General features: G+C 35.5%; 1 protein-coding gene across 2 annotated transcripts; it reads right to left on the reverse strand.

The window, feature by feature from the left end:
• On the reverse strand, positions 18,771-51,381 carry LOC109334403 (DExH-box ATP-dependent RNA helicase DExH11). 2 transcript variants are annotated; one of them, XM_019570162.1, is made up of 23 exons: positions 51,069-51,381; positions 49,393-49,650; positions 48,946-49,200; positions 48,757-48,825; positions 48,523-48,598; positions 48,170-48,342; positions 47,916-48,023; positions 47,052-47,153; positions 46,639-46,839; positions 46,429-46,539; positions 45,347-45,414; positions 44,272-44,629; positions 43,107-43,262; positions 42,935-43,045; positions 42,724-42,777; positions 38,280-38,537; positions 23,227-23,336; positions 22,216-22,369; positions 20,367-20,826; positions 19,800-20,014; positions 19,436-19,674; positions 19,116-19,242; positions 18,771-19,021 (listed from the first exon to the last, which is right to left on the reverse strand). In XM_019570162.1, the coding sequence occupies exons 1-23, from the start codon at positions 51,201-51,203 to the stop codon at positions 18,809-18,811; spliced, it is 4,011 nt and encodes a 1,336-aa protein (XP_019425707.1). In that variant the 5' UTR covers positions 51,204-51,381; the 3' UTR covers positions 18,771-18,808. The 2 variants fall into 2 exon arrangements, with proteins under 2 accessions (XP_019425707.1, XP_019425708.1); XM_019570163.1 differs by lacking the exon at positions 51,069-51,381 and having other exon boundaries at positions 49,386-49,547.

Raw genomic sequence — 60,962 nt, forward strand, 5'->3', positions numbered from 1 at the left:
AAGTACTTTTCAAACAAATAATATTAACCAAAGCACCAACTTGAATGAACAAAATTTAAACTTTTTAAAATTAAGAAGAAGTAGAAAATACATAACCTTGTTCAAAAGAAAATGTTTAGCAGCACGAGCTTTCCATCCAAGGATTGGATGCTTTTGAGTTCCAAATGAGAGTACAAAATTGATTTTTGCATCTCATTTTCCTTCTCCTTTTCTCCTCTTGAATTCTAAACTACTAATCACAAAACTTAGTTGAAAATGAAAACTCTAAGCTAAGAAAAAATTCCTAAATGGGAGAATTTTGGCCATCAAGTATTTTTGAGAGAATTTTATGAAGAAATGGTGTGTTGTAATCTGTTTTACTCGAAGGAATTGGCCTCCTAATTATAGGCCTCATGCCAGACCGCTGAGCTGCTGAGATGGACCGCTCAGAAGCTGACCAAACCCTTCAGCATGGGTTTGGACCCTTGACCAAGTAGCTTAGTCACCTCCTTGTGCATGACTCATCAAAACTAGTTGTGGGATATGAGACCTAGCTATTGTGAGCTACTTCTGAAAAGCCTATGGTGGGCTACTTGAGGTGAGGTCATGGATGACTTCATGGTTTGCTTGATGGTTAAGTCAAGTCTGGTAAGCACCGCCCAGCGCACCTGCTTCACCGCTGAGCTGCTTATTCACTAGCTTCTGACCGTGTTGACTAGGACGTGGCTTAGTGCTTGCTGATCTGGCCAGCAGTCTGGTTCTCCGTTGAGCAGCTTGGTTGGACAGTTGAGCAGCTTGTTCAGCAGCTTGGTCTTGTGCCAAGCTCGTGTCTGACCGTGTCAAGCATATTCTGACCGTGCCAGGCCTAGTTTGGTGCTAGGTTGAGTGGCTAAGCAGGTCCGCTCAGCTGCCTAGTTAAGCAGTTTAGTCCAGATCAGGCAGGTGGCCAGGTCAGCTCAGCGGGGCTTGTTCCACGCTCAGCTGCCTGGGTGAGCACCTTGATTTTCTTGACTTTTGTTGCTAAAGACCATGAATCTTTTCTCTTTTTTTCTTCATTATATTTCCTACAAAATACATAAAAAGGCAATACAAACACAAATATACCAAATTGTGATATTTTATACAAAAAGTATTGTTTTAAGTTGGTTTTTCTTTTTTCTCAATTATGCTTAAGATAAGTGCCATAAAAGTGTATGATTTTTAGGTATGTTTGGCACTTATCACAAACTTGGCTAGTGTTTGGGCTATAAATGGTGATGGAATTGAAGTTGTATTTGGGGTTTGAATAATGATATGGTGATTGTGATCTTTAAGAGGGAATGTAGTTCACGCATTAAATATGAGATATTTTTATCAAAAAATTAAGTTTAATGGAGTCAGCGTTTCCTTGCCATGGGGTGAATCTTAGACAAATTGATCCTCAACAAGGTCTTTTTAAACTTGTATCATCGTCTGGCTAAGGGTGTCCAAGAAAAGATGTAAGGCTCAAATATGTGTTTCCCATACTCATTCCTTCTTTATCCTTTGTCCTATTTTTTTCAATAGTTTTCGAACATGACATTTAATTACTAGGATTCCATTGGATTCTTGTAATGTGATAGGTCAACATTGTAACCTTACCCGATAGGATGTGAATATTTCTTTTGTAGGTCTTTGATAGTGATTTCATTTGTCCTAACTTTTGCTTGGGATATTGAAGGTTCTCATCAGACTTTTATTTTTCGTACTTTATTTTGCACTTGGACCAAAGGAACAATTTTGTATGACTTGATTTTTTTATCCTTCGGGTAAATGATGTATGTAAAGTTTATTCATTTCCTAATAACTGAATGTCATGGAAAACTGTTGAAAAGCTACCCTCCCTGGGCTATCGATGTTTTATGGGTCAATCATAAAACAATCTCCTTTCATAATGTCTAGGGCTCAAACGGAGTGACTAAGGATATCTTTCTTTGTGAATATGATTTCTAGGATGGATTATGGGATGGTAAATTTGCAAGATCAATGCACTAGTATATACTTGTTAAAAAGAAATGCAATGGAAAATAACTTTTTTATTCGTAAGAAGGAAACATGAGACCCTTTATTTTGCAACCCTAAAACCCTGGGTGGAGCCAAAAGGGTCTATTTCAATATAGTTCTAGAGAAATAGCACTTGGTTGGGATGAGTTCCTCACAAATGGAGTATATTTCATGTCTTCTTCAAAGCAAAGCATCTCCTTGAAACTTGACCAACCCTTCATTAATCAGGTCTCGTACCTTACCCTTTAATTGATTACAACACTTTGTTGGATGGCATGTTGTCCCTCCATGATGTATTCAATGAGCATTTGGGTTGAAACCCTTTGGATGTGGAGGCGCTACCTCCTTAAAGGTAATGAGAGTTAACAAACCCCTCTGAACAAATTGTGGCAACAACTCAGAGTAAGACATAGGGATCACATCATAAAGATGTTTTCTCTTTCATTTTCGAGATGGTCCTCCTTGACAGTGAGTATAAATATAATTTTGTTGGAGATAATGTTGTCGTTGAGTTTGGTTGAAGGTTTCGATGAATGATGAGTCATCTTCCATCCCTTCACCTACAATTTGATTCCGAGTTATGTGTTGAGTTGGATCTTTCACACCTTTTCCACTTCTCAAAGGACTTTCTATCTTTTCCCATATGGTCATCAGTTGATGGAATCCCAAAGACATACATCCCAACATTATACCATAGAGTGGTGGCTGGAGAGTGTCGATCAACATCAAAATACTCTCTTCATTAGATAGTTTGGGCTTCACTTGAGCAGCCACTTCTGCCCATCTTTGGACATACTCACTAAAAGTTTCATCACCTCTCTTTATCATATTTTTTATTCGTGTCCTATAAGAAGTTATATCAATGTTGTAATCATATTTCTTGACAAAAGCATCACATAAATCCTCGAAACATTGAATTTGTGAATGTTCAAGTCGCAAGTACCAAGTGGTGGCAGCTCTAGTGAGGCTTTCCTAAAAAGAAATGGATCAACAACTTGTCATCTCTGATTTAGAGAGTCATTTTCCTAGTATATATGATCAAGTGGTGTTTAGGACAAGAAGTTCCTTGATATTTGTCAAACGTTGGCACTTTGAACTTTGGTGGCACGACCAAACCCGAGACTAAATATATGTTGCTAACGTCCTTCAAACCATATGAATTGGCTTCTTCCATGGCTCTAATATTTTTCTCTATGTCATTTATTTACTCTCGATCAAGAGGAGTGGTAGAGTGGTTGGGGTTGTCTCGGTCAACTGGGATCTCCATTTGGAAAAAAGTTCACAAACTAGCTTCTGAGAATGGTGTAACAACTATATCACTGTTTTGGATCGCTTCAATCGGGTCGAACTATATCACCTTTGAAATTAATTTTAATTCATGAGTGCCTTTGGCAATCTATAATAAAATGCACACTACATGTTTGGATATGAAGTGTTTGAATGAATGGGATGATGGCACATGAATAATGTATGTATGTTGTTTTTTTCTTTTTTTCTTGGATGAATGAATTTGATGTTGCATGAATGAATTTCTTCTTAATAATGTGGTATATGCAATTTATGGTGTAATGATGTTGGAATGTAATGTTTGAATGATTATTTTTTTATTTAAGTATATGAATGTATGAATTCCTAAATGAATGAATTTCTTTATATGAATAATGATGATGTTTTTATAAATGTTTGGATTAAGATTTTTTATGAATGTGTGAATGGTCAATTTTTTTATGAATGTTTTATATAATATATATTTCGGATGGATGTTCGAATGATTAGCTTTTCTAAATGATTGCATAATTTTATGCATGGGTACATGAACATGAGTTAAACGATTAACTCCATAAAAGTTATCCCTAGGGCGTTGACCCCATCGAAGGGAAATGAGAAGTATCCCTAAGGTGTTGAACCTATCAAAGGGAAATGAGAAGTATCCCTAAGGCGTTGAGCCTATCAAAGGGAATGAAAATTATACCTAGGGTGTTGAGCCCATCGAAGGGAAATGAGAAGTATCCTTAAGGCGTTGAGCCTATCGAAAAGAATGAAAATTATCCCTAGGGCGTTGAGTCCATCAAAGGGAAATGAAAATTATCCCTAAGGCACTGAGGCTATCGAAGGGAAATGAGAATAATCCCTTGGGCGTTGAGCCCATCGAAGGGAAATGAGAAATATCCTTAAGGCGTTGATCCTATCGAAGGGAATGAAAATTAAGTTGTCCTTGTAGCACAAGGACATCAAAGTGCAATGTTATTCACATAACACTCAGACATCAACACATTTTTAGGGCCAAAAGTCTCCAATTCATAATGATAACATATATAATTTTAGTTATGTTTCTCGTGTCTTAAATAAGGTATGCTTATAAGGTTTTGGAAATTCTAAAAGTCACAACCTTATGGTGGGATATTAGGTCATATTTAAAGTGGACTCAATAAAGGCTCTAGACCTATAGGTTACCAAATTGCCTCCAATCTTGAAATAAAGGAATCTTAATATTGTAGGTTAGAAACAAGAGGAGTCAAGCCCCTCGAGCGTCTAACTTCAATACCAGGAACAATTTGGGTGGTCTATTATACTAACACCAAGACACAAGTTTAACACCGATAACGCAAATGTCCATCTGATCTCAATCTTAATCTCTAACAACTCAGGTATAGGGCTATGTGTGTATAACTCAAGTGTACTGTGAGTGTATGAGGAAGCAAATTTTCAATAAAAATAAACCTCCATCCGAAAGCTACATAAAACATGATGAGTATATTCAAACAATTAATTAACTTGAACAAAATAATTAAATAAATAAATAAATGAACAAACATGCAGAAAATTGTTTGTGTAAACAAATAAAATAAAAAAGGGTATTTAAAAACAAGCAAAAGCATCAATAGGCCTGATTCTCTTAAAAAGGTCATCAGTGGAGTCGCGCCCCAATTTTCGGTAACACGACCTCTTTAGGAGTCGCCACCTCTTAAAAAAGTCCTCAGTGAAGCGTTTGTCGAAACCCTAGTAATAATGAAATGACATAAACAAAATGAAAAAAAATGAAAAAAATGAATGGAGACTAAAGGGGTAACATCAAGCTACCTTTCTCCTGCAACAAAGAAAGAGCTAGGACAGAAATCCCTATACTACAAAATTTATGTGGTGGCCTCCTTGGTTTATGCTAAGTCTCTCCAAATTTGTTTCTCAACACATAAACTCTTCGCCTTTTCTTGTAGAACCCAATTCAGATTCATCATTTGTTGGAACCTGGTGGTGTGAAATATAAAAAACACTAAAGTCTCACATAGAAGAGTTTTGAAAAAAAAAACATCTCTCAAGTCCCATATAGAAGAGTTTTGAAAAAAAAAAACATCTCCAAAGTCCCACATTGGAGAAATGAGGAACATGGAAAAAATCTCATGTTATAAATAGAGACTTTCTCCCCTCCTTATAACTTACACCAAGTTGAAGGAATTTCCTCTCAACTTTTCTTTCTCCCCCTAATACTCTGCTGAGCATTTCTGGCAACCTTCTCCCCCTTTCTTTTCGTGGTACTTAAGAATTGGCACAAGCTGCCAAAGTGGGATTTCGAGAACTGACAGTGGTAGTCAGTATTGTGGGTAAAGAATTGGCGCAGGTAGCCATATTGTGGGATTTCAAGAACTAACACTGGTAGTCAGTATTATGGGAAGAGAACTGGCACGGGTAGCCATATTGTGGATAATTTCGAGAATTGGCACTAGTAGCCATATTGTGGTGGGTGTATTCGAGATCGGTTCTTATAGGGCAGTAAGAATTCGATAACATAGATATGGGTTGTTTTATCCTGGGGACGGCGTAGTTGATAGTCTGCTTGCACATTTTGGGAAGTACCATGAAACGTCTTAAAGAGAGCGACCTGGTCGTGACTCAACCAGTAAGTATTATTTAGTGCCATTTAGAATTGCTGCAAGCTTTAGTAACAACAATTTTAAGACGCTTCGACTGCAATGACATTCATAGATAATATTATTGGACCGAACAGCTAGGACCTGAACAAACCATTTCGGTTTGACGTAACAAACTTCAAACGTTGGCAACATAAGATGGAATTTTTCCTCACTGTGAGAAAGGTTGCCCATGTTCTGAAAAACGACATCCCAGTGGTGTCGGATGAGGCTGAAAAAGAGGAAAGGGATAAACTGACTATTGAAATAGCTCTCTGGAATGAAAGTGATTAATTATGTAAGAACTTCATTTTGAAGGAGTTGTCAGAGGATCTCTATAATTACTACAAATCATATATGTCTGCCAAATTATTTGGTATGCACTTGAGAAATAAAGAAATATGATATTGAGAAAGTTAAGAAAAAATATATATGATGTTACAACTACCTCAAGTATCAAATGACTGATAATAAATTAGTAGAGTCTCAGTCCTATGAGATACATAGAATTGCTCATGAAATCATTTCTGATGGTATGGCCTTAGAGGGTTAAACTCATAGAGCCTATGAATGTATATTCATTGAGTATGTTGTAAACAGTAAGGCATATAGGTTTTACGACCTTAACGCAAAAGTGATCATTGAGTCTAACGATGTTGGCTTCAATGAAGAGAAATTCCTTTTTAAATTGAGGAATAGTGGGGGAACATCAACTAGTCACATACTTGTGATTAGAGATAATGATAGAAAATGAAAGGTTTGAAATAGAACCTAGAATAAGTAAGAGATTAATAATTGTTAGAGAGTATAGACCTGATTATATGGTCTATATATTGGAGGATAATTCATCAACTATCCAAGAAGTTTTGACTTCTTTGGATGTCAATTTGTGGCGAGAAGTCATAAATGATGAGATGGTCTATCTAGAGTCTAACAAGAAACATACTATGTTATCTTAATTCACTATGGAAGTTGAGATGATACCATTAGCAACAACTAATGAAGAAGCAACTTTTCTTTCTCCCCCCTAATACTCCGCCGATGCATTTCCAACAACCTTCTCCCCCTTTCTTTTCGTTGCATTAAATTGGCACAGGCAGCCAAAGTGGGATTTCGAGAACTGACACTAGTAGTCAGTATTGTGGGTAAAGAATTGGCACAGGAAGCCATATTGTGGGATTTCGAGAATTGACACTGGTAGTCAGTATTGTGGGAAGAGAATTGGCACGGGTAGTCATATTGTGGGTAATTTCAAGGATTGGCGCTGGTAGCCATATTGTCATGGGTGTATTCGAGATCGGTTCTTACAGTGCAGTAAGAATTCGATAACAGAGATTTGAGCTGTTTTATCCTGGGGACAGTCTGGTTGATAGTCTTCTTGCACATTTTGGGCAGTGCCACGAAACGTCTTAAAGAGAGCGACCTGGTCGTGACTCAGCCAGTATGTATTATTTCGTGCCATTTAGAATTGCTGCAAGCTACACTAACAACACCATTCTATCTATATCTTCATCTTTCTCCTTCAACTTCTTCTTTATGCTTAGTTGCTTAATAATGAAGGCACCTGATGCATCTCTTTCCGATGGAAGCAAGCCAAATTTGAGCATGGTGGAACCCTCTATCCAAGCCACTTGGATCTTATGAAGATGGAAATGGGTGGTGAATGAAGAATATGTGTAACCAATGCATCATATAAGTCATTAACACCACTTGTTTTGAGTATATAAAGTTGTCCCTTTTGAGCAGGTCATAAAAAACCTGAAGGGATGATTATTGTTGATTAAATGGAGAGGCATAAAGCTATTAAACGTTGGGGTTGAAGCTGAAGAGTGATTAGGATGATTGATTAGTGTTGTTGTGCATGTTAGTGTTCTTTTGCGCAAGGTTTGAGAATACTCTTAGGTTGGTTTGTGTTTTTTTGAAGTGTTTGAAGTAGTGGTGTGATAATAAAGAAGGGTATGGAAAAATCTTCTTTAGAGGAGAAGGAGGTTAGAAATTCATATACGAAGTGCTTGTGTTTTTATTTTACACGATGGAATGAAGCTAAAGTCCCTATATGTTGGTGGCTTGGTATTATGACATAACACTTAACCCATTTGTTCTTCTTTTTCACGTGTAATAGTGAATGGAAACAAAACCAAAGAATATGTGTTGAAGGAGCAGCAGCCAAAAATGGTGTGTAAACATAACTAGGAGACTACTTGGTACTAATATGAAATCAAGAATCTCCTTTCCATTAAATGATGATGTTTAATAATATAAGGGAAATAAGAATATGGCTATCATGAATCTGATATGTTTTGTATTTTGCTTTTTGTGACTTAGATTTTTTTTTTGTGGTTGTGGGAAAAGATAATTGGTTAAAGAGGACCTCTGTAACACGGGTAATACTATGTATGTATGGAAATTTTTATGGTTAGTGTTATTGGGCAATTTTGGGTGTTGGGAATTGGTTTATACGTTGATGAATGGAATATGAAAAGAGTGTAGGGGTGGTTTCTTGTAGAACTGGTGAGGGGTATATGAAAATTGTGAGAGTAGAGAGTGGGATTCACTTGAGAGAGTGGGATGGTAAGGGACTTATGAGTGAGTGAAAGGTAAGTGATATTAGTATTTTGGGATACCTAAAATAATGTCATTTTTCAATAAAAATGTCCAAAAAATATTTAAATTATTTATTTGTCATTTTTTTTTAAAATATATTATGGACCGAACAAAAATGAGTGTTCACACTCATGCAAAATGAGATTTTTTAAAGGTAATCATTTTGATTCCCAAGAGCTATATCAATAGTCAATTTATCCTTCACACTACTATGACATCAGTTTTTAGAACATGGGCAAATTTTTCTCATGCTGAGGAAGATTTTCATTTTATGTTGTCATTGTTTCAAATTTGTTTCATCAAAACGAAATAATTTGTTAAGGTCAAAATTGTTCAACCTAGTGATAAGTGCCAAATTAACCATAATTTTTAATATACTTTTCGGCATTTATGTTAGTGATTTATGTAAAAATACCCAACTTATTTAACACTTTTAATTTGTAAAGAATGGTTTTTAATGCATCTTTTCCAAATTTTTAAGGTTGAAAAATTGAATAAAAAGGTCAGGATAGACATTTGGCATGTCAGGAAGGTCAGAGGTGCTAGTTCGGCTCAGAAGGTGTTGGGTGTTTGGCACATGAGAAAACCATGTCGAATGGGTTTGATAAGGTGTTGGACGCCCCAAAAATGGGTTGAGCACCTTGGGCAAAAGACTATAAAAATATATTTTTGGTTTTCATTCAAAGTACCATTGTACATACCATCCTACACCATTCTTCTAATTCTTTTTGTACTTATCTTTGTACCTAATTTCAATTTAGACTTCAAAGAGAATAAGGGTAGCAAGGGTGAGATTTAAGAGCATGTTCTTGAGTTTTATTTGAAGCCTAAAGTATCAATGTTTGGATAGCTAATTCTCTTGATCGAAACTTGGTTAAACACTCCTTAAGTTTATGTATCAATCCTGATTTCTTCATTTAAGTTATGTGTTTTAATTTATTGATTCATTTCATCTACTCTTAATGATTATTTTAGAATGATCACCTAAAACATATTTTCAATGATCCAAAAGTCATTTGTTGGATGAATCAACAAATGTTCTAATGCCAAGATATTGGATTAGAACATTTGTTATATCAAAGCATTCAAAATAAGCAACTCACTTTCAAGTCTATCAAGTATTGGGGAAGCCAAAATGAGATGTGACAATCTCATTTTGCTGAAGGCAAACCAATGAGGGGTAGTGTATTAAGGAACGTTTGAAAATCATCTAACCTTGCCGCGGCCAGGGAAGGTTGGTTAAGAAAAGATGGATGGTGGATTAAAGCACACATAATAACTTGCATAAGCTAATCATTTAGATATTTAAATGTTCAAGAATTTTACTTCCAATATATTCTTCCCTTGAATTATAAATAGTTAGTTTTTACTTTACTTGCACTTTTATTTTACTTTACCTTGGAGAAAACACAATACAACTTATCATTAAATTTTCATTGCTATTAATCTAAAACTAAAGTAAGATGCATATTTCTACTGCAATTCCTTATGGGATCGTTATAGCCTTATACTATACTACAATTGAATCTTGAAAGGGATTCGAGACTAAATATAGTAAAGGCAAACTCCTTGTATATAAATAAATTCTTTTGTTTGTTGAAACCGAAATCACATGCTCTCATCTTATTTTTCCTTTCAACAAAAATGTCGCCGTTTTTGTGGAATTGCATATATAGAAATGCAATGCTTTAGTTTTTAATCTTTAACAATTGTAAATAAATATGTTTTTGTAAATAATATTCTATTTTTTAAATACAATCCTTTTGTAACTAATTTTCCTTTTAATTCTTTTGTTGCGTATATTTTTCTGCTTTGATACTTCCTGTATTGTAACTAATTTTCATTTTGATTCTTTTTAGTTGTATATAATTTTCTGTTTTTTATTTCTCCTTTATTACTTTGTGAAATAATCATCTTGGCTTGATAGCAAATTTTATTGGATTAGATATGGATAGTGGAGTAAGAACAATAAATTGAAAATTTCTTACAAAGTCTTTATGCTCTAAAAGAGGATGTTGAAAATTTATTACAAAGTCTTTAGACCTACAAGCCAGTTACTATCAAGAGTTCCTTGTCAACATTGGAATAAAATAAATTGAGAAAAATATTGAAAGAAATATAGATAGCAATAGGTTGGACAACATTTTATTTTAAAATTAAACAGGCGTCAAATTATTGACGTTAAACGAACCCTTCTTTAGAGACAACGATAGGATTTTAATTTATGACTTTCAATATGGTTCAACATCTTTTTCTCTAAGATTTCATTGCTTAAACTTAGCAGCATAAGGACATGCCACATAACTAAGAACGGGAGAGTAAAAATCAAACAATTTTTTTTTGCATTTTAGCATTTTTTTTACAATATTTGTTTTGTATGAAATATTATTTGTTTGCCTAAATACTGAATATTGAATTTTACTAACTTGACTTATGTTACAAAATATTTTTCCATGATCAAATACAATGCATGACTATTTGAGCTAAATTAAGCAAAAATAGATCCATGACATTTTTTTTGTGTGCTTGCCCTCATAATGCCATGACATGAATGATTGTACTATTTTTTCCCATTTGGCATAACCTATGAAAATGTTTGAAATTAAAGAAAGATTGAGAATTTCACCATTTTTTTCTTGCATAATGGAACTTGTTTGAGTGTCTAATTAATTTGATTGCATGGAATTGAAAGGAAATTTTCAAGGCAAGTTTATTCATTAGATTTTTGAGCTACTTGATCAAATAAAACTACCTTACTTAGGAACATTCTTTATTTTCCCCTTTGAGATTTAGAAGTAGTAAATCTTTCAAATAAACCCTTGAACCGAAGATGAAAAACAATGTTTTCCCATATTTTTTAAGTAAATAGAGCATTCAATAAAAAGAGGTTATTTGTAAAATAAGTTGGGGGTGTTGATAGTCTTGTAACTTTGAATAAAAAAAAAGCTTCATTAAATATTCTCAATCTCTTTATAAATGAAAAAAATTGAAAAGAAAAAGAAAACTCGAACAAAATTGAGTAAAAAGAAAAAGTGATTGAGAAAAACGAAGAAAGTTACACATTTGTCAAAAGTTTGAGGAAGGGAAAAGAGAAAGGTTTAGAAAAGGTTAAAGAGAAGTGTGCTAAAAAGAAAAATCAATTTTCTTTCTTAAACTTGGAATTATTATTGAATATCTAGAAAAACCAAATTTATTTATAGCCTAGCCTCATTACAACCAAAATAAGACTTTAGTGATTATTGATTGACCATGCAATCTTAATAATTGTTGAGACAAGTACCAAGTTTATATTATTGCATTTCAATGGTTGAACATTAGTGATACACTTGAAGATGCAAGCGTGCATGAATGCGAGATTCAAGAGGCAAGCATGCATCACATAATGTTTTGATGAAGACAAAGGACACACAAAGGTTGATGAAGACAAAAGAGTGATAAACCCAAAGGATTGACAACATGCATAAATGTTGAAGGACAAGCTTGAGAGGATGAGAAAATCAACAAACAACAAGTATCAACGATAAAGTCAAGACTCAAGTACATACAAGGCAAAGCATTCAAAAGAAGATCTAGGGGTTAAGTATTTTTATATATCTTTATTAGGTCTTAAGATGTTTGCTTAGTAAGAGTCTAGACTAGGATGAACCCTAACGAAAGTCTCACGAGCTAAAATCAATCATAACTAAAATGAGATTTACATGCATACATACATGATTTATATGTACATGCATACATACATGATAATATGTTTTGATTGCATTTAAAAAGGGTTTCAAATCATACATCATTCAAAGACATGCATCATGCTTTTACAAATCATGTAGGAGGTTCATTCATCATTAAAAATATATTTTATAAAACCATTTAATCGATTAGGAGTCATATTAATCGATTAAGTTTTAAGTTTTAAGTATTAAGTTTTGGGAACTTGTTAATCAATTAAAACAGTTGTTAATTGATTAAGCTGGTAAGAAACTCGTTAATCATTAAATCAGTTGTTAATCGCTTAAGCTTGTAACTATTTTTTTCTGTTATTTTGGAAAAACCTGTTAAGCGATTAAGGTTTAGTATAATCGATTAACTTTAGTTAAAAACAGAACAGTATATAAACCCAAGTTTTTCATACTGTTTCATAATCTTGAGAATCAAGAAAAAAGGGTTAGAACACATTTTCGAAAACATAGAGTTTTACACTTTATTGACAAGATCTAAACCTCAAACTTTCATATCTTTAGGAAAAATTTTCTAAGTGTTCTTTCAAGAAAAGAAAATGGTGAATCTTTACAAGATACCTATTCAGCTTTCATTGTCAAATCTGTGAAAAAGAAACCTGCATCTCACGCATTATATTTCTGTATTTGTGAGATCTTTTAGGGGTTCTTAGATTCGTAGAAGATTGTAAAATTTGTACATTGAGGTGCATATGTAACTTGAAGAATTTTTGCTAGACTTAGGCAATAACACATTCTCTTGGTGTATTGTATCACCAAAGAAAGAGAATAGGTTTCGAAACACCCTAGTTGTGTTTAGGTAGGTGTCTTCACGAGAAGCAAGAGGTCTTGGTTGTAAGCGATACTTAGGTTGGGGCTAGAGTCGTGAATGGTGAGGTATCCTAGCAGACGAGCTTTGTAGTCAAACTTTAAGATCCAAGAAAGGAGCGTCTTGATTCTTGTATTGGAATTGTGTTTGTAAGAAACATTGAAGATTCCGTAGTGAAGATAAAATCTCCTAAGATCAGAAGGGGAGGCCTGGATGTAGTTTGCACTGGACAACAAAAGAACCAGGATAAAAACTCGAGTCTTATTCTTCTTTCCCTAATCTTTTTACATTTTCGCATTACTAGATTTACGTAACTTGACATGCATATAATTCTGTGATAATTGCATATCCGTATTGTGCATTTACTGTTCTTAATTGTCTATATAATTGCATGTAAGTTTGGTTGAATCTTGGTAATCTTGGATGATCGAAAGAATTATGTTTACACTGTAACTGAACCAGATAATCGTTTAAGTTTTTAGATAATGCATTATTATCATATCGAATTAATCGATTAAGTTGAGTAGTTAATTGATTAAGAGCAGATGATTTAATCGATTAAGTCTGTCATTAATCAAATAAATAGTGTGTAAATTTGTATAATTTATGTGTTTATTGAGCGACGGTCATTGTGTACTGTATCACCTATTCACCCCCCTCTAGGTGAGTGGCAGAGCCCCGTTGGACCCAACAAGTGGTATCAGAGCTAGTACGACCGTTCTAGCTTAGCTGCTTAGATCGTCGATCCTAGGCACTTTTACCATGGGCTCTTCTAACATGTTTAACGGTGATGGCGCATCCATCGATTGCCCTTCAATTTTTGGTGGCGAGGGGTATGCCTACTGGAAAATGAAAATGGACCTTTCGTTCCACTACACGTAGTGAAAGCGAAAAACATTATAACCCTCGCACTCTCATACGATGAGTTCTTTAGAGTTTCTCAGTGCGATAGTGCCAAGGAAATATGGGACACTTTACAAGTGATCCATGATGGCACTACTAAGATCAAACGTTCTAGATTGAATACGTTGATCCATGAGTATGAATTGTTTCGCATGTTTCCACATGAGTCTATTCCTGATTTACAAAAACGATTTACTCATATTATTAATCATCTCATTGCATTAGATAAATCATTTGTCAAAGATGAACTAACTGCTAAAGTGTTGAAATGTCTGGATAGGAAATGGCAACCCAAGGTGATTGCCATGATGAAGTCAAAGGACTTGGAACAAATGACGCTCACAACTCTATTTGGCAAACTTCAAGAATATTAGCAAGAATTAAGACGTTTGACACTCAATGAACAAATGGACGAGAACATCAAAGAAACCTCCTCCAAAGCAACAAGATCAGATGTAAGAAGTCAAAAGGAGATGTTTGATGATAGTGAGTGATTCCGACACGGATGATGAAGCAATGTCCCTCATTATCAACAAATTCAAAAAAGTACCTAAGAAAGAATGAAGGAACCAAGAAGCTTCACAAGGAAGACGAAGAAATTTTGATCAAGATGAGCAAGAATCACAAAGATAATGAATCTTGCCATAAGAATAGGAAAGTATGACGCATGAGGTACACATGCCCTACCACTTCCAAGAAGGTTGAACAAGATTGCAAGAAAGACTCTCGGGACGTCAAAGCTAAGAAGGCATATATCATTTGGGATGAACCCGAAGAGGGCGATGCATCAACAAGCATCTCGGAAGATGAAGAATCACACAAGATTTGTCTAATGGCTAAAAATTCGAACTCTTGCAAAGTAAGTGACCAAGATGAGCCAAGTGAGGTATACTCATACGATTCTAGTTCAAATTATGATATATCACTCACGTATAACATGTTATATGATGCTTATGTTGAAATGCATGAAGAACTTAAAATGTTAGCTAAAAAGTGCATGAATAGCAAAAGGATAATTTTAGATCATGAAAAGAAAATATGTGAATTGCAAAATTTCATTGATATGCTGAAAATTGAAAAGGAAATATTAGATGCTAAATATGCTAACTCTTCATGTGATTGTGCTTCTAACTTAAAGGTGGCATCTATTTGTGAAAATTGCATTTGCATGAAAAATGAACATAATGTCTTAAATGATAAACTTGCTAATTTCACATCTAGTTATCACAATTCAAACAACTTACTGGCTACATATAAAAATGATGGGATTAAGTCTAGTTTGGAATATCTGCATGCAAATAAAACATTTCACAAGAAACAAGTAAATGTTCTAAAAATTTCACATCGTGAATCACCTACTTGCTTTTATTGTAGATTGTATGGTCATACCTTGAATGCATGTAATGTTATAATGCATGATGTTCCAAATGGAAATTGTATGTGGATTACTAAGAAACAAAATCTTCAAGCTACTAACATCAAGGGACCCAAGCTAAGTTGGGTAACCAAGAAAAGTAAGTAATTGTGTTTTGTAGGTGTACCTAAGGACATATGGACTTCAACTTTCATATGAGCAGCAAGTGTTCCAGGCACATAAGAAGGTGAGTAGATGAAACTTCTTTGACTTTGCACCAAAGGAAAGGAGACTTTGATACTTATGAGCAATTTGTCATCACAAATGCTTGTAGATAGGAAGCATTGTGCAACAAAGATAAAACCAGGTATCGTTTCTTAACTACAAGTATTACATACCTTACGTGTCATAGATTATTCTAAAATGAAATCCTAGCAAGGCCATAAACTCAAGAATCATGAAATCCCCCAAAAATCATTTTTAGGCCTAATGCTTTATGTTTCACATTTACATGCTCTCAAATGCAAACATGATATTATTGAATAAGTATATGAACTCTTTAACCATGTTTTGATTGATAAATAAATGTAGAAACATCACTAAGGATTTTCTAATCATGTTGAAGCACAACAAGTTAAATATCACATTAATGCAGTCAACCAAAACAATTTCTCTTGGAAAGCCTATAAGAATTTAATGTTTGATTAAGCCATCTCCAAAAGAGGAGAGGAAAGGTATGCTTACTGTTTTGTAGGGACTAAAGAGGATAAATTCTTCAAGAATTGATATTCTATGCAAGAAAAAGACAAGAATCAAGAATGGAAGAAAGGCCAAAGAAAAACGTCAAAGAATGGCAAATATCCAACATCTTGATAAGAATGAGGTAAAGCGCATGAGGTAACCAAATATCGTGATAAATACTGCTCTACAATGTCTAATCACATGTTATATCCGATATATTACCTAAATGCTTGAGTGTATGCTAGACATCTAGATAATCCTAAATAAGTTCACTTATCGATATTATATGCATGTATTCTTAATTGTAAAATGCATTTTTATTTGAATATGCTTTCATGCTTGTTTGGCTCTGTGTTAAGTGCATATTAGATGTGTAGGATATATCTTTTTCTTAGAATCTTATCAAACCTATAAATAGTTCTGAACTACTTGCAAAAAATGGCTATTATATATGACATGTAATTATGGGTGTAAATAGTTCTGAACTACGATACAAACTGGAAAATGTAGCTTAATTCATTTTCACGTTGGATTAGGTTTTATGTGGAGCCAATTACATATGGTTCAATTCCTGATTTCAGTAAGTGTGAAACCGTAACATCAACCCAAAACATATTAAGTAACCTATTGTTTACTAGGCACTACTTAGCCTAAAGTAGTTACTCAATCAATTGAGCACCGGATAACATTATTAACAATGTGTAACTGAAATATTCAAGGTCATGCCTAATATATATGAGATCTTATTTGAATGGTCAAAATTAAAAGAGATATATATATATGATTATTATGTGACCAATAACTAACTTTTAATATTAATCATCCATGATTGCTTATAAGATTCAAATTTACTTTTAAATAACTAACTTTATATGATAAATATTCTCACTTAGATCACTGTATAATATATATATCTTGTATGTAAAATGTGTCTTGTTTTGTAACTTCATTTGTCTTCCATACAGATATTTACTTTTCTAGATTTTTTGTAAAAAATCTTAACTTTCCAGTTTTTCAATTTTTTAAGAAAATAAATCGAAACAAACAAAATTTTATATCTTCAGTTTTGTACCATGAAAAGTAATAATCGAAATAAACCAAACTGACTTCTTTTGTTTGGTTCAATTCCTACTCCAAAATAAACCAAATTCAACCAAACTATTAGACCTATATATGGTGTGTCCTAAATTTAGAGAACATATTTATTGTGTCAGACATTGTATCACTCTATATGTTAACACTTGTAATTGGTTAAAAAATGTATTTAAGTTAAAAAAAAAAAATTAAATAGGGCCAAAAGGTCCCATAATTTGCAGGATGTGTATTAATCCCCTACTTCGTGGAATCTTGCATCCTACTTTATATCGATGCAAAATTCTACCCAGATTAACTCAATTGGCATTAGAATTTTAAAAATTTATATAAAAATTTGATAACTCTATACCCCATATTTAAAAAAAATTACAAACCTAATTAAACAATTATCAAAGAAAGTTTCATTATTACAGTATCACAAATAAGTTAAAAATCTCATCAATCAACCTAGGTTTTATTTTATGTTTTAAGTTCAAGAAAGACACACAAATAGTTTAAAATTTAATTTAAGAAATGAGATTTTGCTAGAATATAAACTAACATATAACAAATATAACTATAAATAAGTTCAAGCCATTTTTCTTTATATCAAAAGATATCGTTTGATTGTTTTAAGAAACTAGTTTTTTGATTGACTCGACAAGTCCACTCAGTTCAACTATCTGAGTCACCGATTTTAGTCTTAAACCAACAAAAGTAAATCAGGCTATTCCGATCTTCACACAAAATTGGTTAGATACGAAACTCGCCAGATCAGATGTCTGATTCATGGTTGAACCAATCTAACCAGCAAGTCCGAACTGGTTTTCATAACCCTAATTCTTGGCCTCAATTATGCTATACCCCCTTGCCTTGAAGAATTTCTCCATAAGTCATCATATGTGAAACTCAACGTTATTTAAGTCATGACCTTCGAGCTTATGAGATATTATTTTCTCTCGCAAGGTTTTAATGTGTTACACTCGAGTTAGGTCTAGTTATCCTCGGGTTAGGCCTAGTTACCTTCAGCTTCAGGTTAGGCCTCAGAAACATGCCAATGAGTTTTCCTAGGAAAAATAAGCCCAATCCTCCATGAGTAATTGAGTATCCAACCTACAACTGAGATATTGTTATTCAACGATGGATTTGCACTAATTCAAGCAGTTTGCCATCGATTTGAGTCACTTTTATGCTTGAATATGACGAATCAACGTTTTCTTGTACCAACCAGTACAATTTCTAAAACCATGATTTTAACCTTATAAGTGATCATATGATCAAGAAATAGTTTTAATCATTATTATTCACATATGTATGGTTATATGGTCAAGATCTTTTTCTTATAAAGTACTCTCTAAATACAAAGATTTTTCTTACATTGTGTGGTACATCTATATTCTTAACAATTCACTGCATTCAAATCCTTCCCAATATTATGTATATTAAATTGGCTATTAAAAATGACGAGGTTTGCAAAGAGAAGTAAATGTGAGGGTGTGGGGGCAAGCAAATAAGATGGTGCAAAGGAATTCTAATGTAGAAAAGTGTCCCAAAAAGTGTTACACTTCATTAGTCACTTACTATAATTAATTATAAAAAATATATTGAAGTTAAAAGTATAATTATTAAATGTTTTTTTAACCAATCACAATAAGTAATACATGGAGTGACACTTATTCAGTAATGATCATATGCCAGTAACATACAAGCTAGCTGCAAAAACAATGTCACGCTTTATTGCATTAGAAGCAATTTCCATTTTTTTGCAGAGCGCAGAATTACCCATAATAGCTGCAGCATTTTTAAACTCTCGGCACGTCTCGTCCAACCTGACAATGGTCCTTACTATCAGGCCTTCAGGAACATCTGTAAGCTCGCAGATTTCAGCAAATGGAGTACCCTGCATTCAAGAATAGAGATCAGCTGAACAATTGCTGCAGAAATCAATAATGAAAGAATGGAACTACATAGTGTTAATTTATGTAGAGGAAAACCTTTGCCCATTCATAAACCACTTCAACAAGACCAAATTTGAGATTTTGTTGAGCATACTCCTCAGGGTTTATTGGTAGATGAAAGTGGACTTGACACTCCCCAAGTCTTATTGCTGTCTTGTACAATCTGCGGAAGAAAAAAAATCTAGTCACAATAGGATTCATGTCCTGATTCCAGTTTGAACTTTAAAGATGCTAAAAGAGAAAAATGACACCATGGAGCATGTTGTCATAACAATTACTGAGGCCTTTACTTAGCATATGCCAGAGAGTGTTTCTCATAAAGATTTTATTGCAGAAAATAGACAATTGCAAGTTACCTATGTCTCGCTTCAGACAGCTTTGGTGTGAGTGAAGGTTCAGATGTGTTCTTCTGCTGGAATACAAAAGCGGACATTAATGCAACAGCTTCTTCGGGTTCAAGTTCATCCAGTTGGTTCTCAAACAAGCACTCTGTACATATCAATTCCTCCCCAGAGTTCATCTCACACGCAACACGTCCCTTCATTTGAACAACAAGATCTTCATCGATGCACCCAATTTCCTTCAGAACATCTACCTATAGAGAGAGAAAAAACAAATAAAATCGAAGGCAGTGCAAGATTGAAAGCCAAAACAAACTAGAATAATAATAGCACTTATGGCATAAGTTAAAATTGAGGATAAATAATAAATATAGTATACCCGGCCCTGAAAGTCTGGCATCTGTTGAAGTGCTTCATCTGAAATTTTAAACTGAAGATCATCGACTTCTGCTGTATGTTTTTTTATCTCTTTCGCTAACATGAGGTGCTCTTCCAATTTGATACATCCATGACATGGATTCTGGGACATTTTCTCCAATAATCTAGTCCACTTCCGGTATGTTGCCACAAGTTCCACATCTCTCAACTTTAGATCTGGAACAAAATTAAAGCAATACTGACTCAAGTCTACATTCTCAAATCAGAGCAGGCTACTATAGTGTTGTATGAAAAAAGGAAGTTATTAAACCCAAATAAATATGGACAAATAAATAAGAAACTACTAGACCAGAAATGGATTTTATAATCTTATCATGCTTATTCATGCTTCTACAACTTTAACATGCCTTCCTCATATAAAACCTTGTAAAAGTGATGGTATTCACATGACAAACTTATACGACTATCGATTTTTTTCTTCTCCTTTTTCAATTTGAAATTCCCTTCTTTAGTGAAAGTTGACAAATTATCAAATATAAATCATCCATAATCCACAAAACAGTAATACCTTTTATGGGATCCAGGGCTGGAGGATACTTATTTCCATTTGATTTCAAATCTAGGAGCAGCTGAACTGTCTTTGAGTAAACAGAACTGCTAACATCTTCAAGAAGTCCAACTTGGTCAATTTTAAGTTTGCTACTGCATATGCATAGAAACTCTTTACTGTTAACTTCTCGGACTTCATAGCCCATCCCACAGGCAGAGCCACGATAGGGCAATTTGATATTGATGACACCTCTTCCTTTGCGAGAGGAAATGGATGTACTATATTCATCCCCAAGACCACGCCTTGATTTTGGCATGACAAAATAACCTTGGTCAAATGCATTGTTTTTATTCTGCATATTACTACTTGAGGCATTTTCCACAGGGGGTGGCATGTCAGGTTTTATCACAAACACAATGTACAACTTATTATTTGCAGAAGGAGTTTTCACAATCACTGCAAGCAAGTGATCCTGGTCCTGTATATCAATTATAATACAGGTTAAATGCATATTACACTTTTAAGGAGCTTCATATCATAACAAGTTCAGATCCTAGAACAATAAAGGCGGCAGCCTAACGCACAAGGCTCCAACCTAGTAGGGTCTAGAGAGAGTAGATGTATGCAGATCTTAAAACAATAAATGAAGATATTATAACTCAAACAGTACAGCCTTATGTGGAAGATTCATAGTGGAAACGTAAGTTAAGGACCACGATCATGAAGCGGTTGTAGTGTTATAAAAACATAAGTAGAGTTTCATATCCACTCTACTACTTCCTGCAATTATGTGGAAAATTCATAGTGGAAATGTAAGTTAAGGAGTATACAGGAAAATGTAACGCATCTAACATTTCCATGGAAATTTCAAGCTCTGGCTTGACTCCGGTTCCACAAAAAGGAGCTTAGTTTCATTGTTGTCGTCAGCCATGGGCCCGGCTGATGAACTAAAGTCATAATATATTGACTTCTACATATGATAAGAGTTATTCCATGTCATCAAACCAGCACATTTTGTATTAAAACTAAGGTGCAAATGGATGGACTGGATGGATTTGGATGGGGATTGTGATGGGTGGATAAAAAAATATGGGACATTCCACTCACACCCACCACTGAATTTCACACCCATCGCAGCTATCCAAAAGTGTAAATTTTTTAGATAGCTTATCCGAAAATGAAAACAACCCTTTTGGATAGGCTATCAAAGAATATGATTGGATGTGAAACTAAAAGGTGGGTGTTAATACTTCATAGAATTCAACAATATATGTCAGAGCCATTAAAATCATACTTAAAAACATCTAGTCAATCCATAACCTAACTTTAATGGATGGTTTTAAATCCATACATTTTAATGGATTGAATGGACGAATATCTTATCCATTTGGAGATGCTCTTTCCATTTTCAATGAACGGATTGAATGGACGGATATCCTATCCATTTTCAATCCATATCCTAACTTTATGCTTTTCCCACAACAATTTCACATGTGGGGATGGTTACTGAGATGAAGATGGAGGTTTGGATGGTTGATGTGATTTGGGGTTTTGGCTGTGAGTATTATGAGATGGGTGTCATGATGATGGATGCGATGGAGGTTGCAGACGGTGAGAGTAAGGTTAAATAGGGTTCAAAGTTTATAAAACTTTGGTGTGAGTACAAGTGGCTTGGGTGTAAATAGAATCCCCCACTTATTTTTCATGTTTCAAGAGTTTTCTTCTTGAGAAAAATTGCTTAAGCCAGTCCCTTTCAATTTGTTGGATGGAAGCATGAACAAGTTCTAATGCATCTAAAAAGTCAATGTTGCCAACTTAAAGATTGAAAATTGTACATAAATGTAAAACACAAAACTTAAGAACTCACTGATTCTGACTTTACGACTATAACTCTTCCAGTATTAAGAAATTGTTGGGCATTAGGGGACTGCAAAATTGCCTCTGATATCTGGTTACTGTATGTCTCAGCCTCTGAATACAAATCATAGTATTCTTCAATAGTTGGTTCACCCTTGATACATCTGAAATAAACAAATTATGCTTGAGAAACTACAGACAGATATTTTGCATCATAAAAGGAGGGTGGTTGTTAATGCTAATAGTTCTTTTGTTAGTCATTGTGAATCTTCCAAAATTAATACATTTCCTGATACGAGATCCCATCAAAGGGATACCTTATCCATCTGAGGTGACAAAGGACAGGGTCTTATGTATCATATGCAGATAAACAATTAAAAAACTTCCTTTCAACTTTCAAGCATACCAATGTATGTTAATATCATCTACAAATTAATGAACTCCACTCTCATCCATACTCCATAACACGTAAAATCCAAGCTGCATGATGTTTGGCATAGAAATATTTATACAATATTCAAAATCCAAGTACAACATATTATTTCCACTTATGTTTTAGCTTAGGTAGTAGATGCACTCCTGTCAATTTTTTTTTCATCGGATGCTCATAAAAGACCAACAGAAATGGAAGAACTATAATTCTATAACAGTATAATTTCAAATAATGCCCCAAAATAATTTCATACAGTAACAAAACCACTTCTCATGTATTATTATCTTTACTGCCCCAAAATCAAAGAAAGATGCATTCAGTCATCGAGTATTTCACCACCTACCATGGGATAAATTAGGAACAGCTAAAAGCATGAAAGAACATTATAGAGACAGCAAAATTAGTATTGGGAAGTAAGTCACACATCACCAGCTCCATTCTCCTAGGCATGGTTTAAATACCTGTTGGGCTACTTCTCTCATTGTCAATTGGTTTTGAGATGGAACCTTAACAATTAGTATTATGGAGAGACGTGAATTGAAGCCTGAAACAACAATAATGAAAAGAAGGACTGGATAATTGGCATACTCGATTGCTTTTGTAGGCTGATTAAGCTTTCGCTTCAAAAGCTGTTGCATTTCTGGAAGTTTTTTCTGAGCATGGAATTCAGCAAAACTTCTTTTAAGCATGTCCTCAACCTGCAACCCAGTTTCTCACCCAGGTTAGCAAGAATTAATTAAGAGGGTTGAAACCATTGATTAAATAACATCACCAGACCGGCCGCTGGCCAGTTCACTGGCTTAATCAACCCAAAAAACTAGTAGCATAAAATCTGGTCAAAAATTAGATGAACTAGTCACAACTGGTTAAGGGTGATATTAAACCAGTTTGAAAAAGTTGTTTTGAAAAAATTAAACTTATTCAAGAATATTTTTTTGGTCCAAATAGAAGCCCAATGCCAAGCTACGAAGACCCACACATATATTTTGGTAGATTAATTTCTAAGTTATGAAAGTTGTGAAGAATTACTTTATCAGTTATAGAAGTGATGAGGAACTGTTACTGGTCATTAGGAAGAATTACAATGATTTATTTCATGAGTTATAGATAGCGTAAGGGCTCTTCTACAGCCTAGAGTTCCTATAAGTATCTTATGTATGTACTGTAGAGTTTGTGTGGCAGGAAATAAAGATTACACTGTGTTAGGCACTCGGGTTAATAAACCAGAGCTAGCTAGTTAGTTAATTAGTTGTGTGGTTAGTTAGTAGAGTGAGATAGTTTGATAGATGGAATTGTAGAGGAGAAGCTTCATTGAGTGGTTTTGTTAGTTTTCGAAAACAGAGCTTCAGCTCGTTAGGCAAAAGTTAGTGAGGCCTTTGTAAATAGGAAACCATTGGAAGAGATATTCTCCTATTCAGTTCTGTTTTCATTTCTGTTTGAACAATAAATCTTTTCTTTCAATTCTCCATTTCTATTGTTCGATTCATATCACAATGTCTTTTCTATTATTCTGCCACTCTATCAATATGTTCCTACAGGATTCCAGTTAACAGATGTGTTAACTACAAGGTTCCATACAGAGGTTCCAAGCTCTTACCAGCAAACTGAAAATGATCATTCAGCAGCAAGAGGGGAAGTGCTGAATGATCCACATTATTAATTATTGTAGATAAACTAACATTTATTTAGAACAGATTATTTTTGACTTATTTTCTGGCTTTAGTTTAGGCAAGTAATAATTTCCTTTGTCTTTGTAGTACCCTGTACGGTGTTAAATCATTCAGAAATAACATTATTCACCTTTTTTCTCATTCGTCTTCAGAATAGCAGAATGGTAGGAACTGGAATGAGGTGTGATAATACTAATATTCACAAGCCAATTTTTCCCTATTCTGGACATATATTAAACTGATATCGGTATCAAAATGAAGGATTACATATTGAATCTCACTCTTACTCCCTAATCATGGAAAGCAGAATATTGCAAGATAAAAGAAAATATCACAGGTAATTTCACCTATCTGCAATAGTCCACTCTTACCTTTCCTCACAAAACTAAATTACCCTTTTCCATTTTCGGGATTTCCATCTTAAAGTACTTCCACTAACTACTTGAACTCTAACAAGGTCATTTTCCTGTTATCCTCCTGCCACATGAACAGGTGGTCACGATTAGAACTCCCTTCCCTTGCTGAATCAGACTCTCCCCTCTAACCGTATGAATGCAAGGACAGATTCCCTGCTTTACCTCCTACCAATATTAAAGTACGCCATTGTGATGGGGGATGCCTATCGGAGTACCTTACAACTTCAATACACAATACTCACTTTCATGTTTTTCATAAATTATTATTGATAAGTGTATCTCAATATCATAGAGCATGATATTTTGTAATGAATATGATTTATGATAGATCATTACGGCATCTTATGATCTATGTAGCCGACCCCACCAAGTAGGATTAACGTTTAGCTGTTATTGAAGTGTATCTCAACTAAATTTCAATAAGTAAATGCTCAAAGAAGCCTTCATAAATTGAGATACAACTTGTTATAACTGGTTTTCCAAACAAAAGTTAGAAGATAAGAGGATATAAGGACAGATTCAAGATCAATAAGATCTTGAATGGAATTTTGTATTTGATTTGTAGGATTAGATTACAAGGTTGAGTTATCTCCTTCCTTGGAAGAGAGTATTCCCTAACTGATTTCAAATAAGTTCCCTTTTCTTATTTTCTTTAGAAGTAACTACCCCCACTACTCTATCCTTTATTTATAGACATACAACCACCCCCTTAACCCACTATAACTGACTATTTTCCCTCTTTTATCATTTGTCTCCTCCTCACATAAACATTTTTTATAGGAGGTCTTACTCTATTCCTATCAATACCCCCCCCCCCCTATAGGAGTTTCATGGCATTCTTTCAGATTAAGAGGAATTCTGTTAGAGTTGCTAGAGACCACTAACTTGCCTTCGTGCTATGATTAGATCTTGGCAGATCTGTTGCAGCTTGGAATCTTGCTGAAATTCTAAATTTCATTCCTCTATATCCCTTACTGAAATCAAAGAAATAGATGCAAACATTCCCTTCCTAGATAAAGCATCTGCAACAAAATTTTCTCTTCCAGGCTTGAATTGTACCTCAAAATCTAGACCAATTAGCTTGACAACGCATTTGAATTGTTCTGCCATGAATAATTTCTGATCATTAAGGAATTTGAGCCTCTTTTGATCAGTTTTGATGATGAAATGTCTACTCAAAAGATAATGCCGCCACTTCTGGACAACTTGCACCAGGGCCATTAATTCCCTCTCATACACAGACTTCTGTTGAGCCCTCCATGACAAACCCTGACTCTAGAAAGCTAAGGGTCTACCTCCCTGCATCAAAACTGCCCCCAAGCCCTTGCTAGAGGCATCTGTCTCCACAACAAAAACTTGAGAAAAATTTAGTACTACTGACAGTGGGAGATTAGTCATAGCCGTCTTGAGGCATTCAAAGGCTTCACCAGCTTGATCATTCCACTTGTAGCTATCTTTTTTTAATAAGTCAGTTAGAGGTTTGGCTAATTTGCCATAATCTCTAACAAACCTTCTATAGTACCCTGTAAGCCCTAAGAACCCTCTCAATCCTTTGATATTCTTAGGCAGTGGCCAAGAACTGATAGCCTCCACCTTGGACTGATCTGTCTCCACTCCTTTACCCGAGATAATGTGACCCAAATACTCTAGTCTTTCCTGAGCAAATGTGCATTTTTTTCTGTTGGCTTTGAGGGAATTTTCTTGCAATACATTCAATACCTGCTGCAACTGTGCCACATGAGTAGGAAGATCCTTGCTAAATACCAATATATCATCGAAGAAGACCAATGCAAATTTTCGTAGGAAAGGCTTCAATATGTCATTCATCAAGGCCTGAAAAGTAGAAGGAGCATTGGTGAGGCCAAAAGGCATGCCCACAAACTCATAATGCCCCTCATGAGTCCTAAAAGCCGTCTTTTCTATGTCCTCTTCCCTCATCCGGATTTGATGGTAGTCTGACTTTAAATCCAACTTAGAAAATATCTTAACCCTACCCAATTCATCCAACAATTCCTCTGTGATAGGAATGGGAAATTTATTAGGAATGGTGATTTTGTTGAGGGCTCTATAGTCTACACAGAATCTCCATCCTCCATCTTTTTTCTTTACTAGGATAATGGGGCTGGAATATGGGCTGATACTTGGCTTGATCACCCCTGCTTCAAGCATCTCCATCACAAGCTTTTCAATCTCAGTCTTCTGGTAGTGAGGATACTTATAGGGCCTCAAATTTGGAATGTCAGCACCCTCCTTCAAGTGTATGGCATGATCATGCCTTTTCCTTGGGGGAAAGCCTTGAGGATCCTTAAACACTTCTTGATACAAATCCAACACTCTATCTCTTTGGAAATCTCCTGTTCACTGAACTCCATAGATTCAGCTTCTACACACTGAAGCATCCAACCTTCTCCCTCTTCTTTAAGAATTTGCATAAGGGCCCTAGAGATAATTGAGTTTTAGTTAATGCTGGACCTCCCCTGATTATATGTACTGCCCCATCCTTGTTGAGAGTTAATTCGAATCTACCAAAATCCGCTTTAATTTCCCCCAAACGTGCCAACCATTTCAAGCCCAATACCAAGTCCATCCCTTCAAACCAAATAAATAGAATTCTTGAATTATTTCCAATCCTTGCAATAGCAGTTTCAACGGAGTACATTTTCCTTGACAATATATTTTGTACCCATCCCCTAATTCCACTAAATACCTAGGGGTAGGTTGTACAAGAAGTTGTAGCTTGTCCACCAATTCTGAAGAGAAGAAATTGTGGGAAGCCCCACAATCAATTAGTATCAACACCTCCCTGTCTCCTAGATTTCCAGAAACCTTCCATGAATTGGTTGAAGTAGGCCCTGCCATAGCATGCAGTGATAATTGTAAAGATTGCAATGTGGCACCTACGGGGTAGGTGGTACCTAGGGGTAGGTTGTACCTTCCCTTGTAATATGGTCTTCTTCTCTTCTATCATGATTGCCTTTTTGGATCACTTTAGAAAGATTGGGATGTTCGTAAAGTCTCACCTCAGCCCTGATTTCATCCTTGAGGCCATTCAAGAAAATTCCCTTAACAAATTTAGGGTCAATTTCTCTTAGGGCCCTCACATATTTCTCAAATTCTTCAACGAAGTCCACCACAGTCCCCAATTGCTTTAGTGCCAATAATTGCTCAAAGGGATTCTGCACCATAGACGGTTGAAACCTTCGTACCACTACCAATTTGAATCCTTCCCAAAATGAATGAGGATTGCACCTGCTCCACCAATGATACCAACTGAGGGCTTTTCCTTCCAATGCCAGCAGTGTTGCCTGCACTTTTTCTGCATCAGTGACCTCCTTCAATTGAAAATATCTTTCAAGCCTATGAGTCCACCCAAATGCATCATCCCCCGAGAAAATTGGAATTTCCAATTTCCTCCACCGTTCCTTCCCATGGTTACCACGAATTTCATAATCCCCTCCAATTTCATTGGCTTCATCATGAGAATTGGTCAATTGAGCAATTTCCTCCTCTAATCTCTTCAACTTTGCTTCATTCAATTGGATCCAATCCTCAGCGTTTCTAGCCATTCCTCTTGTAGACACCATGCGCAATCACCACAGAAGCGTGTTTAATCAAGGCACCAGGTCGATGCTCTAATACCAGTGTTATAACTGGTTTTCCAAACAGAAGTTAGAAGATAAAACGATATAAGGACAGATTCAAGATCAATAAGATCTTGAATGGAATTTTGTATTTGATTTATAGGATTAGATTACAAAGTTGAGTTCTCTCCTTCCTTGGAAGAGAGTATTCCCTAACTGATTCCAAATCAGTTCCCTTTTCTTATTTTCTTCAGAAGTAACTACCCCCACTACTCTATCCTTTATTTATAGACACAACCACCCCCTTAACCCACTATAACTAATTATTTTCCCTCTTTTATCATTTGTCTCCTCCTCACATAAACATTTTTTATAGGAGGTCTTACTCTATTCCTATCACAACTACTTAACATTTTAAATTGAGTTAAGGTCTAGAGAGGCCAAGTGTACGAGACTCACACCTAATAATTTGGAGAGGGTAAATATACACAGTCTTACCCCACAAGTAAAGTTGTTTTCAGGATTTGAACATGTGAAACAACCTTACTATTATGTCAATGTTCACCCTCAATTTTACGTACTTCGGGAGTAAAATTTAATGATCTGCACAATTGAAGATGTTTAGATTGGAAAATTACATGTATGGCTTTTCATGATTTAGAGGAAGAAAGAATCATTTATGACAAGATCTCAAATTAGAAAGAAATTTAAATTATCACCAACATGCCCCTCCACTCAATTATTGCAACATTATTATTTATTAATTAAGGTAATTGTAGATATTATTGGGATGAATAGAATATTGTGGAGATAACTAGAAGACTCTATATGTGATTAAGATTAAATATATGATTATCAAAGGCTCATTACGTACAAATCACTCAAGCCATTCATATAAACAATTTGTCCCTTTCAAGTTAGTATCAGAGCTCACATCCTATGGGTCTGACAAAAAAATGGGGAAATTTTAATCGTTCTATTATACTATATGTCTTGTCAATTAGTCACTATCAGGGATGATTCGTCGACTCTGGTCAAACTCTTCCCTTGTTCTTTGTCCAATAGCTCTTTAAATAGTCATGTTATTCATCCATTATGTCACAACTATCCCTCAGCACTCAACCCCAAATATTCCGATGACTAAAAGAAATGACAACTAATCCAAAAAACAAAGCAATACCACAAGTAGCTTTTGTAGGGAGCACTCATAAAAATATTTTGTCATCCAATAAATTCAAGGAGTATTTGCGGTTCAAGGCGACACAACAAACTTCATCATCCACAACCACTATGACTTATACTGGTAATTCTACGATTTGTCTCCCTCAATCATCTCATGTCGGATCCTGGATATTGGATTTTGAAATCACATAGCTAGTAGCCCCTCTATTTTCTCAAAATTATCACTACCCGAAATATCACAATATATCACTGTTGTAGCTATACTAGAAACTGGTAGTTGTATAGGTAACTTATTGAAATAGACTTGTTCGGTAAAACTAGCTAAAATTTGTTAAATGACTAAAAAGAACATATACTATTTATTTATTTACTATTTGTTTAGTTTTTATTAATTAAATTATAATTATTAATTGAAGTAATTAGATACATGAATAAATAAATATTAGTAATGTGGTAAAATAATTATTAATTTTATAATTAAATAAATATATGAACTTGATAAATGTATTAGTCATTTTATAATTATATATTTAATCATATACATAATTTGGTAAAATACTAGTAATTATTTATAACAATTATTTATATATTTAGTTATTTAAAATTGGTATTTTAGTGTAGTGTAATTAATGTAATTTGGTAAATTTTAAAAGATCAAAATTGACCAATTAATTATTGAAAGCTCTTATGGTTTTGAAATGCTACTTCAAGTATTTTTCTTAAAACTAGCTTTCAAACGCTACAAGCTCCCTCTTTAAAAGCTAAAAGCTCATTTCAATGTTCGTTTATCGAATGGCTCTAGTAGCTTATTGACTGAATTAAAAAGTTATAAGCTACCTGAAAAGCTACAAGCTCACATTGCCAAACAACGCCTTAAGAGTTATTAGAGTAGTGTTGATTATGCATTATAGTTAGCCTTTGTATTCTTTCTTATTATGATTCAACTCCTATAAATATGGAGCAGTTATTCTGTATTCACTAACAATTGAATAGAAACAGATTTAGTTTTTGTTTCTCTCTTTTCTCTTCCCTCTCTCTTCTCTCTCTCTGATTTCTTCTCTCACTCTCATTTCTTCTCTAAGCTTCAATTAAGCTTTTCTAACATGGTATCTAGAGCTTCTCGTTCATGCTTTCGTTGTGATTGAGATTGAGATCACGATTCTTTGATGATTCATTGCAATTTCTCAGATTGAACTTCTGTCAATTTTGCTTGATTGAATTTCATCAAGATTCTTTGAAGATTCGTTACTGGTTCGTGACCTAGGGTTTCAGATTGATCTTCTACTTTTGTGATCTTCTTCTTGTTGTTTGTCGTGGAGTTGCATTTCGTCGCTAATTGTGTTGTTGGAGGTCGTTTTTTCTTACCGTTGTGTCGTTGATGTATTCTCTGCCATCATCGTTGTTGATAGCTTTTTTTTGTGAGATCGTTTGATTCGAGCACGCTACTGTTTGTCGTGATTTCTGTGTAGTCACGCTACTGTTCGTCGCGATTTTTGTGTAGTCATCGTCGTCGGTTGCTTCGTCTTTGGTAAGATCACTTTGATTCATGGACGGTATCATCTCTTAGCTTTGTTGCATTACCTATGGCCTCCTTTGCTGAATTGATTTGTTTCTTCATCACTATTATAAGCTGATTTTGTTTTTACAATGAATTGTGACCTAGATTTCCAATTAATTAGAATTGTTTCTTGCTGAATTTGTTGAGTTGTTGCTGGTTCAGTGTGTTGTTGATTGGTTCATTGATTGTTCAGTTTTTTATTCATGGAGGATTATATGTCTATATCGTCACCTCGTCCATTGCAGGTTGTTCCTCCTCAGGCGGTTTCATTCCCTCAGGTGATCTCGGCAAAGCTATGTGAGAAAAATTATTTTTTGTGGAAGCAACAGGTTGAAGCAGTTATTGCCTCTCATCGTCTTGAACGGTTTGTGGTTAATCCACAAGTGTCTCTACGGTTTTTATCTGAGGAAGATCGAGATGTTGGCCATGTGAATCCTGCATTTCTTCAATGGGAAGAACAAGATCAGCACCTTGTCTCTTGGCTGCTGCAATCATTATCTGAGAATATGCAATCCCGAGTTTTAGGCCTTCGTCATGCGTGGCAAATATGGGATGAGATTCACTCATTTTTTGACTCGTTGATTCGGGCTAGGAGTCAATTGTTGCTCTCGGAACTTCGTACTTTGAAGAAGGGCACTCAAGCTGTGTTTGAGTTTGTCTCTTGCGTCAAGGCTCTTGTTCACTTATTAGCTACCATCGGTGAAGTTATCTCTGGGAGAGAACAAGTTTAGCTAGTGTTGGAGGGTCTTCCTTCTGAATATTAGTCCTTTGTGACTTCGATAAATAACAGAAGCGAACCGTGTTTGTTTGTTCAGCTCGAATCTTTGCTCATGGCTCATGACACTTACTTAGAGCGGATTCATCTTCCAATCACTGAAACTTTTTCTGTGAATGTGGCTCATTCGTCTGTTAAGCCTCATCCAACGGCTCCTTCACGTGTTCCACAGTCGACTTATGATGTTCCTGGTTCGTCCATGCCTCATTCTCTTGTTCCACAAGGAGTTCATTCGAGTATTGATACATATGGACTCCATAACCCTTCCTCTCAGTTTCCTCATTCTTTTGGGAGAGGTAGAGGTCACTGTTTCGGCAAGGGAAGAGGAGGCAGATTTCAGTTTGGTAGAGGCAGAGGTGGTGTCAGGTGTCAATTGTGTCATAAACCTGGACATCAGTCCCTCCAGTGTTGGTATAGGTTTGATCTGGTTTTGGGAACACAACAGCAGGTTGTTTCGGCTCAGCATCCTCCAGCCCCATCCTATGCGGGTCTGCATGCTTCTAGCAGTCGTATCACTTTGTTCCTTGCCAGTATGGATTTTCTCAACCATCTGCCTCGTATCCTCCTGGTTATCCTCAGGCTTCGAATTTAGGTCCTGCCCCCATGCACTCCTCCTCGCCTTCTTATGGAGTTCTTCCTCAGCAACCACGACCATGGATTCAGTCTCATGCAAAGGTTATAGAGCCACATGTCTATAATTCTCAGCTTTGGTATGCAGATTCAGGAGCCACACATCATATTACTTCTAATGCTTCGAATATTATGCATCAGATTGATCTTTCTGGAGCAGATCAGATTCACATGGGAAATGGTTCTGGTGTTCCCATAACAAGTATCGGTGTATCCACTTTTTCTTCTCCTTATGTCCCTGCCCATACCCTTACTTTTAATAATTTGCTTTTGGTCCCTTCTATAACTAAGAATTTGGCCAGTGTGCGTCAATTTGCTAAAGATAATTCTGTTTACTTTGAGTTTCATTCTCACTACTGTTGTGTCAAATCTCAAGTTGATGATACTATCCTTCTAGAAGGGACTGTTGGACCTGAAGAGTTGTATGTGTTCAACAATCTTCGTCTTGTTGTATCCGAGTCTACCTTCACTACTAGTACAGATAGTTGTGTCAAATCTTGTTGTTTCGTAACATAAACATTCGAGAGATGATACTTTGTACTCTTTGTGGCATTCTAGGCTAGGACACCCACATGAAGGGGTTGTGAAACATGTTTTGAAGTCATGTAATATTCCTCTTATGAATAAAAGCAAAGTTGTGTCTTGTGATGCTTGTGCTTTGGGAAAATCTTATCATTTACCTTCACAACCTTCTCTTACTGTTTACTCAACGCCCTTTGCTTTGGTATATGTTGATCTGTGGGGTCCTGCTCCTATTGTATCTGTTTCGGGTTATAGATATTACATGTCTATTGTTGATTCATGTACTAGATACACTTGGTTGTTTTTGTTGAAGCAAAAGTCTGAGGCTATCACTTTCTTTAAGCAATTTCACACTGTGATTCAGGTTCAGTTTAAAAGTCTTCCTAAATCTGTCCAAACAGATTGATGTGGGTAATTTAGACTTTTTGCTTCTCTTTTGAGCTCTTTTGGCATCCATCATCGTGTGATTTGCCCGCACACTCACTATCAAAATGGTGTGATTGAGCGAAAACATAGACATATTATTGAAACAAGTTTCACTCTGCTTGCTCAAGCTTCCCTTCCCTTACAGTACTAGAATCATGCCTCTGATATGGTTGTTTGCCTCATTAATAGGATACCTAGTCAGTCTTTTCATGGTGGTGTTCCGTACTATTGTCTTTATAAGTCTTCTCCTGACTATACTTTTCTTAAAGTGTTTGGTTCTTCTTGTTTTCCTTGTCTATGACCTTATACCAAACATAAGTTGCAACACATATCTGAAGAGTGCACTTTTCTGGGGTATTCCTCTCATCACAAAGGGTGCAAGTGTATGTCCTCTACGGGTAGAGTGTATGTCTCAAAGGATGTTATTTTTAATGAATCTAAGTTTCCTCACTCAGTTGTCACCTCTTCATTCCCTTCTCCCTCTTACTCTACTAGTGTTAGTATTCCTCTTACCGTCTTGTCTGATACTTTGTCTTTGTCAAATCCAAACACTACTCCGTCTCAGTCCACTCTAAACACTATTTCTGGTTCTAGTCCTTCACTTGGGTATGTTCCTCTAAACACTACTCCATCCCCGTCTAGCCTAGACACTACTCACTCTCCCACAGTTTTGCCCTTGTCGTCTGAGGGTGTGTCTCCTTTGTCTCCAATTGTGTCTACATCCTCTTGCTCCTCTTCGGTACCCCACACTGTGTCTGTTCCTCCTCATAATTCTCACCTTATGCTTACACGGTCTAAAACATATCAATCTACACACCTTCCTGCTCCAAGTGTCTTCACTGCTTACCTTCAACCCAAGTCTGCCAAGGCAATCTTGTCTTTCGTGAGCGGCCATCTGCCATGGATGTTGAGTTTGATGCTTTGATGAAAAACCAGACTTGGACTTTGGTTCCTCTTCCCTCACATCGTGGGGCTATTGGCTGTAAATGGGTGTTCAAGGTGAAACAACATCCTGATGGTACTATTGATAAGTATAAAGCAAGACTTGTGGCTAAAGGGTTTCATCAGAGAGTTGATTTTGATTATCATGAGACAATCTCCCCGGTGGTGAAACCGTCACAGTTAGAGTGGTTCTCACTTTGGCTCTAACTCATGGTTGGGATATTCAGCAAATTAATGTTAACAATGCCTTTCTTAATGGAGTCTTGGAAGAGGATGTTTACATTTAACAACTAGAGGGGTTTAGAGTTGTTGATACTACTCTGGTGTGTAAGTTGAACAAGGCTATTTATGGTCTTAAGCAGGCGCCGAGAGCAAAGTTTAACAAGCTTGCAGGAACTCTATTGTCCTTTGGGTTCAGGAAGTGTAGGTGTGATCATTCTCTCTTTATTATGATGAAACTCACTTGCAAGCTATTTGTCCTTTGTTATGTGGATGATATTATTATCACAGGTATTTCCTCTTCCCTTATCAAACAACTAATTGATAAAATGAACTTAGCCTTTGCTTTGAAGGATCTAGGTGCCTTGGACTACATTTTGGGGATTGTGATTCAGAAACATCGCAATGGTTCTCTTCTCCTCACTCATTCTAAGTACATTAAAGACTTGCTTCAGCGGTTTCATATGGATGATGTGAAGAGTCTACCTACACCCATGGTTGCAGGGTGTAAACTTACTAAGCATGGTAGTAATTTTTTGGAAGATGGAAAGCTATATCGCTCTCTTGCTAGTGCTTTGCAGTATGTCACCATTACTCGGCCTGAGATATCCTATAGTATTAGCAAGGTGTGTCAGTTTCTCTCTCAACCTCAAGAGGAACACTGAAAGGCTCTTAAAAGGATTCTTCGATATCTTAATGGCACACTTTATCATGGTTTGTTGTTATGACCTGCCACTTTGTCTCATCCTCTTCCTCTCTATGCTTATTATGATGCGGATTGGGCAGCGCATTCGGATGACCGGAAGTCTGTATTTGGTGCTTTTGTTTATCTTAGTCCTAACCTTGTCTCTTGGTGGTCTAAAAAGCAAGAGTGGGTTGCTCGTTCAACTACTGAGGCTGAATACAATAGTTTAGTTGTTGTTGCGAGTGAAATGCTTTGGATTCAAAGTCTGCTTCATGAGTTGCAGTTTTAGGCTACTACTCCTGTCATCTATTGTGATAATATGAGCATTGTTTTACTCTCCAAGAATCTGGTTCTACACTCTAGAATCAAATATATTGAGTTGTACCTTTTCTGAATTCGAGAAAAAGTTATCAGCAAACATCTTCTTGTTGAGCATGTTTCCTCTGAACATCAGGTTGCTGATATTCTTACCAAGGCTCTCTCCTCATCTAGATTTGTTATCCTCAGAGACAAGCTTCGGGTTACAGATGGTTTTTCTACTCAACCTGCATGGTTGTTTGGATGGCTCAGGATTCAAGGGGAATATTAGAGTAGTGTCGATTCTGAATTATAGTTAGCCTTTGTATTCTTTGTTATTCTGATTCAACTCCTATAAATATGGAGCAGTTATTCTATATTCACTAACAATTGAATAGAAACAGATTTAGTTTTTGTTTCTCTTTTCTCTTCTCTCTCTCTGATTTCTTCTCTAAGCTTCAATTAAGCTTTTCTAACAAGAGTCAAAACTGTCAGCGTTGATCAAGCCACACCTTTCCCTACTTAAATTTAAATTTTGTTGTACTCATACCTAATTGTCCGATTTGCTCGCGGTTAGTCAAATCACCCGTACTTTTAATTGTTCTATAATCTCAACTAATAAAATAACTCATTTACTATACATGATTCAGTACTCGGCAGACAATTGGCGTAGGAATTGAATCACAAGGCCTATATTATTTTCAACATCCTCCTCCAGTTGCTTGTGTAAGTATAGATTCTCCATGTCTCATCCATCATCACCTAGGTCTTCCAAATATAAATAAATTGAAGAAAATGGTTCCTCATCTCTCCAATTTGAAGTCTTTAGAATGTGAGGCATGTTAGCTTGATAAACATGTTGAAGCTTCAATTCCACATATAGCTCATATTCAGTCAAATTCTCCTTTTGATTTGGTTCATTCAGATGTCTCGTTTAGGAAGCACTTTCGTATCTAGGGTGGCGTCAGGCTATGATTGAATAGATGATAGCTTTAGAATCCAATCACACTTGGACTCATGTCCCACTTTCATCAGAGAAAACTACAATAGGTTGTTGATGGGTCTTTGTTATCAAAGTAGGCCAAATGGTTAGGTTGATTGTTTAAAAGCTTGATTAGTGGCCAAGGGCTATACTCAACAATTTGATACTGACTATGGTAAGACTTTTCCTCCTATTACCAAAATACCTTCTGTCCAACACATCTTGTCCATGACAGTTATGTGTGCATGGCCCTTGCATCGATTGGACATCAAGAATGATTTTCTTCACAAAGAGTTGTTAAAAGAGGTTCATATGGAACAACTACTTGGTTTTGTTGCTTAGGGGGAGTCGCATGGATTTATGTTCAGGCTACATACATCTTTATATGGCATTAAGTAGTCTCTAGGGCATGGTTTAGTAGGTTTAGCTCTATTCTCCAAAAGTTTGGTATGATCTGTACTGAAAAAGGCCACTTTGTATTCTATCACCATTCCTCCTCTAGTCAATGTGTTTATCTTTAGTTTATGTTGATGACATTGTTATTACTAACAATGATCACAGTGGAATCATATGTCTCAAGCAACATTTATTTCAACACGTCCAAACGAAAGACTTGGGATCTTTGCATTACTTTCATGGCATAGAGCTATCTTGATCACACGCATATATTGCCATATCCAGAGGAAGTATGCTCTAGATATCCTAAAGGACATGGGAATGTTTGATTGTAAGCCTATTGATACTCTAATGGATCATAGTGTTAAACTTATGTCAGATCAAAGGAAACCATATTCAGACCCGTGGGGATATCGAAGACTTGTAGGTAAACAAATTATTTGACTATAACTAGACTAGATATACCATTTGTTGTAAGTTAATTCCTCAATTCATCGCTTGATAGTCACTGGGATGCAGTTGTTCGAATCTTGAAATATATTAAAGGATCTCCTGGAAGAGGATTGGTTTATGATAACAAAGGTCATATTGATATTTTCGCCTATTATGATGCAGATTGAATGATTGCCCAAATGACAGGGAGACAACTTCAGGTTATTATGTTTTCATTGATGGTAACCTTATCTCATGGAGAAGCAAGAAACATAATGTTGTTGCAAGATCAAATACAGAGGCAGAATACAGAGTTATGTCTCTTGCTGTAGGAGACCCCGCTTGGCTCAAACATCTTTCTCTAAGTTAAAGTTCAGCAAAGTTGAATCTATACATCTCATTTATGATAATCACACAACTTTATATGTTAATCCGGTCTTTCATGAACAGACGAAGCACATAGAGGTGGACTATGATTATGTTCGCTAAAAGGTTATTGTAGGGAAGATCTATACTTCATTGGTGAATTCCAATGGTCAATTAGCATATATCTCCACTAAGTCTCTTCAAAGTCCAAGAACATCATATATATGTGACAAGATGGATGCGTTCAACATATATGATCCAACTTGAGGGAGAGTGTTGAGATTATCGAGATAAAGACAGGATTGTCAAGATAATTATAATACTCTATATGTGATTACTATTAAATATATGATTATCAAATCATATCATGAACTTATCATTTTGATTTTATTTCCCTAAAATTAAGGGATTCATGTATGGACTCTTCTACTATAAATAAAAAAGGCTAAGGACATACAAATCACTCAAACAATTCACATAAACAATTTATTCCTTTCAAATATAACTTCATCGGTATTGTTAAAATATTTTAGATAAAGGACAGAGTGATTGACATTTATACCTTCAATTCTTCAACTCGAAGAAGATGTAGGATCATAATATAGGTTAGCCGAAATTGAGATTCAAGACGAGTTGCACTTCCAACAGTGACATGCTTTAAATCGCTCTCTTCTGGGAGTTCATCACGGCACATTAAAATAACAGAACCAATCTTATCAAGTCCTCTTCTGCCAGCACGACCTGCCATTTGAGTATATTCTCCTGGTAGTAACTGCCTAAATTCCTTGCCATCAAACTTCCTTAGAGTATCAAAGACTACCTACAAAAGAATATAAATACAGTTTAGTTAAATGAGACCATGTCATATCTAAAAAAGTTGGTCATAAGAAGCTTTTCTACAATTGCAAGAAGCTAACAAAATGTAAAAGCAATCACTTTTTCCCCTTATGTGTCTAGAATTTTTCATTTAAAAGTTAAAACTAATTCTGGATGTAGGTCATTGCGAATATAGTCAAATATGTAAAAAAGAGACATTGTGTGCAAATTTAGTTGCCATATGCATATAGACCGTGTTAGAGAATATCAGTTAGTAGAATTAGTTGTTATATTATAGTGCTAGCCAATACTAGCAGTCTGCTTGTCCTGACTTGTATGGTATGAAGATATGTTCTTTGTACAGTAGGGAGACTGCCCTGTACTGCATTGTACTATTCTAGTTAGCTTATAGCCTAAGCTATCATACCTATAACTCTATAAATAGAATTAACTATCAATTATTAAGTTCAGACAATTCTAATAATAACAGAAAAGTGAAATTTCAGTTATCTCTTTCTTTTTCACTTGTTGTCTTTACATACCATGTGTACTAATAAAGGTTATTAGCTTATTAAAAAATTTACTCCCCACCTGGAGTGGTTTCTATATCAAAGAAACCATTTCATAAACCAGTATTGTCCAATAAAACTATTTATAAATAGGTGGATATATATTATATTGTCCTTCCACCTCAGAACAATTTCTCATTTCGAAGATTGACAAGTGGTATTAGAGAAGTGTACTTCACTATAGTTTATTAGTTTAGTCAAGTGTAGTACAAGTTCGTTATCCATTAGTTGAGCAAGGGTGTAGCTAGCTTAGATCCCTATAAATATATTGTACCTCATTCCTTGTTGATTAAGAAATCATAAGAGAGAAAAGCAATTTCACTTTCTCTCTCTCTGCACTTCTACCCTAGTTTAGGTTACTATTCTTACATGCCATCACGTCAGCTATGGCTACTGCTACTGATCCTACCTCTACAGAAACACCTGCACATACTTCTGTTGTTCCTCTTCGATCGTCATGACCGTCATTCACAGTTCCTCTTCCAACAATGAAGTTAATTGAGAAGAATTTTCTGGTAAGGAGGCAATTCAATGAAGTTGTTCTCATATCAAATCGTGCTTTTCAGTTTGTTCAAATTCCTCATTAATTTCTTACTGAATGTGTATCCTGCATTTTTGAGCTGGGAAGAACATGGTCAGATGATCCTTTCCTGGTTGTTAAATTCACTTTCTGACGAACTGCAACCAAGACTTGTAGGATGCAAAAGTTCGTGGCAGCTATGGGAAGAGATACATGATCACTGTCAATGCAAAAGTTTGTGGCTGTTAAGAAAATACTACAGATGAAAGCAAGTTGTAGGCAATTGTGTTCAGAGCTTCATTCAATTGTGAAAGGATCGAGCACAATTTCTGAGTATTTTATGAGGATCAAGGTAATTGTTGATGTGTTGATTTCCATTGGTTCACCAATTACTCATTCTGAACACATCAATGTTATCCTGGATCGTTTATCTGGAGAATTTCAAATGGTCATAAGACAGTTGAAAGCTGAATGAGCTTCTGATGGTGAACGATCTTCAGTCATATCTTCTCACCTTTGAGGCTCGTCTTGAACATAATCAGAACAAGTCTATTTCCGTTTACGCTAGGATTCTATTTGACTTTTGTTATTGGCCTATAAGTAGGACCATTCTTTTGTACTTGTGAAAATAACATCATTACATCATATTAATATCACTCTTCTATTAATTTGATTCTCTGTTTTCTTTCTTCCTTCTTTCTTATTACCTAAAACCCTCCAATTTAGCAGTTTGTTCTTTCTAGTTTGGACTTTCTTTCAGGGATTTCCTAGGTCAGCAAGCAGAGAGATTGAATAGCTCTTTCTATCAATGTGATTTTCATTTTTGCTTTTTGTATCCAAGAGTGATATGGTATTCTAGTTCTCTGTAGTGTTTCTTTCCCTCTGAACAAACTTCATTTATCAAAACAGAGTATCAAAGACTACCTACAAAAGAATATAAATACAGTTTAGTTAAATGAGACCATGTCATATCTAAAAAAGTTGGTCATAAGAAGCTTTTCTACAATTGCAAGAAGCTAACAAAATGTAAAAGCAATCACTTTTTCCCCTTATGTGTCTAGAATTTTTCATTTAAAAGTTAAAACTAATTCTGGATGTAGGTCATTGCGAATATAGTCAAATATGTAAAAAAGAGACATTGTGTGCAAATTTAGTTGCCATATGCATATAGACCGTGTTAGAGAATATCAGTTAGTAGAATTAGTTGTTATATTATAGTGCTAGCCAATACTAGCAGTCTGCTTGTCCTGACTTGTATGGTATGAAGATATGTTCTTTGTACAGTAGGGAGACTGCCCTGTACTGCATTGTACTATTCTAGTTAGCTTATAGCCTAAGCTATCATACCTATAACTCTATAAATAGAATTAACTATCAATTATTAAGTTCAGACAATTCTAATAATAACAGAAAAGTGAAATTTCAGTTATCTCTTTCTTTTTCACTTGTTGTCTTTACATACCATGTGTACTAATAAAGGTTATTAGCTTATTAAAAAATTTACTCCCCACCTGGAGTGGTTTCTATATCAAAGAAACCATTTCATAAACCAGTATTGTCCAATAAAACTATTTATAAATAGGTGGATATATATTATATTGTCCTTCCACCTCAGAACAATTTCTCATTTCGAAGATTGACAAGTGGTATTAGAGAAGTGTACTTCACTATAGTTTATTAGTTTAGTCAAGTGTAGTACAAGTTCGTTATCCATTAGTTGAGCAAGGGTGTAGCTAGCTTAGATCCCTATAAATATATTGTACCTCATTCCTTGTTGATTAAGAAATCATAAGAGAGAAAAGCAATTTCACTTTCTCTCTCTCTGCACTTCTACCCTAGTTTAGGTTACTATTCTTACATGCCATCACGTCAGCTATGGCTACTGCTACTGATCCTACCTCTACAGAAACACCTGCACATACTTCTGTTGTTCCTCTTCGATCGTCATGACCGTCATTCACAGTTCCTCTTCCAACAATGAAGTTAATTGAGAAGAATTTTCTGGTAAGGAGGCAATTCAATGAAGTTGTTCTCATATCAAATCGTGCTTTTCAGTTTGTTCAAATTCCTCATTAATTTCTTACTGAATGTGTATCCTGCATTTTTGAGCTGGGAAGAACATGGTCAGATGATCCTTTCCTGGTTGTTAAATTCACTTTCTGACGAACTGCAACCAAGACTTGTAGGATGCAAAAGTTCGTGGCAGCTATGGGAAGAGATACATGATCACTGTCAATGCAAAAGTTTGTGGCTGTTAAGAAAATACTACAGATGAAAGCAAGTTGTAGGCAATTGTGTTCAGAGCTTCATTCAATTGTGAAAGGATCGAGCACAATTTCTGAGTATTTTATGAGGATCAAGGTAATTGTTGATGTGTTGATTTCCATTGGTTCACCAATTACTCATTCTGAACACATCAATGTTATCCTGGATCGTTTATCTGGAGAATTTCAAATGGTCATAAGACAGTTGAAAGCTGAATGAGCTTCTGATGGTGAACGATCTTCAGTCATATCTTCTCACCTTTGAGGCTCGTCTTGAACATAATCAGAACAAGTCTATTTCCGTTTACGCTAGGATTCTATTTGACTTTTGTTATTGGCCTATAAGTAGGACCATTCTTTTGTACTTGTGAAAATAACATCATTACATCATATTAATATCACTCTTCTATTAATTTGATTCTCTGTTTTCTTTCTTCCTTCTTTCTTATTACCTAAAACCCTCCAATTTAGCAGTTTGTTCTTTCTAGTTTGGACTTTCTTTCAGGGATTTCCTAGGTCAGCAAGCAGAGAGATTGAATAGCTCTTTCTATCAATGTGATTTTCATTTTTGCTTTTTGTATCCAAGAGTGATATGGTATTCTAGTTCTCTGTAGTGTTTCTTTCCCTCTGAACAAACTTCATTTATCAAAACACAAAAAAGCATTAGCAGTCATTTGTAAATGATATGACAGCATAGTTTGATGATCAGTCAGTCATCAACCATAGAATTAGTAGAGCTAATAAAAAATTCAAAATTATTAGGCTTAGTTGAAATTTTTGAGGTAAAAGTCTAAAATGCATCTCCATCTTCAAAAAAATCAACGAAAAAATACTAACCGTTCTAGCAGGTGCATTGACTCCCATTGCAAATGTTTCCGTTGAAAACAAGATCTGGAACAAAAACAAAGAGAAGCAGTCAAAACATCGATCTTAGAATAATTGAACCTATGGCTCTCAAAATATAATGTTGTTTTTTATCTTGGACAAACAGTGTGCTTTTATTATAAGGTTGAAAATGTCATATGACAAGATGAAAATTCCATGTCACCTTGATAACACCACGGCAAAATAGCATTTCAACAACTTCCTTTACAATTGGAAGAAGACCAGCATGATGTACACCAATCCCTCTACGAAGAAGATTTTGAACTCGAACAACCTGTATACAATGTAATTAGAGGCCCAGCTCAGACAAAGAAATGCTAAGCTATACAACAAACCTGTGGTAAATTTCGGTCAGATCCCTTTAGCCGTGAAAATGCTTTGTCACAGAAAAGACGGATCTCACTTTTCTCTGAGCTACTAGTGAGGTCAGTTCCAGTCATACTATCAGCTGATCTATCGCAGCGATTCTTAGAAAAACAAAATATAACCACCTGCATTTCCAAATCAAGATCAAAATGCAAGATTAATATGATAACAAAATAATAAATAGAAAAACAACAATGATTTGGCTCTCTGAAAAGACAAGTTTTCAAATACAATAACCGAATCTTAGTCCCACTAAGTGAGGTTAGCTACATGGGTCAAACAATGTCATAATGTTGTCATAAATCATGTTCATTGACAAAGCATTAATCTTTAAATTTTTCCTACTCGTTTCGCCTATGGTTTTTCTTGGCCTCCCGCTACCTCTACAAATTAGACTATTCTCCATTAAAGCTACTCTCCATACTGGCTTCTAATGATCTCCTCCGCATATGTCCAAACCACCTAAGATGTGATTCTACCATCTTTTCTACAATAGGAGCTATCTAAATTCAAATGAGTCATAAAAAATTGCCTCTATTGGGTCGTTAGTATTGTTTAAAAACATGTCAATTGGGTCCAAAATCATCAGATTAATAACAATTGGTGGTTGGCTCATCAGAAAATTATTTGGCCATGCCAATTGTCACATCAGCAAATAGAAGCCATATGTCAGCACTTCTTATTAGGAACTCCATCGTACTTAGTGATTCGGAGCTAATAGAATAAAAACTTGAGGACCTAATTAAAACAATTAGATTTTAGGGACTCGATAAAAAATAGTTTATTTATGATGGACTCTGTAATTTAGCATAATTATAATAAGATCGATAATAAATAAAGATATAGAAGAAGAAGAAAAGAGCTTCCAAGTCCTATTAGAAATGTCTTAATAAAAAGGCATTCAAAAACAGAGAATCACTTGAAAGTTAAAGCATGGTAGACAAAATGTAGCAGTCAGTTATATAACATAGGGAAAATCACAAAAAGGAACTCAGTGAAAACACTTCTTCTAAATAGTCACACACAATTCATTAACCCATTAAGTGACCAATCATTGCTAAACAGAAAATGTTTTTATCGACAAATTCTTTTTTGATTTTCCGTAAGGTATATTAATTAACATAGTCAACATACAGGCAACAATGACTTTTTGGAGAGTTTGTTGATAAGCATCAACCACATTGAAGCTTCCGCCCTCCAATTGCTTTGGCCATTGCCATTATTCTGATAGCCTCTGCCAGTTCCAAAGAAATTTCCTCCATGCTGTTTCACTCGAAAGTTATTTTCACGTTTTTGAACTTGAGCACTGTTATAACCTGCTGAAGTCCCTGGCTTTGGTCCAGAACCACCACCAACAGTCAAATTCCTTTTTTTTGAAGCATCTTTAGCTGCTTTCAATCCCTGAGGCAGAAATGTTTCATTTTCACAAATTGTGTACAGTTCTCCAGCAGAAAAAAGGCAGTGCTCCAGTGGAACAGGTCTTTTTGTTGTCCTGATGGAAAAATTGATCATTATAGCAAGAAAAACAGTAAGACGATAAGAGAATCAAGAGAAACTTCATAACTTCTGCTTTATACACTGTTATTATAGATTTCAGTATTATAGCATCACTCTTTATGATGGCATATCAACAAATCAATGAAACCAACATATGTTAAAAAATAATAGAACCTACTAAAATATATCGACATCAATCATCTTAAGTCAATAAGAAATATAAACCTAAATTTCATGGAATGAGTCTGCGTTTCGATTAGCTTATTTTGCTGTGATTTTTTTTCCTTTAAAATAATTTTATCCAAACATACACTAAGTTTTCAAGTGATAGATACTCTGCTGTTTGAAATACAATACAGCAAGAAAATTTAACTACTCACTGCTCAGTGTTTGAAATACAATACAGAGGGAAAACTTAAACTACTCACTGCTCAGTGTTTGAAATTGAAGGAAATCACAAAGAACATATCATTAAGTTTCCTTCTTTAGACTCCAAACTTTAATTTGTGCAGTGTAAAATTTCTATAGAGAGTACCAATCATGGCTTTATTATGATTATGATTACTAAATATCTTATCTTTTTTAAAGATTCTTGCATATTTCCAAAAAGGTAAATATTTTTTTAAAGAATATCTCATGCTGAGAATATTTTTAGCAGCTAAATAACCCTCAGTAGAACATACTTCATATGTAAGATAGAATCACTACTCACCCTGTAACCCGGATGTCCTTTTGTTTTGTTCTGCCAATCCAATCGGCAAATTCAACAGTATTAGGTACCTGCAAAATTATTTTAAAGAGATAAAATTAAAAGGGATGGCACAGCTGAAAGCCAACAAAGATGGGCAACATATAAAAACAATTGAAAGAACTGAAGATGAAAATGAGTCATATATACTCAGTCTTAAATTTTGACTAAGGGGAGAAAATAAAAACTAGATGCTCTTATGCACAGCCAGCATCTTTAGTAGCAACCAGTACCACTCGACAGATTTTAGGAGAACAATATTGAAATATTTTAAAAACGTTAAATTATTAGTGGAACTTATAAAAAACCCACTAAAAATATCACGTTATAGAAACAACTCCAGCCTGTTTAGAATTATAAAAAAATTGACCAAAATTATCAATCATCAACATTTAAATGGCAACACTCCATTAGTCCAGTATAGAATGCCCATTTTCTCAGTACGCCAATTAAAAGCTAAAATATGACTTTGGGAAAGTACCAATGCTGTTCAACACTGAGATTACAATTACTACGGTAGTAATAATATAATAAAATATCAACTTAGTAGTCAATACTACGTTATAAAGGGAACACCTCAGTCGTTATCGCCAGCCATAATATTAAATAATTTAAAACTTAAATTATTGCTAGAATAGTTTGCCTTATCTCTACAGTCTACGCTAATGTAGTTTTTCAGCTCACTGACACTTCTTTAGTTGCATAAATGGCTAAAACTTCCAATCTGATAAAAAATTAAGAGATGTAAATATAAATGACATACAAAAAAATAACTACCCTAATTCCTTTTTTAATTCAATTCAATAAACTTTTATGAAGGAAAAACAACTCAATAAACATGATGTCTCAATAGAACTTTTTATTTTCTGTTATTAAAACATTCATTCCAGCAATATAATGCTTCATATCCTGAGTTGCACTAGTAAATAACAGCCTTAGAAGTATCAGAACTCAAAATATCTTTTACGGAGTTATTAAGCATAACTCATCCAAAGGGACCAAAGTAGAACATCGACTGAGGATCAGTTTATGAGGATATTATGTACCGTGGCAGAAAGGAGGACAATATTGATGTGTTTCGGAAGCATGATTATCACTTCTTCCCAAACGACACCTCTTTCAGCATCATTGACATAGTGCACTTCATCAAATATAACCTACCACATTTATGCAGAAAATAAATAAGCAAATACATACAAGTCATTAGAAATTCATAAAGGGCATGTCTTTCTATTGTATAAAAAAATGTCCATTACCCATTCAATGTCACGAATAATGTCTGCACCCCGGTAGAGCATCGATCTTAGAATTTCTGTGGTCATGATGAGACAAGAAGCTTCTGGCCTCAAGCTTACATCACCAGTAAGAAGGCCAACATCAAACTTCCCACAAAAATCTCTGTACTTCTGATTGCTGATGGTTTTTATGGGAGCAGTATACACAGCTCTTGTACAGTGCTGCAAGGATAACATGCACAGAAAATTCCAAATAAACGAAGATAACCCTTGCTGTCCACCAGTCAAATTGACCAGTAGGAATTTTAAAAAGGGAAAGTTAACACTATAAGTTTGGGGAATACGGATCATGGTTTTGAAATTACACTACTAGGAAACAAAAAGGAAAGCAAGAAATAAAGAAACTGAACTAGCAGTCAAGAATTCAGGCGTACTTTTGACGCTAAAGCAAATGCATATTCTGCAACTACTGTCTTTCCAGCTGATGTGTGAGCAGCCACAAAAACAGATTCCCCCTTTTCAAGATAATAAATAGCCTGTGATTGTTATAAAGAATGGGAAAAATACAAAAGAATAATATAAGTACATATTCATGAGAATAGACATAAAAAGATAATAGAATGTAAATGACTTCTCATAGGTAGCCCAGTACATAAAAACACATTTTATATAGATGCAGAATATTTGTAACGGAACATCGATCATTTCTCATTAATACATAATCACGATGATTACAATTTACAAAACAATATTGATCATAAGAAGAAGAAAAACAGTTTCTGAGCGAGATGTGGGAAGGGGGAACCAGCTGCTTGTATTTCTATAAAGGCTTTATGTTAAGTGTGAACAAAAGACATTAAAAATAAGGTATTGTATGGTTGGGTCAATTAAAAAGGGTGTGTGTATAGGGGTGAGGAACACAAAATATATGGTCAAACGAATCAAAGCCATATCTGAAACATATCAGATAAATAGTTTAAAATTGAACATAGAAATGGGATACTTTTTGGGTACCAATCTCGAATCAGATACGATTTCGACACTTATACATTTCCATTTTTGGAGTATCTAGGCTTCTTATTGTACCAGGGCTCTCCCATTGACTTCCAATTGTTAAAGATAAAATGAAAATTTATTGAGAAACATGCACAACAACAACCAAGCCTTATTCCCACTAGGTGGGATCAACTACATGGATCAAATGACACCATAAGACTCTATCATAAAGCATGTCCATTGACAAAGCATTGAAAGAACATGCACAAACAAATAAAAAGAAAATGAGAACCAATAAATACCTCCTTCTGAAATGCATCCAATTCGAAGGGAAATTCAAGCGCCATATCAGGAACAAGTTCATGAAAGTGATCTGCAATACCTTCATTGCCTTCAAGCATAGCCCAAGCCTGCGAAAATAATAGTTTTCCTATCTCAGACATTGCCACAAAACAGCAAGAAAAGAATGATATGTATTCATGCATAACGAAAAACAGTTTTATTATAAGCTCAATTCATGACAAACTGATAACTTCAGCCCATAACCACTTGCTACCTTTTTCTGCTGACCAACTCCATCACTGAATCCCTCCAAATTCAGTTGTGGTCCTCCTGAGCCAACTAACAAAATATCATCAAGTGACATTTCACTCTCGCGTGTTTTGCCAGATACCTCAGTCGTATCAACATTAGCTTCCAACTTTACAACCTCCACTTCTGATAATTGACCTAAACGGACAGTATCATCATTAACCACACAAGAAGTGGAAAAAAGTTGGTCTAGTAAAAATATGCATTGGTTTCAATGGTTTTATCCAATTAGTTACAGTGAAATGCAAGGATTTCCAAATATAAATTGTAAGTCTAAAGATCTGAAGTTATTAGTGTAGTAACTAGTAAGTCCAATACCATCTTCCTCCTGTTCTTCGACACCCTCTTCCCAAGCTTTCTTAAATAAGTCATCAAACTGTACAGACAATCCACTCTGCATTCCATCATGAAAGAGAACTATTAGTAAATATCAGATTGCTGATCGTGTATATGATTGCATCTAAATATAATCAAACAACCACATCCTAAAATTCATAATCTCCCCGGTACTAGCACATCAAGAAGAAAATGGCAATAAGATGGTTAACTAACCAACTTTTCATCTGGTGAGCTCTTGAGTGAATTAGCATCCTTGTAAACATTCCATGAGCATGAATATGACTTCAAATGAGATAAAACGAAACTTACATGAGTTATTTCAACTTCAAACTAGGAATAAGATCCAACATATACAAGAAGCATTTTCCTAACAACGGATAATTTTAAACAAAAATTAATAACCTTGAGCGCACCGAGATCCAATCCTTGCTTCAAACTTGGAGGAATTGTTTGAGCAGGGCCACCATTCAAAATTTCATGCACCCATTCACCATTAGAAGCACCTTCTGGAAGAATTCTTTCTAAAGCTTGAGAATCTCCCAAACCGCCTGGACGAAAAGGGCGATTATTGATGCTTCCCCTTACAATGTCCTTAGCAGAAGTGCGCGGTAATGGCCCAGAATCTGCAGCTCCTGATGTCAGATCTGATACATCCACCTAATACAACATTATAGGCACTAGATAAAGGTGACAAACATCAACTAAGATCAACTCAAAACTAAATTTATTGTAATTGTTAAACAAATCTTTCCATCACAGATACAGAATTTGCAAGTCCATATCCTTGTATCAAGTTAAATGGATCATCTTTGGGAACAGGCATATATTAAACGAAAAAGCACCTCACACCTCCTCAAATTTTGGTTCCCATCTTCCTTCCACTGATCCATTGTTTGATCGTCGAAATGGTGGTTCCCAAATTGGAACTACAACAGTTCGTGGCTGTGATGGCTCTAGAGGAACTTCAGCCCTACCAAACCAGTCAAATTCCCACTGCCTCCCAACATTTTCTGGTGAAAATTCATCAGGGTCTAATATTGGCTGGAGATATGTCTCTTCTATATACTTCTTTATAGATTCAGGTGTCTCCTTCGGAAAGGCAGGTGGCTGAAATAAAGTAAGGAACACTTACAAATGAAAAAAATATATATGCACCCAACATGGCTTTGAAGATTAACAGTAAATAAATAAATAAAATCAGTTTTCAAAGATGCCCAGGCAAGGTGCCAAACATAACAGCATAAACCCAGTCTTCTAACTTGCTAACTGTAATGCTAACAGGTAAAACCATCAGAATATAAGTAAAATAACAGTTGTCGTTCTTCACAACAACAAGCAAGAAATTTAGGGTTTCATAATCTAACAATCGTAATCATTCAATTTTGACTGCAAATGCTAACTTTGAGTAGTTATTTGATGTGGTAAATGAATGCAAAATGGTCAAATACTACTACATTATTTTCTTTTTTCTGACGTTATTGCCTTTTAGCTCTTTCACGTCACTTTTTGCTTTTGACTACCTTGGAGTATAACACCCAAGTCTTTTAAACAGATGCAGAACCGTCATACTTTCCCTTATGCATGATGCTATTCAGTTCCAAAAAAGATTTTAACAAATCTGCCTGAAAATACAAGGAACCTAATGCAATCAAAGAATATCCAGAAGAAGATGGGATAAAAGCTAACAATGATAAAATCGTGTTTGCTTTAGCAACACTTTTCTGCTAAAGGTAGGAAATATCTTTCATACCAAATATCATTTCCCTTCCTTTAAACTTCTTAGAATGTAATCAATGGATTAGTAAAAGAAACCAATCAAAAGTCTTGACTGAAAACCTAACACCGATAATGGATTTCAATATCTCATACAATACACTATATCCAATTGATGGTAACAAGCAATCTAAAGAAGTAAACAAAAAAGGGAAGGGAGACAACACATAGAGATTTGCTAACAAGGTTCGGCCAATTGTGCCTACATCCCCGAGAACTTTGAACATCTATCAATATTGTTAGAGGATAAGAATTTGTGTTTAGGTTACATGATTAGGGCCGTGTATTGCTGCCTACCAACAGGTGTCTCACCCACATGGTCCGGTCTATAGTTGTGTGTCACACCACACCACACCTATGGTACACCATACATGGCCATGGATATCACCACGGCCTGGCCATGGTTGCCACTTTAATTCAGCCACTCACAGTGCTTCACGAACCATGTGTTCCCTACATGACCTAGCCATGTTCCACTCGAACATGAACCATTTGCACAACAGAATTCAATATATTATGGAATATCTAAACAAACAATGGGTAATTGCCCAATTGGATCGTGAATAAGTAAAATTGAGCAAATAGAAAACAACAAAGGCATAAAATACAGAGTAATAAAAAAATAATGACAAATATAAGCTAGCAATTTTCAATTGATGCTATGAAAACAGTGCAGTAAAACCAAGAGTAAATGCAAGGAGGGTGAAAATGGAGTGGAGGAAGAGAAAGAGAGCATAGGCGAACACACTGACCGGAATGAAATCGGGAATGGACCTTAAGGGGTTTGAACGCTCCACCGTGGACAGCGGCTCCACCCTGAGGTGGCCGCTGTGGCCGGAAAACCCGACCCGGAATGAAAGCTCGTTCGTTGCATTAATTGGATCCATTGAGTTGGGTCGCCACTGTGCTTTCTATGTCGCTCTTCGAGTTCTAATTCACTTTTATTTTGCTTTGTGCTTCTCGTGGGTTCGAAGAAAGCAAAGCAGGTTTTGATTTTCCCGGGTTGTGATGAGATGATGGTGACCAATTGGATTTTACTTACAATGTTAATTAATTAATTTGGTTCAGTATTGATCTTGAAACCTATAGAACCTAACGAAACTAATCTGATTAAGTTGGGTTAATTTTTAAAGAAACTGTTCCTAATCGATTCAATTCATGGTTGTCCAAAATAGTGAGAATTGAACCACGAAATTGATGAATAATTAATACTTAGGTGGTACTTCTCTTATATACTCATATAAACAAAAAATAATTAAAGTTTTTATGGCATTTGAGTGAAAACTAGTCCACATAAGAAGTATAACAAAGTGTCACAAATAACAAAATTTAACATTTTCAATTAAAAATGTGAACCAACGAATCAAACCAAATCAAATAGTTCATAATAAATTTAGTCTAGTTCTAACGTGAAAAATAACCTAAACCAAAATGAACCAAATTTTCCTGTTTGGTTCGGTTTTTAAACTGCCTAAAAAATCAAATAGAACTAAATTTTTATATCCTAGTTAATTATTTATTTAAAGGGAATAAAGTATATATTGGTATAAGGATATATGTTATTTTCTTACTATTATTAAAATCATGACATTTATCTTATTTAATCATTTTCAATAAACATATTTCTAAAACAAAATAGTATACATGTCATATTTTTAAAAGATAAATTATCGCATGAGAAGATATTTTATTCTCTTATTTAAAATCCTTACTCCAATCCTTTAAGTTATTATGTTAATATCAGTTTCTTAAGTTTTTTGGCATCCAATGATTAAATCATTTTCGTCAATTATGTTAATTTTAGGTAATGTGTCGTTCATCCCTACATTGTTCATCCTCTTCCTTGGTGGACTGGACCATGGTTGGTTGTCATCTAAGCTTGTGGCCTCCATCATAGTTGTTGTTCAGCACAACATCCATCGCCTTCTTTCTGAACAACCTCCATAGTAATTGTTCTTCACACGAAGTGCACTTCTGCTTCTCTACTTCGTTTTCCGCTAGCTAGATGTTGTCCACGCACATGGAGAAGTACAAACCTATATCTAAAAAATGAATGTTGCCCATAAGAGCATGTATGTCTTCGTAAGAAGGTATACTTATTGGTTTTGATGAAAAATAGTATGACGGGTTTCATATGTCAATTCTATGTTTCATTTGTGACTTCTATGTATACGACCACAGAGATTTATATAGAAAAATATGATACATATTCAAATCTCTCATTTGTTTCCAATATTGTCTTCATCTCTTATTAAATAGTAATAAGTTGTTCAATTATTTTCTATTAAATTCACATTATTTCTCTTTTATATATATTTTCACTATGTGAATATGATTTAAAGGCTTTTAAGTTGTAAACTTTTTTTAACACAAACCATTATTTAAAGTTGAGGCTAGAAGTTGGGTGTGAAAATAATAATTGAGTTGTTGAGCGTAAAGAAACTATGATTAAAAACAATACATGTTATGATAATTAGTGTTGGATTATAGTGGAACATCGGTATTACCAAGAAACTGAACATAGCCTATAATATTGGGTGAACTAATATAAACTATGTGTTAAATCTTTTAATTTTTTACTACTTTTATTTAAGCTTCTATACTTACTTTCTTATTTGGGAAGTTTTACATTATGATACCAAATATTTTTCTTTGTGTAAATCATTTTTAATATGTTCTAACTTTTATTTTTTATGGAAAGTTAGAAAATACAATTCAACCCTCATTCTTGTGTTAATTTTGACTATTTCAATTTCATCCAGGTTAAAAATTAACATTGAGCCATATTTTGCATTTTGAATGGATGATTCTATGAACAACTACTTGCGTATGTTTCACACCAGCCTTTTACAATGTTTATACAAAAACTTCCAAAATTATCATTTGTACAAAAATATTAACTCTATGTTTAGGAGTTATGAACGAAATGGGTCATAAAGTTAGGAAGGGGTAGGATAAAGGAATACAATATTCTCCCTTATTTGAGAGTATGAAATTTAGATGAGAACGGTAAACTAATGATAATGTAAGAATATTTTTATTTTATTTTTAAAAATGTAATTAACACTGAAAAATGAACAATAATATAATTATATAATATTATTATAAATATTTAGGTATTTTTATATTTTGTTTTAAAAAACCTCAAATTATAGGAATTATAGAAATAGAAACGTGAAGGGATTTAGAGGGTTCAAGAAACTCTCCAAAACTTTTCCTTCTCCTTTATTCAACTCCCAAAGAGAAGACTCTCTAAAGTCATCTCTTTCCTAACATTCTCCTCTAAAATTGCACTTTCAAACATAACCTAATGAACAAGGTCACTAATGAGTTTGGAAATGGTGTAGATTATATTATAATAAGTTGATAGTGATAGAGAGAGGAACATAAACTACAAATTGATTTATCTAAGGAAATAAAAAAGCATATTGTGTATATATACACACGTACCATGTTATATCCAAGTTTTTGTAGTGTAAGCATCAAGGATGGGGACTTGGGCTTTTATCTTCGAACTCACTTTCAAGGATGGGGACTAGGGCTATTGTTTTCAAATTCACATATCATTGTAATATTTTAAACGATGCTTAATCCATAGAAGTTATGAACAACAACTTACAACAAACGCATATTCAGCCTCATCTATTGATGATTGTATAGTACTATACCTTTTATTTGACCATGTGATATAAATCCTCCTAGCGCAACTTTTGATTCCAGAAGAAGTCATGAAGGTCCTACAACTAGGGCCAAAGCCAAGATAGAGGTTCTTAAGGTCTCAAAGGACACAATTGACTCATGAAAATGCATGTGAGGAGGACATTTATGTCCTTAGGTTACTTTCCAACTTAGGTTTTATTTTAATTGCATTAAATCAAATAAATGAGATTGCATTCTCATATAGTCTTAGGTTTATTTTTATTCAATCTTGGTATTTAATTCATGTAATTGGAATTGGAAAGAGTGTTTATAATGGGCCCAATCGTGGCTAAGTAGTATGTCTTAGGTTGGGCATGGCTAAGATCTTTTGTTGACACGGCTCAAGACAAAATAGCTTGAATTTAGGAAGATGGGAAGAATTAAGCACTCAAGGGACAACACAACTACAATGATGGAATGGCAAGGCTTAGAGATAAGGAAGGAGATTTAGTGAAATATTTATGCATAAATCAGATTGGAATCAATCCACACGGTTTGGAAAATATTTCCCTATTTCAAATTGATCAAATCTAATCTATCTTCAAGCAACACGGTTGGAGCAATTCAAGGGAAAGCTATCATCATTTCAGTTGGCCAAAGGAGACAAATCAAAGCTAATAAAGGGAAGATATTTTCAATATGGTTTGTTGAGGAGATTATCAACTAAGACTAGATCAAATTCAAATCCCTTAAAAATAGGAGCAAGCTGTTACAACTCAACCAAAAAGGGGCGTGTGATAATCAAGGACCAAGGCTAGCCAAGTGATCCAAGCACCATCTAGTTTTGGTCAAGGCAAGCAGGCTCATTCAAGACCAAGTCACTCATTCTGTTTGCAACCATTATTTACATGATTTAATTAGGAGTTTAAATTTCTTTTACTTTCAAATTAAATTAGGTCCAGACTTAGCCTATTTTTCTATTTAGCCAAGGCAACCTTGCCTATTTATATTTTGATCAAATCATTAATAAAGTTAAGTTGAATTTTGAGTTAAAACCTTGTGTTTGGTTTAGTTGAGAGTTCTCCTAAACTATATCCATTGCTCATAGCCATTGATGAGTTCTTATCAAGCTTTCTAAGCTTGTGGCGAGCAACACTTGACTTATCAAGCTTCCATGCTTGTGGCGTCTTCCATCTCATTCCTTTTCTACCTTCTTCCTTATCAAACCATCCCAATCTGCCCTACACCTTCCCACGCCCCAAATGAAGACAACTCTAAACATATACATCCCAACCGAGACTAGTCAACCTTAATTCCCATACAACCCTACATACATTACCTCATCCAAACAGCCCCAATACACCTCCCAAATCCTTGAAATCGTGACTACAAAATCCACACCAATTCTGCGGCCTAAATTCCACTACCCTACACCTTAAACACTCAACCAAGACTACCATATAACCTAGCCAAATTACATAATCCAAACCGAGCCTAAATAGCCCTATTTTCACACCAAACCAAATTCACATATTCACAAACCTAAGTTCAAGCTAAAACAATCTGTAAATCAAAGACATCCCCTTGAGGTTGTCATCACCATGAAACTAGATTATCTCCATTGCATCATCTAAAGATGCTTTTTCTTTCAAATCTATATCTGCAATAGTCAACATTGCATGATCTAACTAATGTGTATTCATCTTTTTCTTATAACATACACCAGTATTAGTGGTACAATGCAAACATCTAAAATTCATTTTAGTATCGATAAACGTGTTACCCTTGGATCAACTTAGAGTCGATAATATAGACAAATACTAAACATAATACACGTGTGCACACAACAAGATATAAGATAAATCCTATCATACTTCTATATAACTTCCGATTTACCTTTTTATCTTTATCATCCTTGTCCAGAATGGACATAGGATGTATAGGTGCATTTGTTGGTTTGCAATCTCGTTAGTGTCCTTGGGTGCATTGTAGGGTTGGACTTTATCATACTCTAACATTGATATATCATATATCAAATAGTGTTTTGCATTCATATTTAATTGGTATTGAATCTTATGATCTATTGACCATGAATTTTTGGGAAGAACTTCTTCATTGTCATTCACTGGTTTAGAATATCATGTTTCTTTTTGGCTCCCAAATATCAAAACTTTAAGTGTCAATAAATGTTATTGGCATCAAATATCTAAACTTAAAAGGTGTTATGTCTCATTATTGTTATGTACTCATGGAACATTTCTTGCTTATTGACATATAATCCATTTTACCTAAAAATGTGTGAGACACCAATACTAATTTATGCTTCTTCTTAAAAACAATTTGTAGTAAAGTGATTAACTCTAAGAAATTATCTGCATTATTGTGACTTTGTGTGAGTTTGAGATGTATTTTCCACATTATTCATTTGACACAGTAGTTCATCTTGTTCGAGAGACACAATTGCGTGAGCCTTCATTATGAGATGAATATACCCATTTGAGCATTACATGAAGATATTAAAATGATATGTGAAAAAACGATCAATAATCAAATGTTGTATTGTTAAGCGATATATTGTTGAAGAAGTTGTTGAATTTTGTATTGGATACCTTGTCAATGTTGATTTGAGAGGCATTCTGAAGCCTCTTTATGGAGAAAGAACCTTTGATGAATGAATTACTAGAAAATAAATATTGACAAAATTGAAGCAAACACACTTATATGTTTAACACAATACATTTCGCACCTCGATTTTCGGCTATACGACCTCTTTCAGACTCGTCACTACATTTTTTACGGTTAAACCTTGAAAAACTCTTTTTAAGCCCAAATTAGGATAAAATGATTTTTATAGTGATAATTATGAGTTCGGGACTCGATTACGGATGAGGGAAGATATTAACATCATAATAAAACGGTACTCTAGCTAATTGCATAAATTAAATACCCTTGATTTGTTAAAATTAAACTACTTAAAATAAATTGTTATTTTTTATTTTTATGTCTGACAAGAGTAAATCGTGCTCCTACGTATCCATATATATATATTAGGAAAACAAGACTATATAGTTCAAGTAGAGAATTGTTTGTTGGTTTGTTTTAGTAAAATTTTAGAAACTATTTAACTTGATCGGAGGAAAATTAATAGACGAAGAGTCGACATTTGTCACTTACCCTCTTCTTCCTTTGATAAATAACAGAAGTAATTCTAATGACCTCAATCACTTCTCGGCTCGAAGGGAAAGAAAAATACAACACGAGTCGTAACTTTACTGTCGAATCCTCATTAACATTTTATTTATTCATAAAGTTACTATTATTTTTTCAAATAAAATTTTTATAACATTTAATAATATTGTTATTAGAAAAATCAATTCATTCCTATAAACTTATGACAAATAGTATACTAGTGTAATTTATTAAATAGGCTTATTATTGCAATGGTTAATCTAGACTTTATACTTATTGGAGAAAATAAATGAGGGCCCGAAATATTGTGAAAATAACAATAGGAGATGAAATCTAAAGAGAATGTTTTGTAATTAGGAGATGAACATGTGTTGGAGAAGGGACTCCTTGGTTCATGGCAGCCGTAGGAATCACAGACTGAATGTGGAGAATTAGGCAGGCAATAAAGCAGTGCGACCTAAGCGGTGGGAACGGCAGAGGAAGTCGCACTGTTCATGAAGGTCATATTGGAACCCCAAACCCAACATAAGCAAATCCACAAGGGGGAGACCCACGTCTGGTCGGGTTCTAGTGGAAGAAGGTGTCGCCTCCTAGCACAAAGCGTCAATGGTAGTCACTACAAAACCATGTGATAAGGGTCGAAAAAGAAAGCCAACAAGGAGCACACCGTGAAGAGACGACAAGTGGTACGACTTTAAGGCCATCAACCCTTTCTTCTCCTTATATTCCCGTCGGTCATGCTGCTAATAGAGGCTGCTTGGTGGCCCTCACCATCGGGTCGAGTGGCACAATTGAGCAGCACATAGGGTTGGCCGACCACCGCCTTTCCTCGTCCATGGGCAGAAGACACCGTGGATGACCCTTTTTCAGTTTTGAAAAGCCGCTTGTTACAGACATGGGTTGTACTAGCAGTGTAGCCTAATTAGGTTTGGTTGTATATCTGAAAGGAAATGCCCTCTCTATTATATTTTTTATCTTCTATCCTATCTGGCTTGCTCTATCCCCATCCATAAGGTTTTGATAATTTTTCTATTTTTTCATTAGTTTATAGAGTAGATAATTGCTTATGAGAATGGTTAGGAGAAATTTTGATAGGCTAGCGTTCCATCCCGATCATCAGGATATCTTGGCTGCCCAGAATGGCTTCTCCTCTAGGCGACCAAGGACTGGGCATAACCGATTGAAGGACCTAGTTGAAGTCGTTGCCTTAGGCCCAGCATTCCAGGTTTGAGCCAAGACCACTCCCTGTCTGATACATCGCCAACACTGTACTGCCAAGACACCTGCAATCCCACCTACCCCTTCCAACACGATAAGGGCAGGCCTACAATACGGCTACCAATCCTGCCACAAGCTACAAGTCCACTATACACAGAGTATGGCCCTTCCAAAGCCCCCTGACATGGGAAAAGTAGTCCCCAACAAGTCAGAATGGTCGCCCATGCCAACAGTACCCTGAAGAGCCACATCATCCACCTCAACCATTATAAATAGGGGTCTACCCAACATGAAGTGTTACTTAGAACTTATCACTTGTCATTATCACTCAATACTTACTTCTTGCCTCTCATTTATTGCTCATAAGCATTACCTCTGTAGTCTCATACTAACTTGATCCTCGAAGAACCTTTTCAGGTACCTCTACCAGCGGGTCCAAGTCTAGTTCCGCCTAGATACTATTGAAGCCGTATTCAGACACTAGTCCGACCAATCCAATCAACCACAAAAGAACATTGGCGTCGTCTATGGCTTACCTACACCATGGTGACCACCCGAAACCAAGTAAACCCAACCAACCACATAGAACCACCACCACCAAATATGCCTCCCAACCACCAGACACCTTCCATCAACCCCCATCATAGATACAACCCTCCCATAAAGCAAGTCGGAGTCACACCACTACTCCACCACAACCACCACTGACCAACCAACAACTCCTTCAAATACTGGAACGATAAGAAAAGGTAATCCAACAACATGCCAAACTGTTGGAAGAACTCTGCTAGTAAAAAATGGAGTCGATTTACCAACCATCTTGACTGGCCATTCAAGCATATACCACCGAGTTCATCAGAGAGTCTAACCCAACACACAGAAAAGCCCTACACATAAAGACCATAGATAATACCCGTCTAACCGAGCATAACACCTGTGTGGCCAAACACCCCTTCACCGAGGCCATAATGTCCTACCTTTACCTAAACACTTAGCCTGCCCAACCAACAATGACCAATATGATGGAACCTCCGACCCCCAGGACCACCTTGATGCCTCTGAAGCATCCATGCTCTTCCATAGAGCAACGAACCCAATCATGTGTCGAGCCTTTCCACTCACTCTAAAATGTACTAATCTATAGTGGTTCACACGCTTGGTACCACACGACATAAATCAATGATCCAGCTTTTCCAATAAGTTCAACATTTGGTTCACATCCAACAAGTAATAGCCAAGGTCATCCTTAACCTTGTCCAGTATTTAGCAAGGTCAGCACGAGTCTATCCATGCATACTTGGACAGATTCAACTCTAAGGGAATGAAGGTCTGCACCCTGAGTCCCGATGTGGCTACTCATATGCTAATCACGGGTTTAAGAGAGGGTCTCTTCAGAATAAAGCTAGCCAAATACACTAACCTCACTATTGAAGACCTGAGCTCCAAAGCCCAACAGTTCATTCACTTAGAAGAGACTCCCGCCATTCAATAATTCTTCGAACACCATACACACAATCCCTCGAAGGAAGCCAAAAGGCCCAAATTACATGACCACCCAAGAGATGACATACGACGCCCACCAAGAAAACCCAAATACACCACTTATAAACCCTCAATGCCAGCCACACCAAGATTTTGCAAGAGGTCATGGCCATTCACCTGATTCAACTCCCCAAGCCTAATCCGAACAAGAAGGTGGGGCCACAAGACCGGTCAAAATACTATGAGTTCCACAGTATTTTGGGGCCTTTTCTTCAAGCTGCCGACTAACTGAAGTTAATGATAGTCGTTGTGGACTATTTCACCAAGTGGATTGAGGCCGAAGCCTTGTCAACCATCACATCGGCCAACATCTAGAAGTTCACTTGGAGAAATATCATTACCCGATTCAAAATTCCGGCTGCCTTGGTAACAAGTAATAGTACCTAGTTTTCTGAACAAAAGTTCCAAGAATTGTTGTCTGGATTGCACATCAAACAACACTTCATATCCATTGAGCACCCTTAGACGAATGGGCAGACATAGGCAACCAACAAGGTCTTCCTAAGGGGAATAAAGAAGAGGATAGATGAAGCCAAAGGTGCCTGGCCCTACCAACTCCATCATGTACTTTGGGCGTACCGAACAACTCCTCAGTCCATGATAAGTGCCAAACATACCTAAAATTCATACACTTTTATGGCACTTATCTTAAGCATAATTGAGAAAAACCAACTTAAAACAATACTTTTTGTATAAAATAGCACAATTTAGTATATTTGTGTTTGTATTTCCTTTTTTATATATTTTGTAGGAATTTAAATGAAGAGAAGAAGAAAAAAGACTCATGGTCAACAAAGCAAAAAAGTCAAGAAATCAAGGTGCTCAACTAGATAGCTAAGCGTGGAATAAGCCCTGTTGAGCTAACTTGGCCACCAGCTGGACATGGCCACCAGCTTGACCGAGACCAAACTGCTCAACCAGGAAGCTGAGTGGACCTGCTTAGCCGCTCAGCCTAGAACCAGACTAGACTTAGCACGTTCAGAAATCTGCTTGACTCGGTCAGACACGAGCTTGGCACAAGACCAAGCTGTTGAACAAGCAGCTCAGCGGTCCAACCA

Source organism: Lupinus angustifolius, chromosome LG19 (genome assembly GCF_001865875.1).
Source record: "Lupinus angustifolius cultivar Tanjil chromosome LG19, LupAngTanjil_v1.0, whole genome shotgun sequence".
NCBI classification, from domain to species: Eukaryota; Viridiplantae; Streptophyta; class Magnoliopsida; order Fabales; family Fabaceae; genus Lupinus; species Lupinus angustifolius.

Coding starts and splice junctions, on each gene's coding strand:
- LOC109334403 (XM_019570162.1), bottom strand. CDS start 51,203: ATGGATCCAATTAATGCAACGAACGAGCTTTCATTCCGGGTCGGGTTT. Junction 47,154..47,915: donor TGGATGCATTTCAGAAGGAG/GTATTTATTGGT, acceptor TAACAATCACAG/GCTATTTATTATCTTGAAAA. Junction 23,337..38,279: donor TTCGAGTTGAAGAATTGAAG/GTATAAATGTCA, acceptor ACTGGGTTGCAG/GTTGAGGACATGCTTAAAAG.